This window comes from Musa acuminata, chromosome BXJ3-6 (genome assembly GCF_036884655.1).
Source record: "Musa acuminata AAA Group cultivar baxijiao chromosome BXJ3-6, Cavendish_Baxijiao_AAA, whole genome shotgun sequence".
Classification (NCBI taxonomy): Eukaryota; Viridiplantae; Streptophyta; class Magnoliopsida; order Zingiberales; family Musaceae; genus Musa; species Musa acuminata.
Genome location: NC_088354.1, coordinates 18,829,441 through 18,901,529, shown reverse-complemented (window position 1 = coordinate 18,901,529; position 72,089 = coordinate 18,829,441). Strand labels below are relative to the sequence as shown.

At 37.7% G+C, this 72,089-nt stretch overlaps 3 protein-coding genes and 2 pseudogenes across 4 annotated transcripts; 4 read left to right on the top strand and 1 right to left on the bottom strand.

Moving 5' to 3' along the window:
- Window positions 1-29,780: 29,780 nt before the first annotated feature.
- LOC135639422 (cycloeucalenol cycloisomerase-like) lies at window positions 29,781-44,381 on the top strand. Its single transcript, XM_065153167.1, has 8 exons — window positions 29,781-30,109; window positions 30,183-30,332; window positions 30,844-30,927; window positions 31,808-31,849; window positions 33,152-33,262; window positions 35,377-35,568; window positions 43,464-43,561; window positions 43,965-44,381. The coding sequence occupies exons 2-8, from the start codon at window positions 30,195-30,197 to the stop codon at window positions 44,173-44,175; spliced, it is 876 nt and encodes a 291-aa protein (XP_065009239.1). The 5' UTR covers window positions 29,781-30,109; window positions 30,183-30,194; the 3' UTR covers window positions 44,176-44,381.
- A 2,149-nt stretch (window positions 44,382-46,530) lies between these two features.
- Window positions 46,531-47,155, top strand: LOC103988674 (OPC-6:CoA ligase-like; annotated as a pseudogene).
- Window positions 47,156-47,299: 144 nt separating this feature from the next.
- LOC135584760 (mitotic spindle checkpoint protein MAD2) lies at window positions 47,300-49,137 on the top strand. Of its 2 annotated transcripts, XM_065153169.1 has the most exons (7): window positions 47,300-47,666; window positions 47,755-47,770; window positions 47,870-48,000; window positions 48,093-48,213; window positions 48,289-48,392; window positions 48,480-48,601; window positions 48,707-49,137. In XM_065153169.1, the coding sequence occupies exons 1-7, from the start codon at window positions 47,594-47,596 to the stop codon at window positions 48,761-48,763; spliced, it is 624 nt and encodes a 207-aa protein (XP_065009241.1). In that variant the 5' UTR covers window positions 47,300-47,593; the 3' UTR covers window positions 48,764-49,137. The 2 variants fall into 2 exon arrangements, with proteins under 2 accessions (XP_065009241.1, XP_065009240.1); XM_065153168.1 differs by lacking the exon at window positions 48,707-49,137 and having other exon boundaries at window positions 48,480-48,700.
- Window positions 49,138-50,135: 998 nt separating this feature from the next.
- Window positions 50,136-52,610, top strand: LOC103988686 (phosphopantothenoylcysteine decarboxylase-like; annotated as a pseudogene).
- Window positions 52,611-52,777: 167 nt separating this feature from the next.
- On the bottom strand, window positions 52,778-66,316 carry LOC135641831 (DNA-(apurinic or apyrimidinic site) endonuclease-like). Its single transcript, XM_065157589.1, has 9 exons — window positions 65,971-66,316; window positions 64,959-65,051; window positions 63,636-63,780; window positions 60,072-60,270; window positions 59,237-59,315; window positions 56,159-56,220; window positions 53,970-54,056; window positions 53,343-53,446; window positions 52,778-52,994 (listed from the first exon to the last, which is right to left on the bottom strand). Exons 1-9 carry the CDS (start codon window positions 66,223-66,225, stop codon window positions 52,939-52,941), a joined length of 1,080 nt encoding a protein of 359 aa, XP_065013661.1. The 5' UTR covers window positions 66,226-66,316; the 3' UTR covers window positions 52,778-52,938.
- Window positions 66,317-72,089: the final 5,773 nt, after the last annotated feature.

Below are 72,089 nucleotides of genomic sequence, written 5' to 3'. Positions count from 1 at the left end.
TTAGAAAGTCTTAGCAAGTCTTGTTTTCAATTTGCTAGAGAGTTCTCCTCCTCCTTTCTTATTGAAAATTTGTAAGAGGTTGAGCTGCTTGTAAAAGGTTGTAAGAGGGGTGTTTACCCTTCCATTTCAAGAGACTTGCTAGTGGAAGGTGGGAGCCTCATCGAAGAGGGGCCTCGCAAGTGGAGTAGGTCATTTGACCGAACCACTCTAAAAATCGGTGTAATCTCTGGTTTGCTTTTTATTATTGTCATTTACATTACTGCAAATCTTCTTACTGCTTTAGTTCCTTATTACTCTTGCTGCACAATTTTAAGAATACGCCTTCAAGTTAAATTTCTCAAGTTTCGTTCTTAACGTACGAAAGATTTTGTTAAAATCGAAGTTTTAATCCGCTGCACTAATTCACCCCCCCCTCTTAGTGCCGCTCCGATCCTAACAAGTGGTATCAGAGCAAGGTTATCTCTCATATTTGGTTTAATACCCAAGAGAGATGGCTTACTCCGGCATGCAAGAGGGCCATTCTATTGCACGACCACCTTTGTTTAATGGGTCGGATTACACATATTGGAAGACTCGCATGAGAATCTTCCTCATTTCTATGGACTTTGAGCTTTGGTCTATTGTCGAGAATGGATTTCAAAAATCTTCTCTTCCGATGAGCGAATGGAATGAATCGGAGAAGAAGGTTTTTGCTTTAAATGCAAAGGCTATGAATGCCTTGTTTTGTGCATTAGACAAAAACGAATTTAATCGTGTTTCAATGTGTGATTCGGCTTTTGATATTTGGAGAACTCTTGAGGTCACTCATGAAGGCACTAGCCGAGTGAAAGAGTCCAAAATCAACATCCTTGTGCACTCTTACGAACTTTTCCGAATGAAACCAAGTGAGTCCATCGGAGACATGTACACCCGGTTTACGGATGTCATCAATGGACTCAAAGCTCTTGGTAAAGATTTTACTAACTTTGAACTAGTAACTAAAATCTTAAGATCCCTCCCTAAAAGTTGGGATCCAAAAGTTACGGCCATTCAAGAGGCCAAAGACCTTAAAGCATTCCCTCTTGAAGAACTCATTGGGTCTCTAATGACCTACGAAATGACATGTCAAGCTCATGACGAGCTCGAGAACCCCCTTCCAAAGAACAGGAAGGATATTGCACTCAAATCTCAAGAAGACCACTTGAAAGGAACATCAAGTGATGAGGACAGTGACAATGACATTGCACTTTTGACTCAAAAATTTAAAAAATATTTAAGAAAGAACAAACTTAAAAATAATGTAAAAAATAAATTTGAACAAAAGAAGGACCAAGTGATTTGCTATGAATGCAAAAAACCGGGACACTACAAGAACGATTGTCCTCAAGCCAAAAAGAGGACATCAAAGAAGAAGGCGTTCAAGGCAACGTGGGATGATTCAAGCACATCCGAAGAAGAGGAGTCCAACACCGAGCAAGTTGCTCATTATGCGCTAATGGCGTTAGGAGAAGAGGTATGTGATTTATTTAATGAAGATTTATCTTTTGAAGAACTATCTATCGCTTTTCATGAATTATTTGATGAATGTAGAACTGTTAGCAAGAAGTTAAGTATCTTAAAGAAAGAGCATGCTTTGCTACAAGATAAGTTTGATAGTCTTCAAACTCCTCCATGCTCTAAGTGTGAGCACTTAGAAGCAATAAAAAATGAAAATATGCTTCTTAAGGAAACCTTAAACAAGTTTAAGGTTGGTAGCAAAGGATTAGATATGATCCTTGCACACAAGGGTCACATTCCTAAGGGAAGTGGAATCGGATTTGTGAGAAGTTCTCACCAAGATCCAACCACTTTCATTAAAGGTCCTATCCTACATGTTCAACACCAAAGAAGTTGCAACTTTTGTTGCAAATATGGACATAAAACTTATCAATGTCCATTCAAGAAAATTAGTCCGAACAAGTTGATTTGGGTTCCTAAAGGAACCATGACCAAGTCTATGCAACATGATAAACAAGGTAGATTAATTTTTGAGGCACCCAAAAGTAAATGGGTACCTAAAAATTATTCCTTCTTATAGAAACATACACCATCACATGCTAGGAGCAAGAGATGGTACCTTGATAGTGGATGCTCAAGGCATATGACCGGAGATCCATCCCAATTCTCCAAGCTCACTAGCATAGACGAAGGCTATGTCACCTTCGGAGACAACAACAAAGGCATCATTTTATACATGATCATGTTCTTAATAATAATGTTACTCTTGAATTTATTGACACAAAACATCAACTAGCAGACATTTTTACAAAAGCCTTAAATGAAGACCAGTTTGAATTCATTAGAAGGGAACTAGGCATGTTAAAAATTCCCTGAAACATAAGTCCTGCTGAATGTATTCTTCAAAATTTGTCTCAATTACATCCTTCCCTGTCAAATCAAGATGGCATATTTAAGCATAACTAAATATCCTAACTTGAGTCAACAACTCAAAAAATAATAAAAATAAAAAATAAAAAAAAATTATATTTTTTTTGCGTGCCAGTGGTGGCACCGCCAAAACTGGCGGTTACACCGCCTGAGCTCTCGGGCGTCAGGCGGTGAAACCGCTCCGTTTGGCGGTGGCACCGCCCGCGAACTCCCCTCTTAAAACACAAGGGTTAGGGCAGGCGGTTACACCGCCTCAACTTCTTTCATGAGCGACCTCCTCCGTCTCCCGTGAGTGATTCCTCCTCCGACTCGGCCGCTGCCTCAGCGGCGAACGTGACTTCCAGAGCCGGATTCTTGGACGGCTTCTGCACCTCGGGGGTAGGCTCAAGCTCAGCTCCAGCCGCAACCTCTCACGCTCAACCCGCAGCCTCGAACGCCCCCAACCCGTGAGCAACCTCTCTGATTTTCAAAAATCTTGGAGACCGATTCTTCTTGATTCTAGCTCTCTTCCACGAAACTCTCTATAAGGTAAATCTAAAATTCTACCTTCCTTTCTCATTTCTTATCTATTAATTATAGTTTCCTATCCTTTGATCTAGCTAGTAAATGGCTCCTAAGAGATCAAAAGGGAAGAGGGTTGAAGGAGATTCATATAACCATGACCTTTTTAGATCAAAAGAGGTAGCCCTTAGCTTTCCAAAATTTGAAACACGATGTGTCCATAAGGGAAAATACGTTGATTTGGATGAACTAGAGGACTTAGAACCCATTAGGTGGTTTGCACACCTAGAAGCTCTACCTCTACTACAAATAGATGAACCAATCTATCCACGGTTAGTGAGATTGTTCTATGCCAACCTATATGAAGACAATGATAGCCTAAGCACTTACATTCTAGGAACACCCATTAGAATATTTGACAGCACCATTTGTGAGCTAATTGGCATAACTGAAAAAGATAGGGGATGCTATTTTAAAGGTAAATGGGACGTCAAAAAAATAGGAGCAACCTATTCCGAAGCCGTGAAAACAATTTTTGCAAATCCAAACCTTGACTTCCTACCCAAGAGCTGTGAACACTTAATGTCTTTCAACTCTAAAATTCTTCATCACATTATCACAAGCATCATATTCCCCAAACAATTTCATCTTGACGAAGTAAGTCAAATAGAGATAGGAACCATGTATTGGATTATGACCGGTAAGCATAATTGTTTTGGGTACTTGATTCGCCAACACATGCAGGAAATTATGACTAAAGATACTATATTGCCATATGGGAGGTTAATCACTAGAATTCTTCATGCCTATGACATTTGCATTCCACCCGATGAAGAATATATTCAAAATGATCGATATAACATAATAAATAAAAACCTGCTAAAAAAACTTAGGTGCACTTTTAGCAATGGCATATGGGTTAGGCAGCCTAGAAGGACGGATCCAATTCCTACACCAATAGAACAACCCGAAACACCAATTCTTATGGGAAATGAATCTCCTCCTCCTAGTCCCTTTGGAGCAGCACCTTCAGCTCCTGTTTCCTCCACTGAAGATATCATTATGGCGGAGCTATCTCAGATCAAATCACAGCAAGAACAAATTCAGAATCAACAAGTTGAAATTTTGAAGACACTACAACAGATGAATGAAAAAATAGATATCATGTATCAGCACTGTGGATTACCTCCTAAGGATTAAATTGATGTATCAACAAGTTGAACATTTTATTCTGTTCTGTTTGCTTTTATGGATTACAGATGAATGAAAACAAGTTCATGCTTGTCATCGATTGTACGATAACTGATCTTTTCTTTAGATAACTACTGTCTTAATCTGCATAGATGATAATGTCTTTTGGATAAACTATTTCTAGCAAGTTTGAATGGATTTTCCGTAAAGTTTTTCATTCTCTCTCCGTTCCTCGGTGAATCTAATCCTTCTTCTTCGATTCTAAATGACTTGTTAAATTATCTTATCCTATCTTGAGTCAAACACCGCTTCCATCTTGATCAAGATTAATGATTTTATGAATCTCGAAATTGATTTTGATGGTTTGATTATGAGTTTCAAGTTAACGAATTTGAATGGATTTATGATCTTGATTTATTGTAGTTATTTCTTGAAATTCTTGTTTCAATCACAATCTCTTCCTTGTGCACCTACAATGTTTGTTAGAAGAGATTTGATAAAATGGATGAATGCTGAATTTTCCTTTAAAGATGAACTCTGTATAAATATTTCAGCATACTTAATTTTGGAGGATGATTTCTTTTTGTATATACCATGCTGAATTTCTGATGCTTCAAGTCTCATTCCCTTTTTGTTGATGACATAGGGGGAGAAGTATATTGATGACTTCATGCATTGAATTGAATATTTTATATATATTTGCATGATGGTTTAAATGTCTTTCATAACATGTGAAGAATGTTACTTGGATTTGGGATAATCTAAGTGCTCTATCAATATGGCATATTGATAGGGGGAGTTTGTTTAAACTCCAGGAGTCAAGTTTAACTCCGTCATCAATTGGTTGTCATCATCAAAAAGGGGGAGATTGTTGAATCTCGTATTTTGATGATGAAACCAATTGATAATTATGTTTATGTTTAACTGCATTTTGAGTGATGCAGGTCTACTCGATCAGGATTAGACAATTAAGGCAGGAGGAATTGACGTTGCGCCGGAGGAGATCACGTTAGGATATTGGATGGCAAAAGGCTTCGGACGTCGGGCATCGGGCCAAGAGCGGAATTGCGCCAAGGATATCGGCGTTGCGGAGGTCAACCGTCGATTGGGCAACAAGCCGCAAGAGAGGACGATGCGCCGAAGAACGGACGAAGCGCCAACCAATGACGTGCCGGGCAACAAAATGTCAATTCGCTTTATAATAATTGTCTATATCGGAATAGAGTTTTTTTGCTTGTGTGTGCAGGATTAACTACGATAACCAGAAAACATAAAGCAAGGATACCGGAGTCGAGCTCGATGGACGTTTAAGAGACCGAAGAATCATCGGAGATGCTGCCGGAACCATCCGAGAAGAAATCGGGAACGTGTCGGAAGTTCGCCGAAGAAGTCGTCGGAGGCTCGCGGAGATCACCGAGAAGGCTCGGCTACTCGTTAAAGTCATCACAAAGATTGGGAGCTTGCAGGGAGTCCGTCGGAAGAAGTTCGTCGGAAAGCTCGCCGGAACAAGACTCGACGTTCGCGGTTGAAAGCTTGCTTAGGATGTGTTTTTTTGTTATGTAGTTCACTTGTAATTAGGATTAGGATTAAGAGATAATCCTATATCCTGGTTAGGGGCCAACTGGGCCCAAAGTCAGAGTTGGTTTAGGCTAAAAATTAAGCTAAACCAGCGAACTAGAGAGCCAAGATTGAAGCCCAACTAGTGGCTGAAAACACTGTAGTTAGGCTGAAAACACTGTAGGCGGTGGCACCGCCTGGCTGGGCGGTGGCACCGCCCAGCACCCGAGAGCTGGGCGGTGACACCTCCTGGGCTGGGCGGTTGCACCGCCCAGCACCCGAGCGCTGAGCGGTGGCACCGCCTGGCTGGGCGGTGGCACCTCCAGCACCGGGAACCCTAAGAGAATTCAAATTTTGAATCCCAAAATTTGAATCCTCTTGAGGCCTATAAATACCCCTCAAATCTCAGCTGAGGTTACAACTTTTGAGAAGCATTTTGATTGAGAGAAAAGTCTTAGAAAGTCTTAGCAAGTCTTGTTTTCAATTTGCTAGAGAGTTCTCCTCCTCCTTTCTTATTGAAAATTTGTAAGAGGTTGAGCTGCTTGTAAAAGGTTGTAAGAGGGGTGTTTACCCTTCCATTTCAAGAGACTTGCTAGTGGAAGGTGGGAGCCTCATCGAAGAGGGGCCTCGCAAGTGGAGTAGGTCATTTGACCGAACCACTCTAAAAATCGGCGTAATCTCTGGTTTGCTTTTTATTATTGTCATTTACATTACTGCAAATCTTCTTACTGCTTTAGTTCCTTATTACTCTTGCTGTACAATTTTAAGAATACGCCTTCAAGTTAAATTTCTCAAGTTTCGTTCTTAACGTACGAAAGATTTTGTTAAAATCGAAGTTTTAATCCACTGCACTAATTCACCCCCCCCTCTTAGTGCCGCTCCGATCCTAACAAGCTCAAGTCCTGCACCTCAGCCAAAGAGTGCTCGAGTTGTGCACCTTAGCCAAATAATGCTCGAATGGCGCACCTCGGCCAAATAGTGCTCAAGTTGTGCATCTCAGCCAAATAGTGCTCGAGTTGTATACCTTGGCCAAATAGTGCCTGAGTGATGCACCTTGGCCAAATAGTGCCTAAGTTGTGCACCTTGGCCAAACAGTGTCCGAGTGGTACACCTTAGCCAAACAGTGCTAGAGTAGTGCACCTTGGCCAAATAGTGTCCGAGTAGTGCTCCTCGGCCAAATAGTGTCCAAGTGGTGCTTCTCGACCAAACAATTGTGCACCTCAACCAAACAGTGCCCGAGTCATGCACCTTAGCCAAACATTGCCCAAGTTGTGCACCTTGGCCAAACAATATCCGAGTTGTGCACTTTGGCCAAATAGTGCCTGAGTTGTGCACCTTGGCCAAACAATGCCCGAATGGTGCACCTCAGCCAAACGGTGCATGAGTTATGCACCTCAGCCAAATAGTGTCCGAGTGGTGCACCTCGGCCAAATAGTGTATGAGTTGTGCACCTTGGCCAAATAGTGTTCGAGTCGTGCACCTTGGCCAAATAGTATTCGAGTTGTGCACCTTGGCAAAACAATGTTCTTGTCATGTTTCGGTCAGTCCATTGCCTGAGCTATGCCTCGTGGCCAGTATAATGTTCGAGTCGCATTTCAACCAGTCCAATGCCCGAGCCATGCCTCATGGCCAATCCAATGTTCGAGTCATATCTCATCCAGTCCAATGCTCAAGCCATGCCTCGGAACTAGTCTAATGCCCGAAACACGTCTTGAGGCCAATTGATGCTCGAGCCATGCCTTGTGGCCAATCCAATGTTTGAGTCACGTCTCGGCCAATCTAATGCCCACACCACGCATCATAGCTAGTTTGATGCCCAAGCTATGTCTTGCAGCCAGTTTGATGCCCGAGTAATGTTGCTTAGCCAAACCTCTACTCGAGCAGCGTTGTTTGGCCAATCTTATGCCCGAGTAGTGTTACTTGGCCAGCCTAGTGCTTGAGTCATGTCACCCGACTAGTCTAGTGCTCAATGCTCGAGTAATGTTGCTCGACTAGTCATGTGCTCAAGTAGTGTTCCTCGACCAATCTAATGCCCAGTGCCTGAGCAATGTGGTCGAACAAGTCAATACCCGAGTAGTATTGCTCGGCTAGTCATGTGCTCGAGCAATGTTGCTTGCCAGTCCTGCACCCAAGCAGCATTACTCGACCAATCCTGCACCCAAAAAGTGTTGCTCGGCTAGCCTAGTCCCCAGAGTTATGTTGCTTGACTAGTCTAGCTCTCGAATAGAAGCTCATGGTCAACTGATTTCCGAACCACTAATCCTAGCACGACAACCGACCCAACCAGTAAAAGGCACTAAGCCATGCCTCAAGCCCCTCCATGAGAATCCCCAAGCATGCCTTTTTTTAGGGGAGAGAGAGAGAGAGTGAGAGAGAGAGAGAGAGAATGGTAGGGTATATTCTGGTACTACTCCCACGACAACAGTTAGTAGCCACGTTAGTGCTAATGTGGAGCCTCAGAGCTGATATAGCGCATTGCATCGATGTGACACCTCGAACTCGGATGGGATGACCGCCTATTCTCACGTTGTCCGAGGCTATACGAGACAATACTGCATAGCACAAAGCTACTCCGGAAAGCTAAAAACGGTGCCGCTTGGCACAGATCCATGTAGATTGGTTGGCACTCTCATAGGAGGTACAAGCCGATCGCCCGAGGAGTTGACGCCATTAACATATTACGTACGATCAACCCTCGTTCACAAGTATAAAAGCCAACCTCCTGATCGACGTCAGGAGAAGGATTTTGAGCATTCAACTCCCTCTTACGTCACTCATCGCTAACTTAACCTTAAGAGGGGTTGAGTCGAAAAATCCCTCTCCTAATCTCGTCCTGTGTGTAGGAGCCTGGCAACGAAGAAGCAAGCCACTTGCCAAGGGAGAAGACCAGGAGACGACGCTCAAACTCAACCCAACCCAACGCTTGCTTCCACCACTCGAGCATCTATGTGGGTAACTTTGTGTATCCAGAATTGAACTGAGCTATTCTGACATCTCGGTCATGACGTAAAGATTCACTAACAAACAATATCCGTTGTACATCTATTTAATCTATGTCTCTACAAGTGCATGGAGCTGAAGTTATTTGTTCTCTGCCGTCCTTATATTCTTAAATTTGTTCCAATGTAATCGTTTTGTTCTTTTAAAATGCTTACAAAATCAAGCCTGATAACATCTAGTAAGTTGGTCCTCGGGAAGGCTGATCAGATGAGACAAAAACCTCAGAAACCTTTGGATTGTGCTACTCCACCTCACACCGAGGTGAGACTTTGAGGAAAGTATATTCTTTTAATTAATTTTTTTTTTCTGTTTTATGTTTTTTTTCTCACAAATCGAGTGTAGCATTTATGTCTCGAGATTCTCCACACGTACACCTGTTGATATTAATCAGAAAAGTTTGAGATAAAGATATATAACAAAACACTCATAATAGTCTTTCAATCATAACAAGTTTTCAAAGAGTAACGAGGTCGAGTAACAATCAAATCATTGTCAACTGAGCAAAGATTGCGTACAAGATTTTGTATTTTTTACGGATGTACGTGCTAACCTTAAATTGAGAGAAATAAATATAAAATTCACTTATGTTGAATGGATATATAAAATACATGAAATCTAAATTCGATGATCTGACCATCATAACTCGGTGCCAAATCTCAATTGACAGCTAAGATTAGACTGTTGTTAAAGGTGTCAAAAGAACGTCTCTCTTCTCTTCATATCCCTGAAGTCCAGCTGTTCGGCAGCCAAAGATGCCTTTGCATCTGAAAGCAGACTCCAAAAGTAGTACTAGGTGGTGGAGTTCCACTCACAGAGTACATCAAAGCAAGAAAAGAATCTTTTGGAGGTGGACAATCAACTTGTGAATATATATATATATATATATATATATATATATATATATATATATATATATATATATATATATATATATATATATATATATTCACAACACCACACCAGTTGGATTATTTGATTAACATATCAAAGCGACACCTTAATCCCACGTCAACGTCACACGATCAAAACCTAAGCCTCATGTGCATGACAAACTAGCATTCTACAATCATTACATTATTATAAATTTAATTAATTTTATCTAAATCATACAGTACTCTTATATATCTATATGTAAATGATCAACCTCCTTGAAAGATTCTATAAAAATCCATAAATATTTCAATAAATACTTAATAAATAATATAAATTATAAATATAAACTTTATAAGATCTGAATGATTATATGATAAAAGGTTCAAGGTGCTCTACCATGGTTAAAAATTTTCACAAGTGCCCATATGATATTGTTGTAGAATATGATAGTCAACCAACACAAATAATACTCCAAAAGCCTATCTAGTCATATGTTACTCGGGTAGCTCTAAAGTGTTATATTGGCTAATTCTTTGCACCATTTTATAAAACTAGAAAACTCCCAACATGATTACTTAGATGATCTATTTTTTAACAGTTTTACCTCTAGCAATACTTGCACACAACCTATATTTACAGGACTAAAACGGTCATAAAAGCTAATTAAAATGGGGCTATAAAACTTAGTACAAGCCTTCTATATAGTGTGTAAAGTATGAATAAAATCAAAAGATATATATATATATATATATATATATATATATATATATATATATATATATATATATGAAAATTACATCGATTACCCTATGTACTGATTTGTCTACGATATTCTCCCTCATTTATTCCTTCGACGTCCTCATTGAAGCCTTTATAAATGCTATATTTTTCTCACCTTTGTTGAATCTTCAATCTTTTGTTTTAGCTACAATACACATCTCTCAGCTTCCAACTACTCTCCATCATTATATTTGAGTAGTCAAACTTCGATCCACTAATGTTGATTCAACTCGCTAGTAACTATGACTTTGATATACGGTCGATTGAGTTATGCTGAAGTTTACTAATTCTTGTGGATTCCTCATATAAAGGAAAAAAATCTTTTTTATTATGCATTAGTCTCTCAAATATCTCATGCTACTTGAACTAGATAGATAAATGTCTATTGAAGTTTTAATGAGTATCACTTCACAAACTTTAAAGTTTTTTAGGTCTTTCCACTATAAAATTTACTCATTAAATTTTCTTTTGCTTAGTTATCTCGTCCAAGTAGATTCACATCCCTTTCACTTTCGATTGAAATTATGTTGTGAAATGAAGTGGATAATCTATTCTCGGTAGAACTAATCACCATTGGTGATGATTTGACAACTATTATCTTTCATTAAGTCTCTTTAAAATGTCTTTAAACATGTGCATAGCTCTTCTACTAGATAACTAAAAGAACTAGGGTGCTTAAACTTCTGGTATGTAAGAAGTTTTGTCCAAAAAGGTAAAGTTTTGCTCCTACTTAGAACAAGTCTCCAATAGTTTTGGTCACCTCAAAGATTATATCATCTTCTCTATCATTTCCACTACCTACTCCTCTAAGTAGAAAAGATATAATATTATATATTACTTACTTCATTCCTTGGTCAAGCACTTTTGTATTAATCCGAAGTCCCATAATTTCAATTATCTTGATGAGAAGGTCGTCGATACTAGCCTTTTAAAGTTTGCTAGCCTTTACCCTTTTGTCTTATCTTGGTACTTTGAGTTTGCCTCCATATTCTCCATTTTATCAACCCCCTTTTATGAGCATATACTCTCCCTCCATAAGAGCAAGGGATGATGAATTCGTAAAAGTCCCATCTTTACGGTATCATAGTGCTATCATGCCCATGACCTTACTATTCGTCATCTCACATCTATATCTCTTTCTTTCTTATTAGTAGATCTATGACTACAACACTTTGGCATTCCTATGAGTATATCTCCATCCTAACCGAAACTTGATTTTGGGCAACTAAGTCCCTTTAGGCTCGTCATCGCTTCCTCGCTCCTTTCGATCACCTATTTTAACACATTTTTATTCTCTAAGTAGTTTCTCTTGATCAATTGAAGGATAGACTACAACTCCAATGCATGACTTCCGTAATCATATTGCAAGGCTCATGCCAAGTCTGTTATTCTTTGCATCTATGGTAGCAATGTTCGCTCGCTCAGCTTTATCCTCTGACTTATTGAGCTCCCTCAAGAAAATATGAGCTTTAGAATAGTCAACTCTTTAACTGCTTTGATCCTATATGATCAAGTCCCCCACTCTTATGGGACTCACTAGTAAGTGCACTCAAAATCTCCTTCGATGGTGCATAACCCTCATATATTGATTACCAAATCTTTCATTTGATATAAAATTTGGTACACACATGGAAGACATGCCTCTATAGCACCATGGTATTCATGTTAAATTCTGAATTTTGAGGATAAAATCAATTGATGATTTTATGACCTAATTAGTGTTTAAGAAAAATGATATAGGACTAACTTCGATCATAAAAAGGCAAATCGATTGAAGTAGAAGAATCAAACATTAGGTCAGAGTCAGAGATCGAGTATCGAGCCGAAAGGATCGAACATTGCACCAAGATCAGATATTGTGGGAGTCAACATGTCGATGTATTAGGTAATATGCTGAAGGAAAGTACAACATGCTTGGAGTTTGGATGAACTAATGACATGTCGAACAATATAGGATTCATGTTTTGTAATTTTTTTTATCTTGATCGAAGTAGTTTAAGTTTTAATTGAGTTGGTTTTGAATCATGCCAACTTATTTTGGGGCCCATTGGGCCTGAATTAGGGCTAAATTAGGTCTATTGGAAGGCCAATTCAGTGACCTAAAGTTGGGTCAGGCGGTGACATTGCCAAACCAGGTAGTGGCATCACCGAACTAGGTGGTGGCATCACCGAACTAGGCGGTAGAACTGCCTATGAGTTGAAAAGTATAGAGTGTATATTTTCGGAAAACCTAGTGGTGGTACCGCTAGTGTCAGGTGGTGGTACCACTTAGACGAGCGATGGTACCACCCAAACTTATAGTAGTATTAGTAGAACACAGTCTTTTAAGCTATGTCAGGCAATAGTACCACCTAGGCAAGTGGTGGTGCTACCAATGCTCAGTACTATAGGCAGTGGTATCGTCCAATACCCCAAAAATCCCGGGATGAGACTTTTTTGCTTCATTTTTGAAGTCATTTAGGGCCTATAAATACCCCACTTATTTTGGCTTGAGATAGCAAGAAAAGAGCATAAGAAACTTGTGATTCGAAGTGTGCAAACTTTGTTGAAAGTCTTGAGTTTCTTCATCCACTAGCTTCTAAGTCATTCTAAGAGAGGTGTGAAGATCACTTGTAAAAGAGAGTTATAAAGTTTCTCTCCTAAACTTGTGAAAAAGAGAAAAGAGGTGTAACAAGGGTGGTTAATCTTTACCCATTGAAAGAAGATCGTTAGTGAAAACCGATAGCCACGACGGAGGAGGAATCGAGTGGACCTAGGCTGCGATGACCGAACCACTATAAATCTAGTGTGTATTTCCTTTATTCTTTTCATTTTTATTGCTTACTGATTTAGTTACTTACTACTTTTACTCACATTCTAAGTTAAACATATTTTTGATACGGGTTTGATCGAATGAATTTTTAAACCATTTTAACTTTTCAAAAGCACTAATTCACCCCCCTCCCCCCTAATGCCTTTACGATCCTAATAGTTGGTTTAACACCGAAGAGAGATTAAATAGTTTTTTTTAGTAATCAAAAGGGTCACTTTATCACTCGTCCTTCTATGTTCAATGGGACGGACTACATGTATTGAAAAACATGAATGAGGATTTTTTTTTTTTTTATGAACTTTGATTTATGGAATGTCATTGAATGTGATTTTCACAAATCCTAGACCTATGAATAAATGAAATGATCTAGAGAAGAAAATAATTTTTTTAAATATTAAAGCTATGAACGCTTTTTTTTGTGCTTTAGATAAGAATGAGTTTAATCGTATTTCTATATGCGAAACTGCACATGATATCTGGCACACACTTGAAGTTACTCATGAAAGCACAAGTAGAGTTAAAGAATCCAAGATTAATCTTTTAATGCAAAGTTATGAGTTATTTAGAATAAAGCCAAGCGAAACCTTGGTGACATGTACACCCGTTTTACGGATATTGTCAATGGTTTGAAAGCTTTTAGTAAATATTTTACTAATCTTGAACTTATTAACAAAATTCTAAGATCTTCTCCAAAAAGTTGGGATCCGAAGATAACTACAACTCAAGAAGCAAAGTACTTGAATAATTTTTCTCTTGAAGAACTCATAGGATCATTAATAACCTATGAAATGACTTGTAAGGTACATGATGAACATGAGAATAAAATTTCAAAGAATAGGACAGATATGATACTTAGAACCAAAGAAGGCCACTCGAGAGATAGCTCAAGTGATGATGATGACTAGAAACTCCTGACAAGAAAATTTAAAATGTTCATAAAAAGGAACAAAACAAATCTTATAAAACAAGACTCTAAGAACAAAAACGAACTAAAAAAGGACACAATCATCTACTGTGAATGTAATAAGTTGGGGCACTTAAAAAATGAGTGTATATAACTAAAGAAGAAGCTACCAATACAAAAAAAGAAGAAAGCACTCGAGATGATTTGGGATGAATCAAGTGTATCAAAAGACGAAGATCAAACTAACGAAGACGAGGTGATGAACTATGTTTTAATTACTCTCAACGACGAGGTATGTGACTCAATTAAAACCCCTTTATCTTATGATGAATTACTTAATGCATTTTATGATTTATATTATTAATTTAAATTAGTTGGTAAGAAATAAAAATTACTAAAAAAGGATCATATTTCTTGCTCTAGGAAATTTAACAAATTGAAAAATGAGTATGACAATTGCATGTTAACTTCTTACACTAAATATGAAGAGTTAGACTCTATCAAAAAGGAAAATATGTTATTACAATAAATATTAGAAAAAAAATTAAAATAAGAAATTGATTCTTGCTAACAAAGATCATGTATATAGAAAGGAAGAAATTGATTTTGTGAATAATAACACTCAACAAAAACTGACTATATTTGTTAAAGGACCCACATTACATGTTTCCCCTAAAATGAAATGTAATTTTTATGATAGATATGGTTATTATGCATATAAATGTTCATTTAAAGAATATAGCTCGCATAAATTAGCTTGGATTCCTAAAGAAACTATAAATAACTTAATGTCAATAGTCAAGATAGGTAGATATAATCATAAGGGACCCAAAGTTAAATGGGTACCTAAAGCAAACCCTCATTTCTTGTATATATATTTATAATTGAAAGCTATAAGAAAGAGATAGAATCTTGATTGTGGATGTTAAAGACATATGATCGGAGATCTAATATATTTCTCTAAGCTTACTAACTAAGATGAAGAATATGTCACTTTCAGAGACAACAATAAAGGAAAACTTATTGGCAAAGAAAATATATGTAACAAATCAAACTTCTTGATTAAAGACGTGTTATTAGTAGATAGTTTAAAACATAATTTATTAAGCATTAGTCAATTATGTGATAAGAGATAACATTAAATTTGAATCTAATACTTGCATTATAGAGATACCAAACAAAAACAAATCTATGATTGCCTTAAGGACTATTAATGTGTATACTATTGATCTTGATGATTTTTGTGATTAAATTTATTTTTTGGTTTCAAATGATAATGTATGGCTTTGACATAGGAGATTAAATCATGCAAGTATGAAATTAATTTCATAAATTACAGCTAAAAAACTTGTAAGAGGTATGCTTAGAATTAAATTTGTCAAAGATAAAGTTTGTGGTATATGCCAACTAGGTAAATAAATAAAAAGTAGTTTAAATCTAAAAGTCAAGTAAGTAACTCTAGACCACTACAATTATTTTATATGAATTTATTTGGATCAACTGATATCACAAGTCCAAGAGATAGTAAATATGCTTTTATGATTGTTAATGATTATAGTATATATACTTAGACATACTTATTGGTACATAAAAGTGATTGCTTTAAATGTTTTTCAAAGTTTTACAAACAAGTTCAAAATGGAAAAAGTTTTATGATTTCCTCTATTCGTAGTGATCATGATAGTGAATTTAAAAATCATGATTTTTAAATTTTTTATGATTCAAATGGGTATGATCATAATTTTTCTACTCTAAGAAACTCATAATAAAATGGAGTTGTTGAGAGAAAAAATAGAATTTTACAAGAGATGGTAAGAACTATGCTTAATGAACATACCCTACCTAAATATTTTTAAGTTAGAGCCATTAACATGATATACTATGTCATGAATAGGATTCTCATAAAATCACTACTATCTAAAACACCTTATGAATTATGAACCAATAAAAAACCTAATATTTTATATTTTTATATTTTTTATTATAACTATTTTATTTTAAATGAAAAATATGTCTTAGGAAAATTTGATACAAGATCCAATAAAGGTATTTTTCTTGGATATTTCTCTATTTCTAAAGCTTATCAAGTTTTCAATAAAAGAACTTTAATTATTGAGAAATCTATCCATATTATTGTCAATGAGTCTTTCAAATTTAAGAAAAATAATTCTGATGATGATTTTGATTTTGATACATTGAATTTGAATGAGAATTCTCCTCTCTCAAGCAACTTGGATACATCTACTTCCAAAGAATCCTTACCTAAGGAATAAAAGTATTTAGATGCATATCCTAAGAAGCTAATCATTAGAGATGCTCAAACTTGTTCTTCATTTAAAATTTATTGTGTAAATACTATTTTTTTATCCCAAATTGAACCTAAATGTATTGACGATGCTATAAAAGATGACTCATGAGTTTTTGCAATACATGAAGAATTAAATCAATTTGAGAGAAATAAGGTGTAGACTCTTATTCCTAAACCTAGTGATCATCTTGTAATTAGAACTAAATGGGTCTTTAGGAATAAGCAAGATAAACTTGACATTGTAGTTCGAAACAAGACTAGATTAATGGCCAAGGGTTTCAACAAAAAAGAAGGTTGAAGAAACATTAGCTCTTGTGGCAATACTTGAAGTCATAAGGATACTCCTTGCCTATGCATATTATAATAATTTTAAGTTATTTTAAGTGGATGTCAAAAGTGCTTTTCTTAATGGCTTTATTTTTGAAAATATTTATATTGAGGAACTTCTTGGATTTGATAATGTTCTTTTTCCAAACCATATTTTTAAGTTAACTAAGGGTCTCTATGGGTTGAAGCAAGCCCCGAGGGCTTGGTATGAGAGACTTCGCTCATTTCTTATTAAGAATGATTTTTTGAAAGGCAAGGTCGATACCATATTATTTGTTAAATATTTTAAAAATAATTTTTTTATTATTCATATTTATATTGATGATATTATTTTTTGTTCTACAAATGAATCTTTTGCCAAAGTATGATCTAAGAATTTGAAATGAGTTTAATAGGTGAATTGACTTTTTTGTTAGGATTATAAATTAAGCAACTAAGTGATAAAATTTTTGTTAGTCAAACTAAGTATGCTTTGCATCTACTAAAACAATTTCACTTGATAGTGCTAAGGTCATTAACACACTAATGTGCATTTATACCAAATTAGATATGGATAATGAAGGAGAATGCTTTGATAAAAAAACTTATAGAAGTATGATAGGTAGCTTACTATACGTTACTACTATTAGACTTGATATAATGTTTAGCATTGGACTTTATGCAAGATTTCAATCTAATCTTAAATAATCTCATTATAAAGCAGTTAAAAAGATTTTTAAATACTTAAAAAAAACTCCTAATCTAGGATTATGGTATCCAAAATCTAAAAATTTTGACTTAATTACTTATGCTGATGCTGACTTTACTGGATGTAGAATAGATAAAAAAGTACCTCATGTAAACTTCTAGGTCATGTACTTATTTTTTGGCCTTCCATGAAATAAAATTATGTTATATTATCTACAATTGAGGCTGAATATATAATATCAGGTATATATTGTGCACAAATAATTTGGATGAAAAATACTTTAGAAGACTATAAACTTTACTTGAAAAACATCCCTATAAAATGTGATAATACTAGTGCTATTTATTTAACAAAGAATCCTATTCAACACTCTAGAACTAAATACAATGATATTAGACATCATTTTATTAGGGATTATATTAATAATCATAATATATTTTTAGATTTTATTGATGTAAAATATCAATTAGCATATATTTTTACTAAACCATTGAATGAGGAACAATTTGATTTTATTATAAGAGAATTAGGTATGTTGAATCTTCTAAACGAATGAATATTTTTTTATGGATCATTATCTTGATTTCTCAATTTTTATGCATGAGTTTTTCTTTGAATCAATATTGTTTATTATAATTCTTTCTTTTTGCTATTTACAAAAGAAGAGATTTATCAAAATGAATCATGATTTTTCATATTCACGACTTGATCTTTCATGATCTTTGATAACTTTCATGTGATGATAGAAACATTTTTGTACCATTGTATCATTCCCTTCTTTTTGACAATGACAAAGGGGAAGAAATAATTGCTAGCTTGCACATTTTAAACAGAAGTAAAACTTACTAGCTTGCACATCTCAAAAGAGAAGTAAAAACTTGCTAGATTGCATGTTTCAAAAAGAAGTAAAACTTACTAACTTACTAGCTTGCATATTTCAAAAACTTATTAGTTGCACTTTTCTCATTTTTATTGATGACAAAGAGAAAGAAGTAATGATGATTTGAAATTTTAATATTTTAGAATCATGCATATTATGATGTACTTTGATGATTTAAAATTATATATGCAATACTCATGATTTTATGATGATGATGTATATAATGATATGCATATGAAGTAAGTAATGATTACTTTGATATGATCACTATAATTCATGATTAAAATTATTTCGACTTGAATTTTAGAGTTATCATTTTATGAATTCAAGATTATTTTTATATGACATATAGATAGGGTGAGTTTAGTTAAACCTCCATTATCAATTGGTTGTCATCATCAAAAAGGGGGAGATTGTTGAATCTTGGATTTTAATGATGAAATAAATTGATGAGTTTATGCTTTAATCCGTGTTTAAGAAAAGTGATGTACGACTAACTTTAATTATGAAAAGGCAAATCGATTGAAGTAGTAGAATCAAACATTGGGCCGGAGTCAGAGATCGGGCATTAGGCCAGAATGATCGGACATTGCACCAAGATCGGATGTTGCGAGAGTCAACATGTTGATATCCAAAGGAAAGCATGATGTGCTGGGAGTTTGGATGAACCAGTGACATGCCAGACAACATACGATTCATGTTTTATAATCGTGTGTCTTGATCGAAGTAATTTAGGTTTTAATTGAGTTGGTTTTGGGTGTAACTATGCCAACTTGATTAGGGGCTCATTGGGCCTGAATTAGAGATAAATTGGACCTATTGGAAGGCAAATTCAGTGACCTAAAGTTGGATCAGGTGGTAGCACCATCAGACCATATGGTGGAACCGTCTATGAGCTAGAAAGTATGGAGTATACGTTTCTAGAAAACCCGGCTATGGTATCGTTAGTGTCAGGTAGTGGTACCACTTAAACTGACAATAATACCACTAGAACATAGTCTTCTAGGTTATGTCAAGCGGTGGTACTGCTAGTGCTTAATGCTATAAGCGGTGGTACCACCCAATACTGGCATTAGTACCGCTAGTACCCAAAAATCAAGGGATGAGACTTTTTGGCTCTATTTTTTAAGTCATTTGGGGCTTATAAATACCTCACTCATTTTTACTTAAGATAGCAAGAAAAGAGTATGAAAAACTTATGATTCTATGTGTGCAAACTCTATTGTAAGTCTCGAATTCCTTCCTCTTGTTCAATCTCATATTTTGATGATAAAACCAATTGATAGTGTTTATTTGATCTGCGTTTTGAGTGACATAGGAAGCTTTGATCAAGGAGAGAATTAAAGTAGAAAGAATCATGTTAAGCCAGAGTAGAACATGTCAGAAGATTGGATATCGAGCCAAAGGATCGGTCAACATATTAACAGAAGGCTTCGGGTCATGGGTTCGAGCATCAGGCCAAGAAGAGCAAAAATTGCTCCAAGGAAATCAAAGTTCCGGATGTCAACTGGCCGATTGGGCAATAGGCTACAAGAGAGGACGATACGTTGAAGAATCAGATGAAGCGTCGATGAACCAATGACATGCTGGACAATATTTGATTCAAGCTTTGTAATAATTATCTGGATCAAAGTAGGTTTTAGGTGTAATTAGGTTGGAATTGGGCCAACTTAATTAGGGGTCAATTGGGCCCAAGTTTGGCCTATGTTGGGCCAAGTGAAAGGCCCAAACAATGATCCAAACTGGTGGAACCGTCAATGGCATAGTTGTCAGGAACGGGGTCAGCACTAAGATGAGGGGTGAATTAGTGCAGTGGTAAAATCATGTCTTCAAAAACTTTCATATGATAAAATCGTTTACGTTAAAAACCGATTTCAGAAAGTTAACTTAGAAAGCATTTTCATAAAGATAGCTTGAAAGCGTACGGAAGATGCGTAGTAGATATAAAGCAAGTAAAGAGATTTGCAGTTAAAGTAGATTGCACAAATAAAACACAAACTAATTTATAGTGGTTTGGTCGTCGTGACCTACATCCACTCCTCTGATTCCTCTTTCGTCGAGGCCACCGACATCCACTATTGATCTTTCTTTAATAGGCAAAGATCAAACTCCTTCTTACACCCCTCTTCTCCTTTTCACGAGTTTAAGAGACAACCCTTACAAGCACTCACACTCCTCTTACAGAATTCTAAACTTAGAGTGGAGGAGAGAATTTCTAAAGAGATTGCAGCAACATTTTCTCACGTTTGAATCCTCTGTGCTTGTGTGCTTTAACCAAGGATAAGAGGGGTATTTATAGGCTTCAAGTTGATTCAAACTTGGAGCCTAAAAACATCTCATCCCGGGTTTCCCAAGCATCGGCAGTACCATCGCCTACGCTGGGCGGTACCACCGCTAGTGTTAGTCTGACACTGACACTACATTGGGCGATACCACCACCTAGGGGGCAGTGCTGGGTGGTACCACCACCCAGACTGGTGGTACCACCGCCTGGCACCCTGCCAGGGGAGGTACAACCGCCTAGACTGGCGGTACCATCGCTTGACATAGTCTCAAAGACTGTGCCACGATGGTGAGACTTCTTAGGGCACTAGTTGGGCCTCTCATTGGACCCAACACAGTCCTTACATGGGCCTAGCTGGCCCCTAATTGGGTTGGCCCAAATCCAAACCCAATTACGTGCTAACTATGAAATCTAAGACATAATCTGAGCAAGATAGGTCTGGTTTCTTCCGGCGAGCTTCCGGTGAACTTCCGACGATCTCTCAGCAATGTTCTGACGGACTCCCAGCAAGCTCCTGGACTTCATGATAATCTTTTTGGCGAGTTTTGATAAGCTTCTCTAGCAAGCTCTGAGACTTCTCAGTTGGTTCCGACAGAACTTTCGACAAACTTTTGGACTTCCGATGAACTCTCGAACTCCCAATAAAATCACGTCCTTGACTCCAAGACTTCATTTTGCGTTATGCCTTGCTATCATAGTTAATCCTGCACATGTAAAACATAATTTGATCTAGATAATTAATACTAAGCATTAATCAAGTTGTCCGGCATGTCATTGGTCCCTGGACGCTTCATCCGATTCTTCGGTGCATCGTCCTCTCTTGTGGCGCCTATTACCCAATCGGCCAGTTGACTCCGTAACTCTGATATCCTTAGCGCAATATCCGCTCTTCTTGGCCCGATGCCTAAATCCATGGCCTGAAGCCTTCTATCGATACGTCGACCATTCCTCTGGCCCAATGTCCAATCTTCTGACATGTTTTCCTCCGGCACAACATGATTCTTCTTGCTTTAATTATCTCATCCTGATCGAAGCATCTTGCATCACTCAAAACGCAGATTAAAACATAAACACTTATCAATTGGTTTCATCATCATAATCTGATATTCAAAAATAGTCTCCGAGTCTATGTCATGCGGTGGTATCGCCTGGACTTAGTCTCTAAGAGATTGTCAGGAGGTAGTACTGCTAGACTAGGCGGTGGTACCACCGAGTAATAGAGTGTCAGGCAATGGTACCGCCCAACACAAGCGGTGGTGGTATTGCCAGTATCCCAAAAACCAGGGATGAGATACTTTTAGGCTCCAAGTTTGAATCCACTTGAGGCCTGTAATTACCCCTCTCATCCCTGGTTAACACACACAAGCACAGAGAACTTAAAAGTGAGAAAATGCTATAGTAATTACTTAAGAAATCCCCTTTCTAGTCCTAAAGTTTAGAATTCTGTTTAGGGAGGAGTGAGTACTTGTAAAAGATTGTTGAATCTCGGATTTTGATGATAAAACCAATTGATAATATTTATTTGATCTATGTTTTGAGTGACACAAGAAGCTTCGATCAGGGAGAGACAATTAAGGCAGGAAGAATTATGTTGGATCAGAATGGAACATGCTAGAAGATTGGACGTCGAGCCGGATGATCGGTTGATGTATCGGCAGAAGACTTCCGATCATGGGTTCAAGCATCAGGCCAAGAAGAGCAAAAATTGTGCCAAGGAAATCGGAGTTATGGAGGTCAACTGGCCGATTGAGTAATAGGCCGCAAGAGAGGACGATGCGCCAAAGAATCAAACGAAGCATCGATGAACCAATGACATGCCGGACAATATTTGATTTAAGCTTTATAATAATTATCTAGATCGAAATAGGTTTTAAGTGTGCAGGATTAACTATGATAGCGATCAAGGCATAAAGTAAAATGAAGTCCCGAAGTCAAGAACGATATTTCGTTGGGAGTTCGAGAGTTCATCGTAAGTCGAAATGTTTATCAAAAGTTCTATCGGAATTGACCGAGAAGTCCAAGAGCTTGCTAGAGAAGCTCATCAGAACTCGCCAAGAAGATCATCGTGAAGTCTAGGAGCTTGCTAGGAGTCCGCTGGAACATTACCGAGAGATCGTCGAAAGTTCGCTGGAAGATCGCCCGAAGCTCATCAGAAGAAACATAGACTAATCGGACTTGATTTGCTTAGTGTATGCCTTAAAATTCATAGTTAGCGTATAATTAGGTTGGAATTGGGTCAACTCAATTAGGAGCCAATTAGGCCCAAGGTTAGGCTTTGTTGGGCTAAGTGAAAGGCCCAAATAGCGACCCAACAAGTGAAACTATCATGGCATAATCTCCGAGACTGTCAAATGGTGGTACCACCAGTCTGGGCGGTGGTATCGCCCAGTGTCAATGTTGCAGGTAGTGGTACTGCCCAGCACAAGCGATGGTACCGCCAAGACCCGAGAAACTTGGGATGAGATCTTTTTAGGCTCCAAGTTTAAATCCACTTTAGGCCTATAAATACCCCTCTCATCCCTAGTTAACATACACATAACTAAGGGCAAAAAAGAAAGGAAAACATTGTTGTAATCTTGTGTGAACTCATCTCAAACTCTAAGTGTTAGTCTTGTTTAAGAGAAGAGTAAAGGGCGTTGTAAAGATTCTCTCCCAAACCTGTCAAAAGGAGAATTGAGTTGTAAGGGTAGTTGATCTTCGCCCATTGAAGGAAGATTATTAGTGGATGCCGGTGGCCTCAACGGAAGAGGAATTGGCGGAGTGGATATAGGTCACGACGACCGAACCACTATAAAACTCGGTTTGCATTTCGTTTTGAGCAATTTACCTTTACTACAAAATGCTTTCCCTTCTAATTGCTTTCACTATGCTCCCATACTCTTTCAAGTTAATATCTTTACGAAATAATTTTTGTCAAAATCGGATTTAATCGAAATGAAGATTTTTTTTAATTGACATAATTTTATCCGCTGCACTAATTTACCCCCCCACCCCCCTCTTAGTATCGACTTGTTCCTAATATCAGAGCTACATCTTTTCTCATTTAGTTTAACACCTAAGAGAAATGGCTCTTTTCGGCTTTCAAGAGAGCTTCGCCATCATTCGTCCTCCCATATTTAATGGGACGGACTACACTTATTGGAAAACTCAATGAGAGTTTTCTTGCTTTCAATGGATTTGAATTTATGGAATATTTTCGAAAGCGGTTTTCAAAGGTCTTCTCTTTCAATGAATGATTAGAATGATTTGGAGAAGAAATTTTTTCTTTAAATGCTAGAGCTATGAATGCTCTATTTTGTGCCTTAGACAAAAATGAATTCAATCGAGTTTCTACTTGTGAAACGGCTTTTGACATTTGGCACACACTCGAAATCACACACGAAGGCACTAGTAGAGTTAAAGGCTCTAAAATAAATATATTGATGTGTGATTTTGAATTATTTTGGATGGAACCAAGTGAGACTATTGGAGACATGTACACTAGTTTTATGGATGTCGGCAATAGTCTAAAAGCTCGTGGTAAAAGTTATTCTAACTTTGAACTAGTTAACAAAATATTGAGATCCCTTCCAAAGAGTTGGGACCTTAAAGTAACGGCCATTCAAGAGGCCAATGATTTGAACTATTTTCAACTTGAAGAACTTATCGGGTCTTTAATAACCTATGAAATGAGTTATATGGCACGAAACGAACATGATAACTATTGAATCTCAGATTTTGATGATGAAACCAATCGATAAGTGTTTATATTTTAATCTGCGTTTAGAGTGGCGTAGGATGCTTCGATCAGGATGAGACAATTAAAGCAAGAAGAATCATGTTGTGCCGGAGAAAAACATGTCAGAAGATTGGAGGTCGGGCTAGAGGAATGGTCGACGTATCGACAGAAGGCTTCGGGCCATAGATTCAGGTATCGAACCAAGAAGAGCGGATATTGCACCAAGGATATCAGAGTTATGGAGTCAACTGGCCGATTGGGCAATAGGCCACAAGAGAGGACGATGTGCCGAAGAATCGGACGAAGCGTCGAGGGACCAATGACATGCCGGACAACTTGATTAATGCTTAGTATTAATTGTCTATATCAAAGTATGTTTTACATATGTAGGATTAACTACGATAGCAAGGCATATAGCAAAATGAAGTCTCGGAGTCAAGATCGAGATCACGTTGGGAGTTCGAGAGTTCGTCGGAAGTCAAACATTCGTCGAAAGTTTTGTCAGAACTAGCCAAGAAGTCACAGAGCTTGCCGAGAGTCTGCCGGAACATTACCGAGAGTTTGTCGAAAGTTCACTGGAAGATCGCCGGAATCTCGTTGGAAGAATAGACTTACGGACTTGTTTAGCTTAGATTATGTCTTAGGAATCATAGTTAGCACGTAATTGGGTTTAGATTTGGGCCAACCCAATTAGGGGCCAGCTAGGCCCATGTAAGGACTGTGTTGGGCCCAACGAGAGGCCCAAACAGTGCCCCAAGAAGACTCACCGTCATGGCATAATCTTCGAGATTGTGTCAGGCGATGGTACCGCCTGTCTAGGTGATTGTATCGCCCTTGGCAGGGTGTCAGGTGGTGGTACCGCTAGTCTAGGTGGTGGTACCACCCAGCACTATGCCCCAGGCAGTGGTACCGCCCAAGGCAGTGTCAGCGTCAGACTGACACTAGGCGGTGGTACCACCCATCGTAGGCGGTGGTACCGCCCGTGCCTGGGGAACCCGGGATGGAAAAGTTTTAGGCTCCAAGTTTAAATCAACTTGAAGTCTATAAAAACCCCTCTCATCCCTAGTTAAAGCATACAAGCACAAAGAGTTTAAAAGTAAAGAATCGATGTAGAAATCTCTTGTGAGAATCCTCCTCTAAAGTCTAAGTGTTAGAAAAGTTTGAGAGAGGGGTGAGTGCTTGTAAAGGTTGAGTCTTAAACCTATGAAAAGGAGTAGAGGGGTGTAAGAAGGAGTTTGATCTTCGCCTATCAAAGGATGATCATTAGTGGATGCCGGTGGCCTCGACGAAAGAGCAATCGGAGGAGTGGATGTAGGTCACGACGATCGAACCATTATAAACTATCGTGTTCTTTGGTTTGCATTTTATTCTTGCCATTTACATAGTGCAAACTACTTAGTTAGTCACTACGCTTCCATACGCTTCCAAGTTATTAAGTTTCCGAAATCGATTTTCAACATCGGAAATAGTTTTATCGCAACGGAGTTTTTGAAGACGTGATTTTTACCACTGGACTAATTCACCAGCCCCCCCCCCCCTTTAGTGCCGATCTTGATTCTAACAATTGGTATCAGAGCCTTGTGATTTCTTGGTTGGTTTAACACCCAAGAGAAATGACTCTTTTTTTGCTTTCAAGATGGTTACTCTCTCATTCGTCCTCCCTTTTTCAATGGGATTGACTACACTTATTGGAAAACTCGAATGAGAATTTTCTTGCTTTCATTGAATCTTGAATTATAACACATAGTTGAATTTGGTTTTCAAATGTCTTCTCTTCCAATGAACCATTGGAATGATTTGGATAAGACGTTTTCTTTAAATGCTAGAGCTATGAACGCTCTATTTTGCGCCTTAGACTAAAACGAGTTTAATTGGGTTTCTACTTACGAAATAGCTTTCGATATTTGGCACACTCTTGAAATCACACATGAAGGGACTAGCAAAGTTAAAGATTCAAAAATTAATTTTTTAATGCATGAATTCGAGCTTTTTCGAATGAAGCCGAGCAAAACCATTGTTGACATGTATACCCATTTTACAGATGTCGTTAATGGTTTAAAAGCTCTTGGCAAATATTTTTCAGATTTTGAACTTATAAATAAGATTTTGCGTTCTCTTAATAAGAGTTGGGATTCAAAAATAAAGGCTATTTAAGAATCGAAAAACTTAAACCAATTTCCAATCGAAGAACTAATAGGGTCCTTGATAACCCATGAAATAACGTGTAATATACGTAAAGAACTCAAGAACAACCTTCCAAAGGACAGGAAGGATTTCGAACTTAGAACATTTGAAGACCACTCGAGCATAAGCTCAAGTGATGGTGAATTTGAACTCACTAAGAAATTTAAAAAGTTAATGAAACAAAAATTTAAGAACAAAAAGAACGCAACTATTTATTTTGAACGTAAGAAGAAGAACAAAAATTGGGATGAATCGAACTCCTCCACAGATGAGGAGAAAATCAAGAAAGGCGAGATGGCAAACTATGCCTTAACGACTTTCGACGTTGAGGTAATCAAAAAGCCTTTAGTTTATTTTGAAATTACATGATGCTTTTCAAGATATATTTTCTTTTTTATTTAGTTTAGAATTAATTTTCTTAAAAATTATATGTTTTATAATGAAAATGCAAAAATTAGGAATCATGCTTATCATTCTAGTAATTTTAAAGATAATAAAAATTACATGTTTAATAAAAAATTGATTTTGATTAAAAATGCCTTATGAAATCATGCTATATGTGGTTAAGAAGTAATAATGTGTATCATCTTGATTTCCATTGTTATTTCTCGATTTTGATTAAATAAAATCATGTTTGATTTGAAGTAATGCATAATGATGTAATGAAAATATTAAATGTTTTGATACCATGATTAACGATTTTATGCATGAGATTTTAAAGTTATACATGATGATTTTTGTGATTTATTGGTCTTGATGGTTTTTATGACGAAATTTATTTTTCGATTCTAAACGATGATACATATTTTTATTTGGCATAAATGAAATAAAATCATATGAATTGAAACAACTGAAATGAGGAAAACATTTTTCTTGAAAATTATTTTTCTCTATCTTATTGATTTTGATGAATCCATTTGTATCTCTTGGATCTTGAAAATGATTTTGATAATTTAAATTTGAATACATTTTTATCCAAATCATGATCTTGATTCCGTGATATTTACAAATTAAGATTTATTATGAATCAAGATTTTTCATTAATCGATCTCCTAAGATTTTCTTTTGATTATTTATGAGGAGGTTTTTCAAAAAGAAATCATGCCTTTTGGTATTCACATGTTCTAATCTTTCTTGATATGATTTTTATGTAATTCCTTGCATTCATGAAATATTTATCTCATCACCCAATAATTCTTCGTGATATTTACTTTCGTTGAAAGCATGAAGAGTCATTTCTCTCGGGTGTAAATGAGAAATACCGGGCTCTGATACCAATTGTTAGGATCAAGAGCACTAAGAGGGGGGGGGGTGAATTAGTGCAGCGGAAAACCTTCTACGATTAATATAAAAACTGCGTTCGTTCGTTAAAAGTGATTTCGGTAAGAAAGCTGATTCGTAAATCACTTTAACTTTTGTTTAAGCGAGATGCACAAAGATATAAATGCAGTTTGCAGTTATGATTCAAATCAGATAGTAAGCGCAAACTGAAATATGATATTCGTACGAAAAAACTGATTTACGTCTAAATGCTGATTCGTAAATCGCTTGATTAAGCGAGATGCAGTTTAAGCAAGGATATAAAGGTAGTTTGCAGTTATGATAGAAATCAAAACGTAAACGCAAACCAAAATATGATGATCGTACGATAAAACTGATTTACGTCTAAACGCCGATTCGGAAGGTGCAAAGCTTGAAACCCGATCGTATATGCACAGAAAGCAGTAAGCTTTTGAAGAGGTTTGCTGTAAAGATAATATGCTCAAAGTAAATGCAAACTGAGATTTAGAGTGGTTCGGTCAATCTTGACCTACTCCACTTTTGGCTTCCTCCACCGACGAGGTCACCGACGTCAACTAGAGGCATTCCTTCAATAGGCGAAGGCCAACCACCCTTTTATAGTTTCACTCCTTTTGACGAGCTTAGGAGACAACCCTTACAGAATTTTCTCTCCTCTCTTTAAAGCTCAGAACTTGGAAGAAAAGAGGGAGAAGAACTTTTGGCCTTTACAATAATTTTGAGCTCTAAAAATCATAGAACAAGATCAGGATTTCGGTGATTTGCTAGTGGAAGTTGGGAGCCTCTTCGAAGAAGGCTTCGCAAGTGGATGTAGGTCATTTTGACCGAACCACTTTAAATTGACGTGTTTCTTGAATGTGTGAGCTCTTACTTTCCTGAAATTGTTCTTTATACTACTGCAAGCTTTCGATTTTCATCTACTCAAGTTACTATCGAAATGAAATATCCTCGTATTTACGAATTCATTTTTAAACTTACAAGTTTTAATCCGCTGCACTAATTCACCCCTCCCCTCTTAGTGCTACTCTGATCCTAACAATTGGTATCAGAGCCACGGTTTTCTACTTTGGTTTAACACCCAAATAGAAATGGCTCTTTACGGCTTTCAAGAGGGTCACTCTCTCATTCGTCCTCCCTTTTACAATGGGACGGACTACACTTATTGAAAAACTCGAATGAGAGATTTCTTACTTTCGTTGAATCTCGAGCTTTGGAATATTGTCGAAAATGGATTTCAAAAATCTTCATGAATTATTGGAATATTGTCGAGCTTTGGAATATAGTTACATACTACATTAACGCTCCATATTTCACAAGTGCATCCCAAAAACACAACATTTGAACTTGGAATGCATTTGTCATGTTCGACTAATTTATTGAATTAAGTATCGAAGGGATTTTGTTGAGAGTCTTTCGATTCGATGTAGTTTTATAGGAATAACGGATCGACGAAGTTTGACTTGGGATTAGTTCAGAAGGATCCGAACCAGGTTACACTGCAAAGATCCCAAAACCGGCTTAACAGTTACATATAAGCACAGTATTATTATCTCAGTATTAATAAAAATATTTTAAATAAATAATGTTATCTTCAAAGTCGCTCGTCCCTTGAACCGCTCCGATGATTGGACTTGGTTGGTACTTGAGGTTGATTTGAGGTTGATGCAGGAGTTATGATCGACCCGATACCGGTTCCAATGTTGATGGAACCAAAATAAAAGAAAAAATTTAGCAGGAATATATGAGGAGTGGAAATGAGTTCTGCTGCAACAAAGGATCACTGTTTAGCTTGCTCATGGTGAATGTCGAAGAGAAAGGACAGAAACCTCCTAATCTCTTATGATTAAAAAAATATTCTTCGGATCGTTTTTGATTCAAATAATATTTTTTTGTTGTAATCACGTGCGATGGATTTGATGCGATGTACTCTGTCCTCATCCAAAAGGATCCATCAGATCGATATGAACGTTTAAAATTTTTCAATGGACAGTTTTACCCTTGTCAAAGAACCTCCCATTATATATATTTGGAAGTGTAGTGTATCGCTGGATGTACTTTGCCGGTTGAAGCATGTGGTGTGCTGGATCCGTTTCACCGGAGCCGGTGACAGATTGTGTCAGAAATATCAAATAAGAAAATGTATGCGGTACGCCAGTCACGTGGCGAGCTGGCTGCCAAAACCTGATCGAGTCCTGCGCCGGCCGTGGTTGGTAAAGGCCACACGCCCACCCCCGGTGAAGTACGCCGCTTCCTCCGCTGCTTCTTTCCGTCTCTCTTTAAATTCGAAGCAGAGCTCTCTTCGTGGCGGTTCAGCGAGCGGAAGCATTGTCCTATTCCGGCCGAGATCCTCCGCGCAGTGGTCGGACGGACGGACGGACGGACGGACGTACGGGATAGGTACGTAAGCGAACCACGCGCTAACTCGGCGCTCGGCTCCCTCAATCTATGGTTTTCTCAAATGTTGTTTCAGGGTTTGCACGGGATGGGAGCTGAGAGTTCGGAGAGCTTGTGGTTCGCTTCGAATCCGAGCAAGAGATGGGGAGAGGCCTTCTTTTTGCTCTACACGCCCTTTTGGCTCACCCTCTGTCTCGGGATCGTCGTCCCCTATAAGCTTTACGAGGTAATCTTTTTTTCCCTTCGGTATTTGATTTCACGCCGCCCTTTGGTCTAGATTTGATCTAGAACTTTTATTTCGACTCAGACGTTTCAGATAAAGTCCGTACATTTTTCCCTTCTCATTTTTTGAATGATGGCCTTTGACGTAGTTTTTCTGGTAGGCTGATCCAATAAATCGGTCTATGCACATAAAGCAAACATTTGTTTAAGCTAGAATTTGAACGTCTCCATGTATTGGCAAATATAGCCTTTTTTTTCCTTATTAATTTTCGTGGTTTATTGTTAAATGATTGAACATTTTGTTTTTGATCCGAGAATGTCGTTGGCTTTACAAAAGGAGTTTTTACTCACTAAATTTGAAACCTGAGGAAATTAATGATCATTGGGATAGAACTTGTTGATCGGTTCTGAGGAGCGCTCTTCTTTTTCTACACATGCTTGGTCTATCGTTTGATGTAACAATGGTGATGGAGAAACCATGTGAATTTGTAATTTGATTTTGACTTTGATGACAGAAATTCACAGAATTGGAGTATCTTATCCTCGGGTTGGTTTCCGCTGCCCCAGCTTTCTTGATACCACTTCTGATAGTGGGAAAGGTGTACACTTTGAATACCTTATTATCATAAAATATCCACTTAGTTGCTGATGTTATTGTTTGTGAGAATTGCTCCTTTCATGGCATTGGTCATCAGCAGCTTAGTCAATGGCTGAAAGTTCGGGTTGTTGTGTTATTCTGCCTTTCATTATTATCTATTATACTTTTGCTAGAACTTTTTTGGATTTTCAATGCTCTGTCATCATCAATGAAATTATTCCTTTGTGTTAATTAATCTAGGTGTTCACACGTTTTATCCATGTTGAATAGCAGCCAAGAATGACAGGTGCTGAATTAGGTTACTGTTGACTGACAAGCCTATTCTTATTGATCTATTAGTCATAATTAGGATTGGTAATAAAAAGGTGGAATCTATTGGCTTTGTTATCTGTGTAGGTTTCGGATCTGATTGTATTCCGGAATGCTTGGATCTTGCAGATTTTTAGATGTGTAATGAATATGAAAGCATGACTAAGTAATGAGATTAAACATTAAATATTCTCTTACAAGCTTCGTCGTACCATGGTATACCATTCGGTACAAGCAGTATGTACTGGTCCAATAGGCGATCAGTATGGGCGGTATATACCGGTCTGTCAGTACACCCCACAATACTATGTATCAGTATGTCGGTACATATCGTACTAATGATCGATCGGTATATCGGTACGAACCGGTAAGGTGAACCATGTTCTCTTGTTGATGCATACACAATAACAAACAAGGGTCATAGTAGATATCATCTGAAATTCCATTTACATTCATCTTATTTGTTACACTAATCTCAAGTGTCTACTTTCAATTAGAACCTTTGATACTGTATACACTAAGGTGAAGTATATGTAGCTCAAACTGAACATATTATCTGCCCTTTCTTGCAGGCAGACAGCGGCAAATGCTGGAGAGATCGGTATTGGCTGAAGGTACTATTCTTCTTTTGGATCTCTAGTAAATTTTTTATTGTTTAAGGGCATAAGTTGTGTTAGATTTGTTTCTCAAGTATATTGTAGTAGCTGTATTTGGTTTATATGATGTTTACCTACCTATGTGTAAAGATAACAATGATCATGCTATATTTTCTTGGATTTGTTTTGCACAAATTTGTTAGTCTAGCCAAAAAATGAAAACTAAAATCGCTTGATTGAACTTGCATTATTTATCAAGTTGTATTGTAATGGAGTGATGATCATCATAGTCAATTGCATTCTTGTTTTAACTTGATCTCAATCGTTTTATTGATGCTGCCTATATGATGGTTCTTGCAATCATGTCTCAAAAGAGATAGTGTGATATATATTTGAGGTTTATGGTCGTCAAATTTAATTGTGATAGGATTGTCTCCCTTCTATCAAGTTTCCTTTTTGTTTATCAAGAGAAGATTTCCTCCAATGGAGATTTAAGGGAGAAAGAGTAGAAAACAGATAAACATGGAAGAGAAAAAAGAGAAGATAAATAAGAGAGGAGACAAAAAGGAACTATAGTGAGATTATCATGGATAACCTTAGTTCTTGTATGCCTATTGGACTTCAAGATCTTTATTTATAAAGTCTCATCCATCTCTTATGCCTAAACAAAGTACGACACAGCTTACGATTATAGGTTGAGGAAACTCTTAAAATTCGAATCTAAGAAAATGACCAGCCTAACCTTTACGATGATTTGATTCTAAGTACTCTAAAGGCCTTCCGAAATTATCTTCAAAAATAAGGATAAGAAATACAATAATATTTCTAATCCAAGGACTGTTCTTAAGACAAGACGGCTAACTGGGACTTATTCAGGTCTTGATATTGAGTCTCAACGTGAATCTAGTTGGATTTGATCATCTTTCGACTTGTATGGACTCTAGGATCACAAGTGGCTCCCTCCAAGTACTATCTGGTGGCCTAATTTGACTATTATGCCCTAAATTTTGTGGATTATTCTAGGCCGATAAAGGGGTTTTCAGGCAATTAGAATTCTGCATCAAAACATTATTACGGATGTCCATTATATCTTGTCTCTCAATCAAACATGTGCATTACTAAGTACAATCAAAATTTTATTCTTTTTTAGAAAAAGGAACATTAGTCAGTCATCCTTGAGGATTATAATTTTATATATCAAATTTTATATTAGTGCTGCTATTTTTGTGCATAGAAAGTTCAGCTTCTTTTGAAGACTATACCACAATCTTTTCTTTTATCAATGACATCATATTATTGTTTATGGGTTCTTTGCTACAGGCAAATTTGTGGATTATAATTTTTAGCTATGTTGGAAACTACTTCTGGACTCATTATTTCTTCACGGTTCTTGGAGCATCATACACTTTTCCATCATGGAGGATGAACAATGTAAGAAACTAGACATAGTGATACTAATTTTTGCCTTTTTTTCTTATTTCTATTCAGGGTACATCTATTAGTATGTAAATTTTGTAGTTCAGTACCACATTTGTGGTACTGCCCAAAATAGTACGGTACGGGTGGTATGTACCAGTTTGGGCATGGGCCAACACGTGGACCACCCTGTTTCGGGTTGTCCAATTAAATTAATAAAAACTCAAAGAAATGGTGAGGCCCAGTCCAAATCAGCATTAAAAAAGAAAAACATATTAGGGCTTGCAAATGCGAGCCCTCTTCTCACGTAAGATTTTGTCGCCTCGTCATTGGCTCTTCGCCACTGCTGCTTCAACACTTCCTCGTTGCCGCTGCTGCTGCTTCGACAATGCCGTTGCCTTGCTGCTGCCACTACTGCTTCTCTTTTCCTCCTCTTCTTTCTTCTTCTTCCTCCACTTCTTCCTTCTACCTTCCTTCCCCCTTCCTCCTTTGTTCCTCCACCACCCCTTCCACTTTTTCTTCCTCGTTGAACCATCAGTATGCATTGATATACCATATGTCGGTACACTAGTACAGACTGGTACATACCATTCCGACAAATTGCCAAAATGGGTCCAGTACCCGAAAAGGCAATCCTTGGTTCAGTATGTGTTAAGGGAGTTCTGATTTGTATAAGTATCACAAGCTTTTAATCTGATAAAGAGTTTAATTAAGTGTATCAATTGTCACAGATAAGAAGGTGGCTACATTTACTTTTACTCTAAACTCTAAAGTCCAAACCTTTTGTGAACTATCCTTGTGGGTTTACATGCTTCCTCTTTTTGACATTCTTGTTTGTTTTCTCAAACTTCCTCTCCAGCCTTCTTGGTACCCTTCATTAGTGCAAAATGTTGATTTTGTCTTCTTCTATGTGAAGTGTGATTTAATTTTGTTTTATCTATATGCCTGTGATAAGGCCTGCTACTTAGTCGCATGAACATAAAATATGCTGTAGAGGATTTTCTTTGTTGGATGACTCATGTAGGTGTTGGATGAGAATTGTGACCAAATTCAGATGCATTTTGCAAACATCTGGTAGTCTAACTTTTACATAAGCTGAATTCTGGTGTTCCATGAATATCAACTGATTTCACCTAAGTTCTATACTATTCTTCTAAGTATTGAGGCTCATCCAACATTTACTGTAGAAAGAAACAGAATTTGTGTGGAATTGATTTTGAGCTCTCACACTAGAGCTTTTGTTCTTGTGGTTTATTTTTCCACAACTCTAGAAATGAGGATGCTTCTCTATGTTGGACCCTTCGCAAGTATCCTTGATTTTAAAATCTGGAGCCAAATTTTGTTAAATGAAAAATTATTTCTCTCTACTGAATGTTATTTGGTAGGGTCAACAAATAAAGCATCACAGCAGGTTTCCGATAACATGATAATGGCCTTTTCCTTAGGTAGGATGTGATGTAAGTGGCTGATATGAGAATTCATTTAACTTATGAAGTTCTGTGAGTCTAAGTTACTTAAGCTGACTGATGGCACATACCCTCTCACTTCATATATGGACACAGATACAACACCTAAAAAATGTGAGTTCATCAATTGCTCCTATGTAGTGACTGAATCTTAAAATAAAATATATGAAAAAAAGAGGCATTTAGATTGGTACAAGTTGACGTATGTACTTGTGTATGTACATCAACTGGTAACTTTACATATATGTGCATATGTGTATCTAGTACATGCATGTTATATATGCATGTTCTTTTGTAACTTGATATGAGACATCTGCTACTGTGTTGGAAACTTAAAGATAATATGTTTGAGTTCCCAAAGCCAATATCACCGTATAAAAATCATAGAGAACACCAGACTTCCTTGTAGTTGCAGGTGTCGCACTTGCATTATAGTTAGGACATGCAAAACAAGGTAAGATAAATCCTTGGTGTATATTCATCTTCTGTTCCAAATATTTTAGATGTTAGTTCTGACACTGGTGACATATTCTACATTATTATAACTGTGATACCTTTCATATATTTGTTGGCATAATTGTCATCATGTAGGTTTCTGTAAATAATTGTTATGGTCTTAATTGGTTATTGATCTAATGAGAGAATTCGTTTCTGACGTTACAGGTTCCACATGTAACTTTCCTTCTTACTCATTCGTGTTTTCTATTTTACCACATGGCGTCTAATATAACACTTCGTAGACTGCGCCATTCCATTGCTGATTTGCCACAGTCAATTCGATTGGTTACTGAAGCTGCATGGATATTGGCTCTTTCTTATTTCATTGCTTACTTGGAGACTTTAGCTATTTCAAATGTATGTTACAGCTATTTCATCTACTTTTTGATGATTTTTCACCATCTTCTAGCTTGTCAATTTCATGTTACGTATATATAACAAAAATGAAAAATAATAAATAATAAATGAAATATATTTCAGCGAAGATGCTTAATGGGCATGAAGGGCTCACGTGAAAATCTGTAATTTCAGTAATTGCATATAAGATTGATATTTCCAGAGGGTACTTATTACTCGGTATTTATTCTGGGATACTATGCAATTTTTCCAAAGTAATAAGCTTTAAAATTTGAGTGTTTATACAAACTCTGAGTGAAGGATTGATTTCAATTATGGTTTTATTTGGTACTTCTTAATTTGGAATTCATCTCATACCATGTTAAATAACATTCACTATGCTGCATTACATATCTTCTTTTCATTTTGAATGAAAATTGTGTTTCTTGCATCAGAGAGAGTGTTGTAAGGATGTCATTTATGCTAAACTTGGTACTTAAATTAAATTTACCTCTTGGCAGCAATATCTTTAGTTGTTTTCCTTCTTGTTTTATCTCTTCTTTGAGGTGAATTGGCTGCATTAACACGTCTATAACTCAGTGATACACGAACATCCAGATATTCTGTACTCTGTCGTGTATCTGTGCATTGTATTATTTATTTTCCAGTTCTAGGTGGGTCTGGATCTAAAACCTTTTGTTGAAGCATGTCAACTGTGACTTGTTAAATGTTAATACATATCAGACTATATTTGATGTACAACATTAGTTAAAATACTCATGAGTTTCAGAAAGGCAGTTGTCAAGCATATGGTGGAAATAAAGATGTATATCAACCGATTTAAACAAAACACTTGAACTCATACCTTGCAATTTTTTGTTAAGATATGAAAGAAGCATTTCTAGAATCCATTTTTTGTCAGGAAATCAACAATAGATCTTATATACTTGTTGAATAATTAGTGAGAAAAGTGTAGAGTGAAGAAAGACTTGAATTTTGTTTTATTCGAGTTACAAAAATCTTGTGAAGGAGTTTTGTGAAATATAATGTAGTGGGCTAGTGGGTTTTTTTTTAAAAAAAAGGAGATCAGGTACTTATATTTTTAAATTAATAAAATGTATAAAGCAGTCTCTAGTGTCAGGGTAGCAGGATAGAAAAATCAAGATACAGATACACAAGAAGTCCACAAAGCAAAATATTTTGATACATAGAAGAGATATCATGCAACATGAATAGTAGGTTGATATATTGTTTGAACAGGAGGGCCAAAGGAAAGAATGCCTACATTACTGTGACCATTGTATACTGATTACAGGAAAGTTGTCATGAGATACCTATAAGGCTTGTTATGGTTTGTGGGTTGGACAATTAAAAAACTGAATGTTTAAAAGGTTAGTGTTGCTAAGATAGGATGTTGAGATAGATGTGTGAGGTTATCAGGACAGATGATATAGAAAATGGATGCATCTCTAAGTAGTTATGTATAACACAGATCTAGGATGAAATGGGGATAATTGTTTGAGGTGATTAGAAGAGTCTTGTAACTGCATCTCTTTGGGAAGGTGAATTGATGCAAACTAGTAGTGACAGGAGAGGTGGATATAGACAAGTGATTTATTGGTTTATGAGTTAGTAAGTGGTATTTTCCTTGGGATTAATCAGCAAGAAAGTATCCAAGTAACCAACCCCATGTATTTGAGAATCCCATGTTATAGTAGTAATAATAGTTCGTATGACTTTGAAACTTAATTTTTCAATACAAGTCACATGTAAATACAAGGTTAAAGAATCTGTTTCAATTAACTAGGTGAGAGTTCAGCAGTAATGTTTTTGGTTTAGTATTTAACAGTCATCTTTCCTTCCATGTTGTCATTGTCTATAGGAAGTTTAGAATACTTCTCTTAGGTGGTTTTAGGGCTAAATTATAGGGTGAATTTATTGCAGGACTTGCATGAATATTATTACTATGTTATACTAGTACCATATGCAGGTAAGTTCTAATAAATATTGATTTTGTTTTAATTCACAATGACATTCATCTAGGTAAACGTTAGTTTGTTAGCATTCTCCAACTATAGATTGTCATATCCATTCATATTGGTCGGTGTGGGCGGTACGTGACATTCAATGAGATATCAGGATGTTGACCATCTTGTACCAATGGTGTACTCCATACTAAAGAGTATCAAAGTAAATCAGTACATGGTCAATATAGGTTTAAATATTGACCATCTTGTTCAGCAGTAATGTTTTTGGTTCATTACTTACAGTCATCTTTCCTTCCATGTCGCCATTTTCAATAGGAAGTTCAGAATACTTCTCTTAGGTGGTTTGAGGGCTGACTTATAGGATGAATTTATTACAGACTCACTTGTACATGACTATGTTGCACTTGTACCATATGCAGGTAAGTTATAATAAATAATGATTTTGTCTTAATTCACAAAGGCATCCATCTAAGTAAAAATTAGTTTGCTGGCATTCTCTAAACTGTAATTTGTCATATTCATTCATACTGGTTGGTGTGTGCAGTACATGACATTCGATGAGATATCAGGATGTCAACCATCTTGTACCAGTGGTGTACTCCATATTGAAGAGCATTGATAAAAAATCAGTACAAGGTTGATATAGGTTCAAATACTGGTCAATTTCGCCTGCTATTGGTTGGTATAAGTCAATAACCTACGTAGGTTGAGTTAGTCCCAGACAGCCCTAATTTCTCGATGAGGACCTTTAGGTTATCTACCTACTATCAATTAATATGACACATGATGTGAGACTGCTCTTGGGAGTATATTAGACAAAATTAGAAATTTGATTTGTGCTAATAGAGTTGCTTTAGGCATACAAGATGGGATTTTTTTGCTTTGAATACTTGACATACTGTCACGGGCAAACTTCTAAACAAGATGTTTGATGTAATGCTTATGTATGTCCGTGTCTTTTGGCATGTTCATGCCTTGCACAACATGTAGAGGGGCGGCCGAAGGCTTAATAGTCTCATTTTAGTTGGGTTGGTGGCCTCTTTAGGCTTGTAAATAAAGGTTGTGTTATGTGGACACGTGCGAGAGATTCTCGGTCTGTAATGGATCATTTTACCCTTTGTTGTGCAACTGTTCAGAGCTTGTAAAGTCTATTTGTAATTTGCATTGTCTATGAAGTGTTTTTCGGAGATGTTTGCTTGTGGATCCCGATTGAGGCGTTCTCTCTAACCCGTTCTCTCTTTTGTTGGTCCTGAGGGAGAATGGGAGGCTTCGGGGAGGCTGACCTTTGCGGACGGACACGCAAGGTTGCCGCACGACTTAGGCAAAACCAGCTAAGTCCGTGACAGATGGTATCAGAGCGGGACAAGCACTCATAGAAACACTTAGCATGCAAACGTAGGGGACCTAGCGGGGCTGCGTTGAGGGCAGTCAGCACACGCGCGACCGTTTGGGGGAAAACGGGTATGGAGATGTAGGGAAAAGGAGTCGCTCGGAGGAGCGGGCATCTGACATTGACATTCAGAGGAATGGCCAACCCTTCGCGCAAGAGGCACCACGAGAATAGGCAAGCTGGGAAGAATGCGGAGCGCACAAAGGTTGGGATGGCTGAGTTTGAGCTACGGCTCAACGTTGACAACTATACTTGATGGTGCTCAAGACAAGCGTGGCGCTTGGTAAAGGATGAGACCATGCAAGGTGGAATGAGTTGCTCAGCGATCGAAAGAGTTGTGCAAAGCTCACAGAGGTGAGGGGAATTGCTAACTCAAAGAATTCGGTACTCATGCATGGGCTTGTATGCGGACGATGAAATGTTCGCGGCCATCCCAAGGCGACCGAAACTCGGTGCCATGGAGCATTGAATCTTTCTCTTCGGCATGTGAAGGATACGTCCGTAGGAGGCTGAAGTGTGCAACGAGTTCAGCATGTTGCTAGGTCTTGAGTGGTGCAGCGGGGGCTGAATTGACGTGGAGTCGCAATCTAGCAAGTGCGTTTGCAGGAGGTAGAACAATGCACAGTTTGTTCAGCAGATCGGAGTAGTCCAAGGGGATGGTGGTCTCCGAAACGAAGAGAGATGTTGCTCCAATGGGACAGTTATCCATGAGGGATAAGTCCCGGCTCTCCAGAGGGAGAATCATGTGGGACGGACCTCACAAGTTGAGGAGGAGTACCTCAACAAACAACAACTCCACGAAGCCCAATGGACTGAGCAAGCGGCGAGGAGTCGTCGCATGATCTCGCTTGAGAGAATACATTGGTGGATGCATTGCGAGATCAAGTGGGGGAGCGACCCAAAGCAACTTAAATGAAGGCACACTTGGAGTCGATATGGAGATCGGACTCAAGGGAGGGCTGACCCGTGGAATGGTGGGCGCGAGGGCCACCATCGACTCAATGCAAAAACGAGGAGCGGAGCAACTTGGGTGTAACTTGGCGAAGTACCCAAGCCGTATGAAAGGAGCCAGCATAGAAGTTGGAACATAGAGCGGAGGCACAGTGCTTTCCTTAGACAGAAGTCAAGGACATGAACTCTTGCAGAGGCAAGAGTAGAATCATGTTGTTCCATGGGTTCTTCATTATGACAGAGCGGACTCATCTTGCATGGTGCCAAAGACGAAAGGAGCTTCTGGGCACATGCACCTTATCTCGGAGAAGCATTTGATGGAGGAACTAAGGCGATTCAATTTGCGGAGGCGAAATTGGGTTCAGAAGGCCTTAGCACGGGGCAAGAGGACTCAGAGGTGGGTACTCTTGAAGAATATGCCACAGTGTTGCCATTCAAGTTGCCATGAAGGAAGCGGTGCGTAGCGGAGATTGTGCTGGTAGGGGCAGAGGCCCAGGATCCAGACAATGCTGCACAAATTACAGTGAAGTCGGTGGACTTCGGGAGCTACTAGGCGACGGACTGTCCTAGAGCGGTGCTTCATCTAGGTGTGACCCAAGAGTGGGTGGATGAAGGTTGATTGTCAAAGGAGCGAACAAAATCGAAGGTGGAAGAGACCCTGCGATGTATTGGCAGAGGCCACACATGGAGGGTTCACAATTCGAGTTTATTCCACAAGGATCAGAATGCAATGGAGATGTCACCAGGAGGCGACATGGTGCAGCGGATCGTGGTGGAAAAGTTTGTGGCAATGCGATACACATGACATAGTCCCGTGAGGGACTAGGTGAGGGACTAGATAATACGGAGGTATGATCGGGAGCTACTGGAAGCTCCACTTCGGTGAACAACACGACGGCAAGAAGGGCTATGGATTCAAGGAGTGAAGGTCATGGTACCGTAGAGGCGGGTCTTCCGTGCGTGCATCGAATTTTGCATCGGATGAAAACCTTGGTCATCAGCATATGGGGGCTGGGTTCCACCAAGGGAAAAGTTCGGATGCAAGTACCAGTGAGTTCCATGGGAGGGATTTGATCATGTAGAGGTATGATCGAAGCAGCTGGAGAGTTGGACTGCTCCAAAGCTCATATTCGCTTAAGGGAGCCCGGCAAGTCAGAGGACAAGGTCGAGTAAGCGAACGTTGCTACCAAGGAAGCTAAGGAGAACAGAATCGGTGCAAACCCTACAACGTGATGGCAGAGGCCATGCATAGGAGTTGCAGTCTGTCTTTCCATCGACCAAACGGACTGCTTGGAGAACACAGAGGTGTTGAAGCAGGGGGTCAAAAGGGGCGAGGAAGCGACGACGAGTCCAGAGGGACTTAGCTACCCAAAATCAAGCATCAGTTAGAATAGAGGTGGACTCAGAGGAGTGCCACGGAGATATATCTACTGATCGTGAAGAAAATGGATGCAGATGCGAGGCGACGGATAGTAGGGCCATGGGCATGGCAGCGCCATGGTACCGCAGAGGCGGGACTTCCGTGAAAGTCATTGATCCCTTGCTCTCATGGAGGGAGAGCGCTTGGTCGTGAAAGGGGCCGAGGAGGTGGAGCATGCAGAGGCAATCTCCAAGTACCGAGACAAGGCTGAAGGGCAGAGGCCGAGGAACTTCGTAAGACCGGTGTCAATGAGCTTCTCATCAAGATAGTCGAAAGTGAAGGACTTCGGGTCATGCAATAGTGCATAACCAAGGAACGAAGCAGGCAGTACGCGGTGTTGTACCTTTGCTACTCAGCGGAGTAGGCGATAGGGTTGATGGAGAAGACGGTACAATCCCAGAGGCGACCAAACCTATGAGAGAATTACTCCAAGTTGGGGTGAAAACTTCATGCATTCCAGAAGTTCGATGGCATTGAGAAGGTGAATCACAGTAGCTAACTCAACGCAAGGAGTGCAAACACTTCAAGTGCTTCAGAAGTGTGAGCAAAGAGCAGGCGAAGGCCAGTAACCAGCTCGATGCATGAAGTACAACCTCGAGGAGGCGGGCGAAGTCAAGTAACCTTTGCCTTCTTAACTCTTAAGAGAATGGGCGAAACCGAGTACCCCAATTCTCTTATCTATCTAGCAGAGGAGCTCTGCACAAGTTCAAAGACCCTTCGAAGATAATGAAAGACAATAGTTGTCAAATCCTCACCAACGGTGATCAGTGCTACTGAGAGTAGATTGTCCGCTTCATTTCCCAACGAAATGCCAATCGAAAGCGGAAGTGATGCGAACCTACTTGGATGTGACAACTAAGTGAAAGAAGAGTCAATGAGCAAATTTTGTGGAGGAAGGACTCAAAACTTCAGAAGTTTGCGAGACGATGCTCGTTAAAGCTCCAACAAGCATCCACCCAGTTCAAGCAGCATGAGGAATTTGAGAGACTGGCGCAATAAGGATGGTCTTTTCCTTCATTTGGAGGATCCGCAGGAATCAACAATGATCAACACAACTCAGCCAACCTCACACCAGAGTCAGAGTCATTGGTGAGTTGAAGCAGCATGACGGATCAAAGGTTCGACTACTCAAAAACAGCAACGGAGAGCAGTTAGGAGCCAAGAGGCGCCTTGTAGTTGAAGCAGAAGATTGAAGACTCAGCAAAGGCGAGGCGTTGCAGTGTCGACAAAGGCTTCAACGAGGACGTGGAAGGAATAAGTGGGGGAGAATGTCACGGACAAACTTCTAAACAAGATGTTTGATGTAATGCTTATATATGTCCGTGTCTTTTGGCATGTTCATGCCTTGTACAGCATGTAGAGGGGCGACCGAAGGCTTAATAGTCCCATTTTAGTTGGGTCGGTGGCCTCTTTAGGCTTGTAAATAAAGGTTGTGCCATGTAGACACGTGCGAGAGATTCTCGGTCTGTAATGGACCATTTTACCCTTTGTTGTGCAACTGTTCAGAGCTTGTAAAGTCTATTTGTAATTTGCATTGTCTATGAAGTGTTTTTCGGATATGTTTGGTTATGGATCCCGATTGAGGCGTTCTCTCTAACATGTTCTCTCTTTTGTTGGTCCTAAGGGACAATGGGAGGCTTCGGGGAGGTTGACCTTTGCGGACGGACACGCAAGGTTGCCGCACGACTTAGGCAAAACCAGCTAAGTCCGTGACAATACGGTGTTTGGCTACCATCATATAGATGTATTATATTATTTGTTTGACTCCTCAAGTTATTAATTATGATTTTATTATCTTATTCTGGTAATATGGTCAGAGATGACACACATGACAATGATGCATATCATGGATGATACAGTTTCTTTAGAAAAGTATTACACATATATTGTTATTTATAACAATCAAAAAACAAAAACATTATTGAATTAGCGCATTTGATTGGATCAGCAACCATATTTGAGCATGACACTAGGAATGTTAAAATTTTAATAGCATACTGGTTCAATTAATACTGATTTTGTACACAGTACAATCCTTGCTCCATACTGCTTAAAGCTCATAGTTCTTTTCGATGAACACTCATTTAAATTACTTCTGGTCATTTATTTCAGTTCTGATGTAATTTTAACTTCATTTGACATTTCTTCATATTCTGAATTCTTGCAGTTTCCTTACTATGAGTTTGTTGATCGGGAATCAATGTACAAAGTGGGATCACTCTTCTATGCAATTTATTTCATCGTGAGCTTCCCTATGTTCTCAAGGTAAGAATGTGCACTGGGAAAACTCATTAATTTGAATATTTTTGGGGATACGGAAGTGAAATTCTTAAATTCATCTATCATGCACTTAAAAACTTTAGCAGCTAATATCTTAGCATTACTGAACAGTTTTTTCTTTTTTTCTTACTGGAATCTCTTTGGGTCAATTAACATTTGATGCTTGTCATATTTGCTAAACAAAAGTGATTTATCTATAAATGAATCTGTATTTTTTTCCATTGGAAAGGATTTGGCAAACCTGAATATTTTCTTTGGTGTATGAATGACAACAAAGTATTTCCCTTTTTTTCTAAATACGCCAAAGGACTGTGTTTTACAGTAGATTATGTTAGTTCAAAATCCATACTGGCATTATGTATCTCATACATTTTTTTGTGGTTCCCAGAGTCGATGAGATAGATGATGAACCATGGGACCTTCCAAGAGTGGCTGTTGATGCATTGGGTGCCGCGATGCTTGTAACTATAATACTTGATTTATGGCGAATATTTCTTGGACCGATAGTTCCCATTCCAAAGTTAGGGCAATGCAGTAGTCAGCCAGGGCTTGCATGGTTCCACATGCCACAAAGCTTCACTCAGAATCAAAGCATGTGACTTATAGGTTGTTTCCCCTTCTTAGGCAAGCTTTAACTTATACAGTACCAATTGACATCATTGTTAAGCTAGGAATTAGACCTTCCAGTTTGCATTGGTTCTGCTAAGTTCTTTTATATTTTAGCTCAGTTTGTTTAAACGAGATAGCCAGCAATGCTGATCTTTGTATTTGCAATCTAATCGTTGGTACATGGTTAGACACCCAAGTGCTTTGTTATGTTTATCTTCTCTGCATGTTGTAGTTCATTTGGAAGTCTTTTTTACATGAAATAATCTTCAGTTGAAAGCACCAGAACAAATTATTTTGGAGAGAAAAAGATGCATGAAATAATCTTCAGTTCATTTGGAAGTCTTTTTTATATGAAATGATCTTCAGTTAAAAGCACCAGAACAAATTATTTTGGGGAGAAAAAGATATATGATGATCACTCATAAAAGTGCCCTATTGCACAGGTCGTGATGAAAGTCCTTAAGGCCAATGGTTTGATGTTGACGCATCATAAATTCCCTCTCCGACGGACGGGAAGCGTAAAAGCCCAAAAGTCAACCCACTCCCCTTCTCCGTCGCCGCTTACGCCCGCTCCGCCCTGCCCGCCTCGACGCCTCCACTGCTGCTGCTATCCCCCTACCACCTGTTCCTCCCCCAGGTCCGCTCCCTCACCGCTGCCCTTCGCTCCCATGCCCGCCTCGACCTCCCTGTCCTCGACTCCGCCCTTCTGTCCCTCGGCGTCGCCACCCCCGCTGAGATCGCCCGCCTCCTCGACCTTTCCCGCCCAACCATCGCCTTCGCCATCTCCGTCATCGCCGGAATCTGATCGGATCGATGGCGCCGTTCGTGGCGTCAGCAGTGCCGGGAGTCTGCTGTGCTGATGGTGACGGTGCCACTATTCCATGTGTCCGGATTCCTGTTCTGCTTGAAGGCGGTGGCCGCGGGGGAGACGGCGGTGATCCAGACAGAGAGGTTCGATGCGAAGAGGGCACTAGCAGCAGTGGGGCGGCTTCGGGTGACGCATCTCGTGGTGGATCCCGAGTGAGACATTGTCTGACCACGAAAGGCTTCGGGGAGATTACCTTTACGGATAGACACGCAAGGGTGTCACACGGCTTAGGTAAAACCAGCTAACATTACATTTACATAATGCTAGGCATTACCTTAATTTTTTTTTATTTTTAGAATTAAAGAACTATAAGTTCATGAGATAAGTTTGTTTGATGAACTTATTTGTGTTTGTAAAAGTTTCAAAACATTTAGAAGGAAAAAAGGATCTACTTACAGAAATTTCAAAAATAAGTTGCAACAGTTACCTATAAACTAAAGAATGCAGCAGTTACATATTTAAGCAATATTTGCACTCAACTAATGGTGTAACAAATACAAAACTTTGATATCCTTGTTTCCGTGATGTAATTCCCAGTCACACCACAAATTTCGAAGGTTCTGCATCATTAGGTTTAAGATCACCAAAGTATGGTTCATGATTATGTCACTGCACTAATGTGATCGGGAGGAAACTTTAGAATCAGTGGGATGAAGACATGCACGTAAAGATAAAATTCAGAGAACATTAATCACATCTCATAAGAATGCAAATTCAGCAGAAACGCGAAGTACAAGATTCCAGAACTGCTATATCACTGACTAAAGATAAATGATGAAGGCTTTTAGGAAATTCGAAGGACTTCTTTATTATATGAAATCTTACCAGTGTAGTATTGTTATATACCTGACTGCATGTAGTGTGCTAAGGACCAATTTTGTTGCAATGCGACATCACTAGAGCTCCCAATAAAAATATGCCTACGGACCAGGATTATTTAGCGACAACGAGATCATGGTGATGAGTATGAGGAAGAAAAAAAGAAACCAATTGTGTTTGTGACACAGATATGATTCTTTCTATATTTGTAACACACTGAAAAGGGTCCACTTTTCTAGACCCTTCTATGACTTATTTACTGCCTGCAGTTCTGTCAAGATAAACAACAATACAAAGCAATTTCTGTGAAAACAATTAAATAAATGAACTTCACCAATTCAACATGTTATGGCACAAGTGGACGTTCTTCTGCAGGTAGATTTCTTATTCCAACCTGTCTCAAAATGTAGTCTGATGAATTGAGGACATCAGTTTACGGCACTACATAGTTGTTGCAAACATATTTGGCTTTAAGCTGCTAAGTTTCTTTTCAATTTCGGTGGAGATTCCAAACTTTGAGTGTCGGTGATGTTCAGAATCTTGATTTATTTCTTGAATAATTTGGATACTGCCCATTCATGAGATTTATTTTATTTATATATGTTATTGATCTTGTAAGCCACATGTACATAACATAAGCCGGGTTTCTTTTGCCAGTTGTATGGTGCAGGTTCCACCGGCAGAACTAGAGAGCTTGCTTCGAACACAGCCAGATATCATTGTGGCTGCTGTTGTCCCGCGAGTAAAACTACAAGTATCTCATTAATGAAAACTAAACTTGGGACCAAGTTCTTGTTGCGGCTTGGTAATATGTCAACAAATGGCATCCCACAGGGTTTCTTTGACGGATACCCTGATGAGGAAGCAAGTCAAGTTGCTGTCGCATTTGTTGTAAGACAGACCCACAGCACTTTGAAAGAGTCGCAGGTTATGGAGTTTGTGTCAAATAAGGTATCTAACCTTGTACATCAAAGTTCGATCTGGGTTCAAATATCCCGATGCATTAAATTATAAGATGTAATGTTGTGATACTTTTTCTTGTCATGGATAGTCTTTTGATACTCCGTATTCATAATGCTGCAGGTTGCACCTTATAAGAAGATACATCATTCATGTTTTCTTTGTGGAGTCGGAACCAACGAATGCCGCAGGTAAGATCTTGAGAGAGGCTTTGACAAGGCTTGCATCGTCAGAAATAAAAGCCAAGTTGTAGCTCCAGTTATGCTCTATAATATTGTGTTGGCTTCTGTGCTTTCCTTTAATCAACATCTGTGATTTCTTTTGCTGTCGTCTTCTCAATCGAGTTCATTGGACAAACATTCTGATCACGACACGTGTTCCTGAATCCTGACGTGCTCCGGCTCGCCTCCTACCCAATTGCGCCAACGAAAACGTTCACACGAATCTCGAAGCAGGCATAAACGGCAGGCTGTGGTGGTTAATCCCGCAAAAGTGGGTCCTATTTCCCTTCTTTTTTTTTTTTGCCGTATTATTCTCTCCTTTCTGACCGTTGCGAAGGCGAGCGTTCAAACGCCGAGAGGCAAACGCCAGGAAGCCTCCGGAATAGCAAGAGAGGAAAACTAGCCGTTAAAATATCAGCGCCCCTCCTCTCCTATTTATCATGTCTATTCCCTCCCTCGAAAGAGGTCGATTCAAGAAGCGAGAGCAAACCCTACCGAACGGCTCATCCAAACATCAGGAAGCGATCTTGAAAGTAGAGGATGGGGTCGAGAACAGCCTCCAAGGACATCATCACCCTCCGTGGCTCCGCCGCCATCGTCAGCGAGTTCTTCGGTACTTCCCCCCTTACTCTCCGATGTCCTTCGGCGAACTCTTCTTCTCCCATGTCCTTCCTTGATTTGTTGTTCTTGATGGTCCGCAGGGTATGCGGCGAACAGGTAAGCAAATGGATCGCTTCCCATCTTCTTCTTGTTGTTGTGCGCGCCTCGGGCGTGGTTTTCGTGTCAAAGATTGGATCTTGAAAGAAGGATTTGCAGCATACTCTACAATCGAGGCATCTACCCGGAAGAGAGCTTCACCAAGGTGAAGAAATATGGGCTGCCGATGCTGCTCACCCAGGACGAGGGCGTCAAATCGTTCCTCGCCGGCCTGACATCCCAGTTGACAGGTAAACCCCTAAAAGAAAGGATTCTTGATCTGGTTTTTGATTGCTGCTGCATATGAAATCTATTGAGCTGTTCACTCTTCAATCTTGAGAAGAATGGTTGGAGGCTGGGAAGCTGCAGAGGGTGGTTCTAGTGATCATGAGCAAGGCCACCTCAGAGGTCCTGGAGAGATGGAATTTCAGCATAGAGACAGATGCCGAGGTCGTCGAGAAGGGGTAATTTCTCGACATCACTCTTTCTTTTATGAGATAGAAAACGAAAGAATTTTGAGGTCATCATATCAATCTCAGTGTCATCAAGGAGAAGAGTGACAAAGAAATCATGAGGGAGATTCAAGCCATCATGCGTCAGATAGCCTCCTCCATTACTTACCTGCCCTGTCTCGACGAACCCTGTAATTACTTCTTACTTTCTAACTATATATATCATTATCCTTTAAATTGCTTGTGGTGTTTTTAACTCTTTCTGCTGATCAATGTAGGCGTGTTTGATGTGCTGGCCTACACTGATAAGGATGTCGCTGTCCCGTTCACTTGGATTGAAAGTGATGCAAAGCTGATCAAGGACCCCCAAATGGTGAAGTTACATTCCTTTGATACCAAGGTAGGACAAAGATTAATCAGCTCTTTGCGCTGCTCTTTCTGTCTGATTGCATTTATCTATCTTTTATTCCCAACTTTCATTTTTGTCTAATATGGCTTGTTGAAGATACACAAAGTGGACACACTGGTTTCTTACAAGAACGATGACTGGGATGAGCAGTAGCAGCTGTAAATGGCTCTCCTGTGAATCATTCATTCACTCCTAGGATAGGAGTGTATGAGCATTTTGTGCTGAAATGTGGTGGCAACATTTCATGCTTCTTATGAAGTTGTTGTGTGCTTCGAATCAAGCTCTCCTGTGAATCATTTATCACTATCAGTAATCCATTCTTCCGACTGTTGCCGGTGGTAGCATTTGGTACCGAAGCGTGAAGACAACAAACATTTTCTATTACATCTGAATTCAGCTCGGGACCACCGTGTGACCTAAATTTTCAGATGAATTTTTGTTTACTGCTTGGATTGTGGCTTACTTTCCAAAAAAAATATTTACTGACGGATAGCCAAAATCACGTGGATTTTGACTTCTTACATTTATTTATTACGGCTGGTTTACAAAACAAAACTTCTGGATGCATCTGCTTTATGGTGAATAAAGCACATTGCGCAAAATGTATATATATATATATATACATATATATATATATATATATACATATATATATATATATACATACATATATATATATATACATACATATATATATACATATATATATATATATATATATATATATATATATATATCCCCCTTTACCTTCACTTGCGACATAAGTGTAATCGCATTTTTAGTTGACTAGCAACCTAGGTGACTAGCAACCACTTGTATATGTATATACATATATATGTATATATACATACATATACATGTATATATACATACATATACATATATATATATACATACATATACATTTATATATATATATACATATATATGTATACATATATATATATATATATATATATACATATATCTCCCTTTACCTTCACTTGCGACGTAAGTGTAATCGCATTTTTAGTTGACTAGCAACCTAGGTGACTAGCAACCACTTGACTCTCGTTGGACCCAACAATTACCACGCATAGTTACATATACCAATACACACAAGTTAGCCTTGTCGGGCACCCCCCTCTCCTCCGAACAGATATCACGCTTATATCTTCATGCACAGGCTAGCTTTATCGGCTTTCTCCCTTTACCCTGAACAGGTGTCGTGCTTATGCCTCCGAGCATAAGTAGGTCTCACCAAGCACCCCTTTTTGCCTTAAATAAGCATCACACCTATGCTTCCATGCATAGGTGGTTGGACCCATCGATTGTCCCCATTTGCCTTGAACAAGCATCAGATCTTTTGTGCACGGGTTCACCTAGATTCATAATAAGAGATTTTTTTATTTCTCTCTCACAACGCATACATGGACTAATTATATATTACCTATTATAATTAGTTATCTTTAGCATCTCGATCATTTCACTTTAAAAAATTATATTATGATCCATATATTTATGAAAATAAAATAAAAATAAAATATTAAGATCTTTATATAGAGTTAAAAAAATAATTTTATATAGTAAAAAATTAAGAGAAAAAATTTATTATAGCAACGGAGTTAAACGTTTCACTTTTGTTAACGTAACTTTTGAAAACGCGACACACGAGTTTCCCTCGGAACATCAAATTGTCGAGCCAAACAGCTTTATGAACATTCCAACTTCCCCCACGGCCTTCTTCTTCTTCTTCTTCTTCTTCATTTGCTGGCTGCTCCAGTCCCAAACCGAAGGGTAGACGCCGCCAGCACCAACCCCCGCCCTTGGGCCTCCTCGGTAGGGACACCAGGTAACGCTCTCGCTCCCTTGCATCGACCAATCTTCTAACCCTAGATCTCATAGTTGTTTAATGGGGACAAGAAATCCTTGTTTTCTTCTTTTTCCTACTCTCCTTCCGATCGAGCAAAGATGTCGGCTTGCAGCGGGTAGAAACCCAGCCCATCTGTTGCTCCACATCGTCTTCGCTCTTGGCTTTCGAACGGACGGACTGGATCTTGTTGGCAAAGAAAGGATTTTGGTTGATCCCCCTTGCATTGTTCTGATCTTTCTGCTCGGTAATCGTTAGTCCACTTAGCCGTGATTTAGTTGATGAAGACTATCAAACTGGGAGCATGGCTTCTCATACAAGCAAAATATTCTTCTTTTTTTTCATGAAAGTTTTGATGGATTTAGTTATGCGAATGAATTCTTTGGTCATCCTTTAAAGCTTTTTTCTGTTTCTTTCTCTTCTTTTCTGACACTACTTCCTGGTGACACTGAAGCATAAATTGTATAGTTGTTGTAAATCATAGCAGAAAGGGGAGAGCTAATCACATCAAAGGTCTCCCCTTTTTTAACTCGCCTAGAAATGCATTAAGGAGGGTGGGGGAATAAATGGGGGGAAATTGGTGAGGCTTCATTAATTTGTTACATCGTCGTAGCATGAAACCAAGATCTTGATTAGCTCTTCCCTTTCCTAATTCGACGATAAGTGGTTAAAGAAGACTTGACTTGATTAATTTGTATCACGGCTTGTTTTTTCCTGTTACGAGTTCTTTTTGCTCTTGCACATGAATCTGACAAGCCATTCTCCCAACTTAGTCATCGTAAGATATCTTCTTTCATCCGAGGTTTGATTGAAATGGTTTTCCTTGTATGAATGCTTAAAACATGATTCTTGCTCAGGATCACTTGCACTTTGATACTGTTCCTCCATCATCTCTGTTTGATACGGTGGAAGGAAAATTTTCCCAATGCGGTCTAAGATAAGAAAGCCCAATGCTGGTGATGGAATTGTCCTCTTCTTAACTTGATTCATGCATCATGGCCTTTTCTTCTGTCAAGAGTTCATTTTGGTCTTCAACATAAATCTAGCAAATCAAGTCATTCTCCAAAACCCGAAATCATCGGTAAGAACATCTACTTCCCGTCTTATGTTTGATCGAAATGGTTTCCTTGTACAAATCTTTAAGAGAATGATGCTTGCGCTTTGACACTATTCCTCCACCTCCATTTGATGCAGTGCAAGAAATGTATCCTAGCGTGTCCATCGCATGATGGATGATGGGGAACTGACATCGGAAGATATGGAGCATGACTGTGTTCAGCCAAGGATCCTCCTGGCTGCGTCTGGAAGCGTTGCTGCCATTAAATTTGAGATGTTGTGCCGTTGTTTTTTTTGGAGTGGGCGGAAAGAAGTTAGGGTAGTCGCGACGAAATCATCCTTGCATGTTTTTTCGACAAAGCTTCGCACCCCCAGGGTGTGTGACCCTCTCTATACAGATGATGACGAATGGTCTCAGTGGAAGAAGCTTGGGGATGAAGTATTTGCACATGGCTCTTCGGAAATGGGCTGATATCATGGTAATTGTCCCATTTTCCGCAAACACTCTTGCTAAGGTACGAGGATTGTTCTTTGTTTGTGTGTTGCTGCTTTATCAGATGATAACATATGTGTGATCTTCCTCTCGTGTACGCACGTCAATAGATCGCAGGAGGATATTGTGACAACCTACTGACGTGCATCGTTGCAGCCTGGGACTACAGCAAAGCAAGCCCATACATGTAGCTCCTGCCATGAACACCTTCGTGTGGAACGACCCTGTCACAAGGCGCCATTTAGGTGCAATCCAAGAGCTTGGCGTTCGTCTCTCGTCACTCCCATCACCAAGAGGTTGGCGTGCGGAGACCATGGAAACGGTGCGATGGCCATAAACCCTAGTCTAAGTTGATGATTGCAGCAGCATGAGGGGGCTGACGCCAATTCCTACTTGTCGTCTCATGTTTTCTGATGTGTAATAGAATAGACTTGTCATCTTTGGTATGACACTGCCTTTTTCTTTTTTATCTCTCTCTCTGTTACTGTTAGGAGTGGGATACCCTTTTGGAAATAAGAAAACAAGTTTTCGAGCACGTCTATACTCACATAGGGTTGCCCTCCGAGCAAAGCTTCCAATGAACCACAGTGCTGAATGATACCCTCCTCTCATAAGTCGATCACTGGGTCATTAAGGCTAGTAATTACACGACTCTCTATTCTCTGTTCCCAGACTTGATCTCATCTTCAGATCATCTAAAACTAAAACCAAACCTTCTTATGTCTTGTCTCTAACTTTTTATTCTTGCGGTGGTGAAGGGATATGGAGGTAATCTGACCAATGATTTGTTTGATCATATTGGCATGGACTGCATCACAAGTCCCACGTCACAAGCAAATAACAATAAAACAAGAAAGCAGTTTTAGGAAAAGAGCAATCACTGCACTGAATTATCACTACAAGCAAAACCATCACCAAAAAATCAGGTTGTCATGGTTCCTCTGAGAGCACAAGTGAAACAGGGCAGTGATCACTTCCACAAAAACCTGGAATTGAACAAGGAAAAAATTTTTGATGTGGTTAACAAAGCTTCCAAGGGCTGTTTAATAATCAATTTATATTATATTTCAAATTAGCAATGTCGTCCTGCACCAAAGAAAATATGATTCTAAACAATATTTATGGATGACTAGAAGGGAGTCACAAAAAGAGAAGGGTGAAGCCCTTGTATTAAGTGTAGTAATGGCATATAAAAGCTGACTGAAGAGGAATCTGGTGATTGAAATCAATGGATCACAAGATGCAAATCATACAGCAAACAAGTCAGAAGGGTCACTTCTATGCTTCCGTAAAAATATTTCTATATCTTTATTAGGTAAGAGCTATTATTTTACCTTCAAGTTCAATCCCATGCCCGTGCATCTCACATGCAACAATTCTGTCCTTCAATTTCTCTGAGACTATAAAATAGTCAATCCTCATTCGTTTACCTCGGTATCTATGTAAAAGAAATTAGTCAGTATATTGGTAGTGAAAAAATGCATATATGTATCCATTGGTTATTCTTCTGTATGTTACATGGGGAAAAGTTTGTCAGCCATACAAGGTAACATAACGATTTCTAATTTTATACTAATAAGAGGAATATCAATATTGTAAGAAGAAGTTTACAAGTCTATATCTGAGCAGTGGCGAACTTACTAGGCGTATTTCCATTGATCTAAATGCCTTCAAGTGAATTAAATTCATCTTCAAAAAAAAAATCATAAAATTTGTCCTATTGACCAAAAAGATTTGTTGACGAAAACTTTAAAATATTTAATGGTTGTCATTTTCAATATTTACTTAGTCAACAATGTAGTATCACCAATGGAACTGTCAGATACTTCTTTACCGATGAGAAACCATAAAAGGCGTATATATTTTTCAATAATTCCTCATGGTTGGATCAGTCACAGGCCTTCAGAATCTTAATGCCAAAGTTATTCAGTCATGGAACAAAAAGGGCACAACATGCTTACTTGCCGACAGGGTTGCCAGACCAGGAAAAGCCACATTCCATGTCTTTCTCGTTGTGGAGAAATCTGTATGCATCAACCAGCTTCCCTCTGCAGACCATATTTATTGTTACATATTTGAATATACATTACTTGAAAAATGTACTCTTATATGTTCAAACTACTTCAACCCCTAGAATTATGTAGAAAAATTTCTACATGAACTTCTAGGCTTTATTGATGACGAATAATTACCAATGTCACATCCACTATAAACCAAGTTTTCTGGGTCGTGTATGGGAAAATAGTTCAATTATAAGGCATTCCTCTGTGGTTAGTGACATAAACAACTTAATTACAAGCCATTACGTTTAACCTTGAAAGAAAACCCTGACACCATGTCAGACTTTAAAAAATATAGGGCATCCAACCTTGCCCATGCTTAAACATTTATGTTTAAATAAGACATTTCGATATGTGGTCTGTGGTTTCCAAAGGGACAACATACCGTGCCCTGTGTGCATGAGTGTGTGTGAAAGAGATATCTATACATACTTATGCCGGAGATCAGAAATTATAATTAGCAGTGAAAAGAGGACAGAACGACAGCAGAGTATAGACCACAAGGTATTCCATGAAACTTGGTCAAAATTAGGAACATTAGACAAGAAGACAAAACAAATAAATTTCAACAAATAATTTCAGACAAGTTAAAAATGTCTTGTAAATAAAGGTAAGCCTGACAATCAGTCATATTTAGTTAATTAAACATGTCATGCAAAATAAATGTGCAATTAATTACTCAGTTCAATATTCCCAATCCTACAAGAAGCAAGCTTTTGTGTGGTCCTACATAATATGACACCTACTGTTGCTCTACGATGCTCTCAAAGGTGCTTGGGTACAGCACCCTTTTGTTTGCTACATAGCCAATACATAGTGACAAAACAGCTATCAGTATGCATGACCTATCATTCTAATGAAAAATTGAGAAGCGAACACCATAGAAACTTTGATGAAGTAATTGAGTGGATTACCAAAATCTATATATATAACTATGCACAGATTGTGTTACTAAAATTGTATGCTCACATCAAGATTTGCAATTTCATACCATATCGAAGTATCGAGCTTAGCTCGGTACGGTACGAGCATACAGAGCAGTACGCTATGGTGTCCCACTCGGTGTATATATATATAATAATAATAATAATAATAATAATAATAATAATAATAATAAATAAATAAATAAATAAATAAAGGGCGACGCTGCCTTGTTTCTTGTCCCTATGCGAATGAGAAGTCGTTGACAAGGCCGAGGCCTCGTTGCCTCAAATGAGGAGGGGGCGACATCTCATCTGCGGTGTCAGGCGAGGGAGGGTAGTGACGGATCGGGATCGTCGAGGGAGCAACGTCGGATCTCCAGGTTCTCCCTTTTCTTCTTCCTCTTCTTCCTTCTCCCTTAGCTAATACCGCCTGGTAGCGGGCGGCGACGGTCGAATCGTTACCGATCGATTTTGGGCGGTAGCAAGGCGAAAACTGCCCCAATCGATGGTACCACCCAATACAGGCAATATCATTCGAAATCAAAATCCTTGGCCCACATAGATCTTGATAAAGAATGTGACTAATGATCAACTTTTGGATAATATTTGTCAACTTTACGAAACCAAGACCAAATCAATATGGGATCTACGGAAGCTAAATACACACAACCTGATCACTGGAATCACAGAGGCGGTTTCCATGATCAAACTCGGTTCACCTTGAAAGGTAGCAACCTTACCATGATGCCAATACTCACCCTTTAAAGCTGAGAAACTACTTTGCGACTCCTTAAAGCTTAGAGGTTAAGAAAATCTGGAAGACATCAGAATCTGACAGATTTGATCTTTCTAGAGTAAGTGTAATGGTGACAGAGAATAAAAAAACCCACACTATAAGGCGACTGATACCTTTATGTGCTAAAGAAAAAGGATTTGGTGCTCAATGGTTCTTCAAACTGAGAATTCCCATTAATAACTCAATGACAACAATGACAGCTGCCCCTTCTAATAACTACTGACCTTCCGTTGATTATTTTTAAATAACAAATAATCACATAAGCATAAAAATGAATCACAAGATGTACAACACATATACTAAATTAAGATATACCACCATTATCATAATGAAAGAGCCAAAAAAATAGGATCGTTGCTACATTCACTCACTGAGTCAGTATATTATCAAAACGCCTCCTCTCTGACAAAGTAAATCCTGGTTGTCCACAATCCTGCATCAGAGTCCAGAGATAAGTAACTTTTCTTTCTTTTTTTTTAAATATATAATTTTGCCATAGACAAAAGGAAGACGAGAGAGAACAGAAGAGACAATCACAGCAAAATCAAGTAGTACCACATGAAATATGTACAGAATTAGTTGAACACATAACTCTTCAGAACTATTTAATATGAAGAAAAATCAATTTGTTTCCTTAAAAAATTACCAGCAACTAATTGATAGGGGTTCAATTGGAATTAGCTTTAAACTTCAGTTATGGTGACAAACATTATAAAATAAAGGTTTCGACTAAGTAGGACTAGGATACAATATATAGAAGCACTTGTAACAATGCTTAACAAAGAAACAAGGTATACTTAAATAAATAGACAAGAAGTTTCTGTATGTATATGTTTTAAGTCTCTTGGATCTTATATTTAATGTGAAAGATTAATGAAGACATTGCTCAGGGTAAAAAAGAGACCATTAAATTGGAGGAGGACATCAAGAATTCTGTGTGGCCATTGGGGATCCCTTAGATGAAGAGAAAATTTTCTGTAAGACAAGACTTGCTTTATGGATCAAAGTGTTTGGCAACTAGTAAACATTATGTACAAAGGAGTTAATCCAATTGAGATAATAATGTTGAGATAAATTTGTAGAATTAGTAGGAAAGATAGAATAGTAACTATTTTCATTTGCAAACTACTAGATGCAACTCTGATAGAGGGAAAAATGTAAGAATCATCTAAAATAGTATGAACATGTTTAAAAGAGATAGATACACAGGTTAGATGAGTTAAGTTGATTATAATTAGTGGTGTCTGGAGAGAGAGAGGAAAATCAAAGAAAACTTTCTAGAAACAACAAATGAAATCTATTTGTCCCTACTTTAACTAGATATATCACCTATACAAAGCTCATGAGAAAAAAGATCCATGTAGCCCAAATAGTTATCATGGCTTTTTGTTGTAGGAGACTATCAACAAAGGAAAATAAAACTAAAGATAATGTCCATAGTTAAAAAAACAACTTCCACGGCCGTTGCAATCAAGGTTTTCAATTTTGAATAATACCGCCCGGTAGTGGGCGGTACGTACCGATCCGCCAACAGACCGGTACACGGACCGCCCGCTACCAGGCGGTATATATATATATAAAGGCGATGTCGCCTCGTTTTTCTACGACATTGCCCCGCCTGGGGAGAAGAGAGGCAATGTTGCAGATTTTTTTTAAACTTATATATATATATATATATATATATATCGAGCGGTATGCCGAAATATACCGCTCGGTATACAGTATCATACCGTATCGAGCGTATCTCAAAACTTCGGTACAGTATGATATTTCAATCCTTGGTTGCAATATCCTAAATTCTTAATATCATCCTGCTTGTAAAATGTAAACAATCTTAGAATCCACTAATACTTTAAAACACATTTGGAATGAACTGAAACTGCTTTACCCTTCCCAAACCTTACACTGGAAGGAATCTTGTGTACTGGGTCTATGATTTGATTAAATTTTCAGCACAAATTTCCATTAAGCAGATGAATTGTTGAATTTGTTACCATGTAGTGACATGGTAACATCAATACAAAAAAGTCTAATGAATCATGGCATTGATCTAAAAAAATGTAACTTCATACAGTATAACAAGCTAAAACCTACAAAATTGTGTAGTTGAGAAAAGATAGAGAAAAGCTTTTAAAACAAACTGATGATAATACTTAATGATAAAGCAATTGAACTGAGTGATGTTATAGAATTCAGGATTTGCATAACAGGATAAAACACCTTTGCTCGCAAGGAATTATGTCTTATCACTGATGTTCTGACCTTTGGGTATGCCTGCATACTAGCATAACACAATGCTAAACTCATGGCAATCTTAGGTAATGTGTGGCTGTGAGACAATGGCATGTATGGACCAGCACATTGTATACAGAAAAAAAAACATAAAAAACCAGAAAGAAAGAAAAACAAAAGAAAAGACAGACAAAACTAGGAAACCAAAAAGAAAACAAGGGTACAAGGAGATATTTGAGCCAGCCACTTTCCTGCAGGTCGTGAATAAGGTACTGGTACACCAGTGTCAGCATTCAACAAGGAGGTGCCACACATCCTGATCTATGCATGGGATTAATAAATAGCAGAAAACTCAATCGATTGCAAGGATAACCAGATAATTTATCCTTCATCACATTTTTGAGGGCTTTCAATTGAGCAACAGCAGGTTTGACAAGGAGGTATACGGTTGGTAGCTAGCCAGAGTCACTTGAGGATGGTCAGAAATGTAATCGTCAAGGATCATACCAAAACAGAGCATCATACATCACTATAAACATGGAAACAGTATGAAAGAAAGGGATACAAGGCATTTAGTATACGAACAAAACTGTTGAGACACAAGACCAGTTTCAATGAAAATTCATAATCTGCTCCGAAAATAGGTTAGTACATAAATCTGGCAGCATCCCAAATTTAAGTCCTTGCTTCCTTTATAATCGTTCATTCTTCCATAGAGCAAGAAAATTATTATATTGCCAAGTTGCTTGTTATCAAAATTGCTAGAGACAGCAAAGTTACAAAAAGTGAGTCTAGCAAGATTGGCTAGGGAATATGCTTCCCTATTACAACCTCTAGGTACAAAATTACAGTCAAAACCTAACAGATTTCGACTGGTCCCAACCAACCAAGTATGTTTTGTTTGAGATCAGGCCATCACACTAATTCTCTCAATTCCAATGCAATGAACTAATGTGATTGACCCAATTAAAATACTCCATTTTGTCAATTTCTGTCCAATTCGAAATGCCCAAACCTTAAGAAAGCTTAAAATTAAAGTAGCTTAATGTATTATACAACTCTATACAACATTGTAAAGGAAACTAAAGAATAAATCTGTGCACGTGTAACAATTTACGGTTGTTTTCGATATTAACACAAGGATCCTGACTGAAGTAGCAATTCTAAAGACTTCAACATCAGTTCAAATAATTGTGAATATAAGGCTAAGAACTTGCCTCTCTATTTGGAGGAATGTATCCATTTAGCTTTGCGTTGCTAAAGAACTCAGGATGGCTCACATCAATTTCTTGGTGGCTGTAACAAACGCACAAACAGAGCAAGTGCTATGAAGTATGAGTAACCTCAAATTGAATTTATGGATGTAAAAGACAAATCATAAGTTATGAAAACTAGGGGGCTCTTAAATCTGTAAGGTAGAAAACATTATAGATAAGTTCAAAACGATAAAAAAAAGGCAATACTATGCAGCAAGGACATAAAGCAACAAATCAAAATCTAGAAAAATAACATAATGGTTTTGAAACAAGAAAAGTTAAAATGGGAGGATGAATTAGAGAGTCCATGTTAGTGACATTGCAAAAGTCGTTGCTTTGAAGACCCGGTTTATGATAGGAGCTCCTACCAGATGAATAGAGGTGGTTATATACGAAGAATGACATCTTCACAACACTCACATGAGATAGGTAATGGGTACGATAACCATGAGGGTTGGAGGAGCAAAGCTAATTTCTTCCAGACCAAGGACAATATTACTGTGGAACTTGAGAATTAATAGACTGATAAAAATATTGGCTGGTACAGCAGTCAGCAACTAACTCACCTAGAAGAAGGGTAAGGAAATCCAGATAAGCCTGATAGGCTTTAAATAAAACCAACAGACTGAACAAAATATTATATCATATATGAAGTTTCACTCGGTTCTTAATCCATAAAGCCACTAAACAAAATTATCAATAATCCATCTTGAAATTTCATAAAGTAAAGAAGAAAAGGTCATAGTAATAAAAACAAGAATAACAAGTAGATACCTCCTAAAGGTATGCTATTTACCTAACGTTTAGGTCTCCGCACCAAATTAAGGGTTTCTCAATTTGTAGTACAAACTCAAGAATTCTTTTATCCCATTTTCGTCTTCTTTTAAATGAGTTTTCTTCCTCCTTCCAACCGTTGTTTGGTGCATAAGTATTTAGCAAGAAACATGAGTCAAATTCAGCCAAAATCACCCGACCATCCGGTTCATGTTTTGAAGCTGCCAAGATAAACAAATATCAAGATCAGTAATTGGCACTGGAACAGCATAACAAACTCAATGTCAAAGCATTCAATATCAAAAATTCAAAACATTCATCATAAATAAATACTGACTAGTTTGACAAATAATCCTAATTCAAAATCCAACTTTTCAAACAGTTACTCAGATTTTGATGATCTATAACATTATATAGTATCACAAGGAAAAAAATTAGAACTATGCTCATCACCACTTGGTGTGACTCACTATTAGGTTGCAAAAGAAAAAGCCAACATTCATTTGACAATCAACATTTCACTATAAATAGTAGGAGCATACAATTTGTCAACCACCAAGCCTAAGTGTCCCAACAGAACCTAGATCTCGAGTTCTGTTGCTAAACTTCATCAATTAAGACTCTCCAAAGCAGTTAAAATGATTAACAGAAAGGGGTTTCCTGTCAAGATATTATACAATGAGCATATTCATAAGTTATACTTAAAGCATAGTGGATGGTGGTTTCAGTAATGGTCTTTAAGATTTAGATCAAAGACTACATAGTGAGTTTTTCTATTTCTTAATCTAAAACTGATTATTATTGCAACTGAATGAAAATATGGTCTGTGCCACACTCAGGTTCTGAGCAATAGGAGCACAGGCCAAGACAGCAGAGTAAACAAACATAAAGGCTTTCATCTTTTCATTTATTCCATCTAAATCTTAAATGTTTAGCTAGCAATTAAATTATCAATCCTAGCCTTTTTCATGATAAATAAAGTCATATGCTAGCTTGATACTCAATGATGTCACATCAGCAGTGACAATTGTGCATAATAGGCTATTTCACGATAAATAAATATCATACATCAACTTGATACTTATTAAGATTTCTAGCAAAACAAGTAAAATCAACTTCACATATGTGATCCTACTTTTTTCCATGAGAATTACTATTTCAACAAACCTGCTCAATAATTAGTCATCTATTTAAGATTCAATATATTAGAGTATTTGTATCATGTTATAGCATACCCAGTGTATATTGCAATGCTAAACAGATACAATAAAGTAAGGATTTTAATTTCGAATGATACCGCCTATATTGGGCGGTACGTATTGATCCGCCAGCAGACCGATACGTGGACCGCTCACTACTGGGTGGTACCGTTGATCTAGCCCCGTATCGGTTGATACGGGGCTGTATCGATAACGGTCGATTTCGACGGTCGTCGCCCGCTACCAGGCGGTATCAGCCTAGCTGTGGCCTGGCTGCAACGAGCGAAAAAAAAGCGTCAAGGGAGAAGAGGGAGAAGGCACTAGAAGAAGAGGGAGAATTGGGAGAATCTCAACGCTTCCTGATCCGACGCTGCCCTCCCTCGACGATCCCGATCCAGGAGGTAACAGAGACACGGCGGCTCGGTTTCTTCTTTGTCGCGTTTGTCGCCGAAGGCCGGAGATGCTTGCAGCCTTCGCCAGTGATTTAAAAAGCGCTAGGCGCCAAAAGGCACCAAGGTCCAAAAACGCCCGAGGCGCTAGGCGCTCGCCCGAGCGAAGCGAGGCGCTAAAATATAAAAATATAAAATATAATTAATAAATATAATTATTTAAAATTTTAAATAAAAATATAAAAAATATATAATATAATTAATAAATATAATCACATTAACAGTATAAACCTGCTGACGGAGAAACGAGGAAGCAGCGGCGGCGAGCGGCGGCAGCAGTGGTGGCAGCAGCAGCGGCGGTAGCGGCAGCAGCAGCAGCGGCGGCGAGCAGCGGCGGCGAGCGACGGCAGCGGCAACGGGAAAGGGAAAGGGAGCGGAAGGCGCAAGCAGCGGGAGGCCTCGAGGGAGGCGCGAGCAGCGGGAAGGCTCGCGGGAGGGCTCGAAGGAGGCGAGAGGGCTCGCGGGAGGCGCGAGCAGCGGGAGGGCTCGCGGGAGGCGTGAGCAGCGGGAGGGCTCGAGGGAGGCGCGAGCAGCGGGAAGGCTCGCGGGAGGGCTCGCAGGAGACGCGAGCAGCGAGAGGGCTCGCGGGAGGCGCGAGCAGCAGGAGGGCTCGCAGGAGGCGCGAGCAGCGAGAGGGCTCGCAGGAGGCGCGAGCAGCGGGAAGGCTCGCGGGAGGCGCGAGCAGCGAAAGCGGCGAGCAGCAGCAGCGAGCGGCGAGATCGCGATCGGGATCGGGATCGGGATCGGGATCGGCAGCGACAACAGGTTAGTGTTAGGGTTAGGGTTGGGGTTATATTGGTTTAGTTGGTTCGATTGAACCAACTAACAACCGAACCAGGACCGAACCAGACCTAAAATTCTGGTTCGGTTTACCCAGGCGCTCGCCCGAAGCGCCCAGCGCCTGGGCTCGGGCGAGCGCCCAGGCGGCGCCTGATTGAAGCGCGCCGCCTGGGACATTAGCGAGGCGCTCGGGCCTCGCCTCGCCTCGTCCGAGCGCCTAGGCGAGCGCCCGAGCGCCTTTTGCAATCACTGGCCTTCGCCGCATTCTTCGGAGACGTCTGTGGTCTTCTCCTCATCTGATGCAACAAGGAGAAGAAAAGAAGGCGACATCGTTGAGGCAGCATACACCTCCTTTTTCTTTTTTTTTTATATTATTTTTTATATTTTTATATTTTATTATATATATCTACACACACACACACATACATATATATATATATATATATATATATATATATATATATATATATATATATATATATTCCAAGCGGTATACCCTAGCGTACCACTTGGTACACCCGTACCATACCGTATCGAGCAAAACTCGAAACGCCAATACGGTTCGAAATTAAGAACCTTGCAATAAAGCACATGAAATGTACTTGTCTTTAATAGAATGACTTCACAATTTTTTTAATTACAACAATCATGTTTTAATTCCTCTGTTGGGATTCAAAATCATCCCATATTTCTAGTTCTAAACACCTAAGAACTTTCTTGATAAGGATGTTGAAAATGTACATATCCTAATGTAACCATTATCTCAAGGTCCTACTTGAAACACCAAATGCAAGTTCATTCTTGCATGAAATGATACTTGATGTTAAGTCACCAGTGACCAAATGAACAGGCAGGTGTGCTGGTGGACAACATTATAGCTCTGTGGAGATAATGATTGTGCTAAGCAGACAACCTTTCATTGAACGGTAGAACCACAAATGAACAAATTTAATGATCAAGCAAGTGAGATTATCATTCTAATCTATTCTGAAACGAAAGATGTCGAAGCATCAATAGTGCAGCTTCAAAGATATAATGAAAGAAATTATTGCCATTAGAACTGAGAGCAAAATAAAAGATAGAATCCATACACAAGTACCTCTGGAAAACAAAGAACCCTTAATGTAAAATCTCCAAATATATACTTGGTATATCTACCTGCCCGGTCTAGCGAGAAAGAAATCTTCTTCGGGCGAAGTTGCTTTTTAACGAGCAAAGCAGTACCAGCATACTTAGAGTCTGAAAGAGACCACCAAACACGATATTCTCCAAAAGGGGGATTTGACAAAGCACGCAATAGCACCTAGACAGATTTGTGAAAACAACCATGGATCAAATATTTAACATCAGGATGTTCATACAGACTCAAAAAGAAAAATCAAAAGAATAGATAGATGTTTAAGATGGGAAAAGAGGCTTAGAGTTTCATGTGTTGGTATCATAAGGATATTCACAAATGAACATCGGCAAGTATACTGATCTCATTGCAGGAGCAAACAACATAATTAATGGAAAGGAAATGATTACCAGTCTTTGGTAGTTCATCGGCATCCAATGGTACCAGTGCCATAAAGGGAAGACCAAAAGTCCAGAACTGTGCAGATCCAATGGAAAGGGTGGGAAGAAAGAAACATGTCATTGCTAACACTGACATTACCATGTCATTATCATTACTGGATTAATATTGCTTAAATTTTAGGCATCACTTGAATATAGCTCATCCTGAGTAAATAATTCTTTAAGGCCAACAATGATTACAAATGTGACATCAAGTTAGTATAAGAATGATTTGCTTATTATTATCTGGATGAATAATAATAATAATAATAATTATTATTATTATTATTATTATTATTACTATTATTATTATTATTATACAAGTAGCTTCCATTTTGGAAAAGAATAAATTGATATTTTTTTTAACATAGAATTCATATAAACTCCAAATATATTTTGTTGTTTTGCTGATTATGAACAGATTAATGCTTTATTTAAAATTAACAGTTGGAAAACTGCTAACAAATTAAACCTCTTGAGAACAAAACCTCAAGATAGTCAATGTGACTAAATTATTTGAAGATCCATGAATAGCAGTGTCTGGAATTGATATATAAAAACAATTTAACATGTTGTTGGTTAACTCTTTTGCTATTGGAGTAGTTCTCAGTGAAGGTAACATTACAATTAGGTTATCAGCCTGGTCTCAATCGAATCATAGGCAGGACATCAACATCAATTTCAATTATCGAAATCAAAAGAAATAGATAACTGGACTATCCCCTCTATGGATGCACTTCAGACCCATGAATTTAAGATAATAAGATCCATGATCACTGCATGGATACTGAAAATAAGAAATCAACACAAAAATTTGCATTATTTTTTCAAGAAGATTATATGAATTTTGACTATAGAGTTTGTACAGGCACAATATTGCTTATCAAATTTAGCTTAGTGCACAGTTAAGTAAACAACGATTACCTGCTTTTCCTCACGCGAAGAGCTTGTGTCATCTTTTAGTTCATTAGGATTTTTAGGAGCACCTTTGGATCCAGCTGCAGGCATACGCACTTCCTGCAAATGCAGATAATCTTTACCAAAAGGAATTACTTGGCAGTCATTGTTCAAACAAAATAAAGGGAATATATACAGTGTAACTCAGATGTTCTAAGTCATGAGAAAATTCTTCATGCTGTTCAAAGAGTTGCAAAAACAAGAATCAGTTTAAAGAGAGAAATTTGACTGCTTCAAAATTAATAGATCCTAAAGCATCAACAAACTCCTCTTACCAGGCTTTAAAGTTGTAAATAGAATGTGCTAAGAGGTACTTGGCTAAATGTTAATTTTGGTTAACATGCCTAGTGTGCAACCCCACAGGGAAGTAATTTATCCTTATACAAAGTGCTTATATATATTGTTGATCTTTAACCTTTCATTATATCTCATTTATTTGGCTAGAATTATTTCATGCAAAATAATGATAAAGGAAATATTTTAAACAGCCAATCTAGAACATTCAACATAACTAGGTCTAAATGTTTATTAGGCCACATCTAGTCAAGCTGAGACCAATTTTGTAAGGTAACAATGAGTGTTCGTAACTTTATGCATATAACATAACTATTACCACTAACTTTATGCAGTGCATTCGTCCAGGTATATTCGAGAACACGTCTCTATGCAAAATTGTTGTCCCGAATGCAGAAAGGTTTACCCACTTCCATTCATCACAATCGATTATAATCCCCAAAAAAAGTAGATGATTAGACCTAAGAAAGGCTCCAACTTAAAATGAGGGTGAGCAGTGAAAGAGAAATCAAGAAAAACCCAATTTTCTGAATCCTCGTCATCAAAAGCAATTCCTTTCACGCTTGCCATAAAGCCAGAAACGTGTATCAGATGGCAAGAAGCCGCAATGCAACGTCCGAGACAAGCCCGCTGAACATTTAGTAGATGGAGGGAGAAGGCAAGACACAGTAAGAAGAGGAGGGACCTGAAAGCAGATGACATGGGGGTCGAGGGACTGGACGAGGCGGGAGAACTCGGGCCAGTTGTTCTTGGCGCGGAGGAGGAGGCTGTTGGCGTTCCACGTCAAGAACCTCATTGGCGCTTCCCTCTTCTCTCCCTTCTCCTCCTCGTCTCCACCACCGCCGCCTCCGCCGGGGCAAGGAGGAGCAGAGTCTGCGGTGGAGAGCGCCGGCTTCTTCGAGGGCCCGTCCTTCGCAATCGGCTGGAAGAAACGCTTCATCGATGCCTGCGTCCGCTACCGGCTTTAGGAAGGAAGAAACCCCAGGAGTCTCTTTTCCCCCGCTAACGACTCGACTCCGGTGAACCCAACTCTTTTCTCTCTCTCTCTCTCTCTAATAAATAAATAAATAAAGGATTTCATTATTCTCAACGATCACTCCAAAATCTCAAAAATATCCCTTCAAAAATTACAATATATATTTTTTTTCTATTTCTTGATCCACCCTATGGACCGGTCCCAATGGATGGATCGACCGGTCTACTAGACAATATTATTTAGCGTTTAGGCTTCTCTCTTTTCTCTCTTTTATTTCAAAAATATCCCTCTATCAAAGCACATCTTACTCTTCTCTCTTATTCGGAGTTGTTTTTGTAATCTTCCCTCAAAGAAATCATTAGTGCTCTTTGTGTTCTTTCTAGAATAACAGCATTTGAGGTAAGTGGCCTTCCGTATATTGTGGTGTCCCCTCTTATTTTCCTTTCTTTAAAGTATTTCTCACTTGCGCTTTATAATGTTTTGTGGGTTTATTTTTTTCCTCCCATCCAAGAGAGAAGCTTATTGTTAAATATGTAAGCTTGATTAACGTTTTTCATTAATTTTATCAAGTTTGATTTGTTTAAAGATCATTTTACAATGAATATATTGAATGATTAACATTATAGTGTTTTCTGAATATAAATGAAAACACTGTAAAGAATTTACCAAGACATTGAAACAATACCATCTAATGCAAACATAATGCAAATGACGTTCTATTATAATTGTTTAAAGAGTGTGCAATAGAATAAATGACAGAATTATAGAAACGAAGGCTTTATATGTTTTTATGCTAATATTACTTACATTGACTTCAAAATACAAATGAAAATACTGTAGCGATATCGTTTAATCGTTTATATGACAAACATGATATAAATGATGTCATATTAAAATTGTTTGAGATGACATATACTAGAATGAATGAAAGACTTAGAAAAATAAAGGCTTTACAGTATTTTTATGTTAACATTACAGTGTTGTAAAGACTTCACAAAAACATTATAACGATATCGTTTAGTCACTTATATTGAAAACATGATGTAAATGAAATCCTATTATAATTGTTTAAATGATATGTACTGGAATAAATAACAATATTAGAGTAATAAAGTCTTTCCAGGATTTATTTTGATGTTAACTTGACAATGTTTTTCTGATTACGAGTGAAAACACTGTAAAGACTTCACGAAAACACACAAACGATGCAAATAATGTCATAATATAATTGTTTAGATGGTACGTATTGGAATGAAAGATAGAGTTGGGAAAATGAAGGCTTTACAGTGTTTTTATGTTAATATTACAGAGTTTTCCAAATATAAATGAAAACATCGTAAAGACTTTAAAAAAAAAATTACTGTAAAGATATCGTTTAATTATTTATATGAAAAACATGATGTAAATGATGTCCTATTGTAATCGTTTGATGATATAATACCAGAATGAATAATAAAAATAAGAAAATAAAGCCTTTACAGTGTTTTCTGAATACAAATGAAAACACTATGAAGACCTCACAAAAACATTAATCACTTGTATGGAATACATAATGCAAACGATGTTCTATTGCAATTGTTTAGCAAGTATAATGCTGAAATGAATGAAAAAATGAAGAAAAAAAAATGCCTTTACAGTGTTTTATGTTAACATTATATTGTCTTCTGAATAGAAATGAAAACACTATTATAAGGACTTCACAAAAACATTGTAACAATATCGTATGCTAGTGTTTTTATCACATGTTTTTTTTTTTTGTATATGTTCTCTATATTTGTATTTGTAGGGATGATGCTCTTTTGGATAATGTATTCTTCATTCTCAATAATATTGATAATCAAAGGAGAAGTGTTGAACTAGATAAGAGCCAATAGTCAGCACGTATAATTAATAGAGTTGTCACTCCTAATGGGATGAAAATAACCCAATGTGAGTTGAGTCATTCAGATTTAATTTGAATGAGCCATATTTTTCAGTTAAAAATAAAGATAATAATGATAATAATAATAACAATAAGTGATACGATTGGACAAATTAAGACTATAGACAAAGTAGATCGATTATCATTAAGTTATGTGGCGTTCGAGGTATAATGATATATGTACATTAATTATATGTTTCTTTGATTTCATATGCAACTTATTAAATGATGTTTTTCTTGAAATGTATAAGGAGGATAAGGTTGCTGGAGATGAAAACGTCATGATAATTATATTTAATCTAAAGCATTTATTATGAGTTTCTTCTTTAGAGGTTTTTGAGTTATTATTAATTATATATTCCATGTCACAATTTTATTGTAAGGCATTTTAACTTTAATATCAGTTTTAGCTTCGATTTAATTTGTTAATAGACATTTCATGACTAGTTAACTGTGATGTAGAATATTTAATCTTATTTATAAATGAATAAATAGAATAAACCCTACTAATATGCATAGAATAAACAGAGACCATTATGAGTGTTTTAATTAGTTCATTGTGTTGAAAACCAAGTATTCATAAATCAGGATTACACACTGAAGATGAAGATGAAGATGATTATTGCTTATATACATAAAGGATTTGGTGTTGTGATGTCTTATAAAAAAAAGGCATATCTAGAACATGAAATTACACTGAATCAAGTTCGCGAACATGAACTTAATTTCATTTTTAAGGGAACTTAATCTTTACAATTATGAGACAATAGTTCAATTGTTGACAACATCTCAAGGTAGAATTCCATCGAAAATACATTGTCTATAGTGTTTCTGAACTATTAGTATTTTTGTGTTCGATCGAAAATACATTTGTCATCGAAAACATATTGTTGAAGATTTGATCATATCTTCTAGTTTAACAAAATAATTTAAATTTAACCAGCAACCTGTCAAGACTTAATGTGAATATTTCGAAATAAAATGACATCAATACACAGTTTCTCCATAACTATACAGTATTTTATGATATTATAATATGTTTTAGTGACTACATCGACAACTCTCTAATGATATCATAAAGCACTGTAAAAAATTACTATAACATAAAATAATCACACAACAATAGTGAATGTGCCCCCAGCAATAAAGTCGATCATATATTAGAAAAATAGATTTCATCTTCAATAATAGATTGCACAATGTGATTATAGATCACAGCCTCAAGAAACATGGTAACAAAAACACCGGAATCATTGCTTCCAAATAAAACAAGATATCATATTGGTAATATGAAATATCCAAAGTTATTTAAAAGGAAGGTTAAATGTGTGGCAATCCATTCTCTTTTGCTAGCATCACAATATTCACAACAATAAGGTTCGGAATTGAAATAGTAAAATATATAACACATGAAAACTGGACATACCTTCTTCTCCAATGTCATTCGATACCTCCTCACAATCCAAAATGAATTATAATGTATAAAAATATTTTCCTTAAAGTTCAAGTGCCAATGAAATTTTCTCTTCGAGGGCACAAACATAAAATCAATGGGTCCATCAAATTTTGGATTGATTTGATAGCTTAGGTTCCACATCAAAGTCCCTGCTTGCTAATATTTTTTTTATATTATAAAATAATAACCTAAATAGTTAATAAATATTAGAAATATATAATTTAGTAAGAGATAATAAAAAGACATTACTCGCACTGCACTTGGTAGGTAGCCTTTGATGCAATGATGCTAGAATATGTGTCAATCACATCTCTGTTCATCCCAATCCAATAATATCTAGAAAATACTATTGATGTGATTATAAAAAATACTATTCATTTATAAATAAGATTAAATATTCTACATCACAGTTAACTAGTCATGAAATATCTATTAACAAATTAAATTGAAGCTAAAACTGATATTAAAGTTAAAATGCCTTACAATAAAATTGTGACATGGAATATATAATCAATAATAACTCAAAAACCTCTAAAGAATAAACTCATAATAAATGCTTTAGATTAAATATAATTATCATGACTTTTTCATCCTTAGCAACCTTATCCTTCTTATACATTTGAAGAAAAACATCATTTAATAAGTTGCATATGAAATCAAAGAAACATGTAATGTACATATATCATTATACCTCGAACGCCACATAACTTAGCGATAATCTTGATCTACTTTGTCTATAGTCTTAATTTGTCCAATCGTATCACTTATTGTTATTATTTTATCTCCCTTTATTTCACGTTATTCCTTATCATTATTCTTGGTCTTCTTGTTGCTTTTCTTATAAGTGTATTTAGTTTTTTTTTTTCCTAAGAAGATGGAGACTTCAATAGAACTTTTTTTACTTACGAGTCATAAGGTTCTTTCTTCTTGCACCTTTGGCCTTTAGATCTTTGGTCATAAGGTTCTTTATTCTGCTCTCCTCCACAATAGTCCTAACTTCCTCCTCTATGGTTCTCACATTCGGCTCCTATAAAACACAATACGAAAATGATCTTAGTTAGAATAGGCAATGTAGTTTATGATATGCACTGAATTGAAATGTCTCCTTAGTAGTGACGATGTTGTTATCAACCAAAAGAATTACCTCCATATCTAATAGAGATAATTCTACGATAATCTTCGACACAGAGTTAAACATAAGTTTAGAAACAAATCAGCCTAAATAAAATATATCCAAAAGATATTAATACTCTTTACATTTGCAGAGGACACCTTTAACAACATTTTATTAATGGTCCTGAACAAATTGCCTATCAAAACATGTGTGAAGAAGCATTTAAATAAATCAGATCAAACAATAGAACATATTCACATAATCATCTATGTGAAATATAACAAAGGATCAATTAATAGCAAATTCAAATGGCAATGTGGTAAAATATAATATGATATACATTTATGCTTATGATAAGAATGACTAAGTACCCTTTTAGATAGTTGATGGGGCTCTCTTTACCATATTAACTCAATCAAATGTAATGAGCATACTAGCTTGTGATTCATATAGAGTTTAGGTTCAACGATCCGTGAACTCGAGATCACTTTTTAAATAGAAGTTTTGATGGAGGAGAGGACTATCAAAGAAAGAAAGACTATGCATAAAATCAAAATAAAAAAACTTCTATTGTTTTTAAAGCTAAAGTATTAACTATAAGACTTAAAACAATAATATTAAAAGTATGATAGAAAACTTATAGATGCATAAGAATACATTTATCTTTGGACAGTACTTTGATGCTCTTGACAATTTACAGAATGCTATCGGATTCAGACTTATCCTCTCTCGTTGTCAAAATAGTTTATAAAATGCTAACAAAACCTTCTCCTAAGACTTATATAATAGACAACAGGCTTTGGGGACTTTTCACAGTTGCTGAACGAAGCTTTGATGCAGAGCTTTGCTTGTTGGAATTCGAAGAAGAAGGCTACGCTGGGAAGGATGGGCTATGTTATATAGAATTTTTTTTTTTTTTCTTCTCCTCTCTTCTTTTCTTTAAGGCTAGAATAGCTAAGGCTAGAATAGCTAGAGTCGGTTGAGCTCTTGCCGGGGACTTATTTAGTTTTCCTTTATATGGAGGCACACCTTTTGTAAGGTGAGGGGTATCTCAAGTCCTTCGGATTCAAAAAAATTTCTTATAGGGAACACATAATTAGGACTTTTCTTATAAGTCCTATTAGGACTTAGATTGAGATGAGTGGATTGCTGAATTTTGAGCTTTGTTTGGCCAAATCAAACTGAATGGTATTGAGATCGTCTTGATCAACTTGTGCCCAATTGTAATTGTCCAAAGTAGATAAGTTATCAACTATTGACAACAAATAATAAGGCAACATATAGTTACTTTGACAAAATAAAATACAAGTGAGCATATATAAAACATACAAATGACA

Coding starts and splice junctions, on each gene's coding strand:
- LOC135641831 (XM_065157589.1), bottom strand. CDS start 66,225: ATGAAGCGTTTCTTCCAGCCGATTGCGAAGGACGGGCCCTCGAAGAAG. Junction 60,271..63,635: donor TTTCTCGCTAGACCGGGCAG/GTAGATATACCA, acceptor TTATCTTGGCAG/CTTCAAAACATGAACCGGAT. Junction 54,057..56,158: donor TTTGATAATATACTGACTCA/GTGAGTGAATGT, acceptor TATGGTCTGCAG/AGGGAAGCTGGTTGATGCAT.
- LOC135639422 (XM_065153167.1), top strand. CDS start 30,195: ATGGGAGCTGAGAGTTCGGAGAGCTTGTGGTTCGCTTCGAATCCGAGC. Junction 30,928..31,807: donor CACTTCTGATAGTGGGAAAG/GTGTACACTTTG, acceptor CCTTTCTTGCAG/GCAGACAGCGGCAAATGCTG. Junction 35,569..43,463: donor AGACTTTAGCTATTTCAAAT/GTATGTTACAGC, acceptor GAATTCTTGCAG/TTTCCTTACTATGAGTTTGT.
- LOC135584760 (XM_065153168.1), top strand. CDS start 47,594: ATGGGGTCGAGAACAGCCTCCAAGGACATCATCACCCTCCGTGGCTCC. Junction 48,001..48,092: donor CCTGACATCCCAGTTGACAG/GTAAACCCCTAA, acceptor AATCTTGAGAAG/AATGGTTGGAGGCTGGGAAG. Junction 48,214..48,288: donor GCCGAGGTCGTCGAGAAGGG/GTAATTTCTCGA, acceptor TATCAATCTCAG/TGTCATCAAGGAGAAGAGTG.